General features: G+C 35.2%; 1 protein-coding gene and 1 pseudogene across 2 annotated transcripts; both read left to right on the forward strand.

The window, feature by feature from the left end:
• Positions 1 to 31,001: 31,001 nt before the first annotated feature.
• Positions 31,002 to 38,265, forward strand: LOC143545901 (cuscuta receptor 1-like). The gene is made up of 3 exons (XM_077037690.1): positions 31,002 to 31,213; positions 31,313 to 31,387; positions 36,053 to 38,265. The coding sequence occupies exons 1-3, from the start codon at positions 31,051 to 31,053 to the stop codon at positions 38,263 to 38,265; spliced, it is 2,451 nt and encodes an 816-aa protein (XP_076893805.1). The 5' UTR covers positions 31,002 to 31,050.
• Positions 38,266 to 45,867: 7,602 nt separating this feature from the next.
• On the forward strand, positions 45,868 to 60,593 carry LOC143545902 (cuscuta receptor 1-like; annotated as a pseudogene). The gene is made up of 8 exons (XR_013137523.1): positions 45,868 to 46,433; positions 54,432 to 54,569; positions 54,653 to 54,759; positions 55,746 to 55,901; positions 56,941 to 57,087; positions 57,586 to 57,660; positions 58,151 to 58,297; positions 58,447 to 60,593. The product of XR_013137523.1 is annotated as a cuscuta receptor 1-like (transcript).
• Positions 60,594 to 60,948: the final 355 nt, after the last annotated feature.

Raw genomic sequence — 60,948 nt, forward strand, 5'->3', positions numbered from 1 at the left:
TTGTTGATTTTCATGATGCTACAGATTTTCAAGATTAGATGGACACAAGGTGTTTGCATGGACGATGAGCGGAAGGCGCTCCTCGAAATCAAAGCCTCCATTCACGAAATACCATACTTTTCTACTGTCGACAATCTTCTCTCCACATGGGTTGATCATGGCGAATGTTGTGATTGGGAGAGGCTTAAGTGCAACACGAGCACTGGCTATATCACAGACCTCTATTTGAGCAACATGGCCTCCACGGGATACGATCTCAGCTACGAAGACACGGGCGAGCTTGACAGGACTTGGCCGTTAAACTTTTCTTCGTTCCTTCGTTTTAAAGAGCTGAGAAGTCTTGATTTGTCATGGAATTATATTTATAATATGACAGGGCTTGAAAGGCTGGGGAGTCTGAAGAAACTAGAGATACTAAACCTTAGCACTAATTATATTGTTATCAACAATATTTCAGATTCTCCTTCCTTTGGTGCACTCACTTCACTCAAAATTTTGAATCTCAGTAGCATGAATATATATCCCAGACACACCCCTACTTATGGCATGTTATCTCTTCGGTTTCTACTTTCTTAATTTTGTTATAGTTTGCATTGGCATTCTACTGACCAATACTCGTCTACAGATATTTCAAAACTTTCAGATTTGGAAAACTTAGAGGTATTGGATCTCACGTGGTGTGATTATTATGGTAGCTTACAAATTACAAAAGGTAATCGTTATATACCTTCCATACTGTTCTACAATATTTTTTTCATCTGTATAATTCAATTCGTTATCTATAAAATTCTATTTTCATATAGGAAAATATCAAAATATTAAAGAATTGGATCAACAAACATATAGGGGAAAAATGTTAAATTACAAAGGGAGATAAAAACAAGAACCATAAGAATGATTTGTGACCTAAAAAAACCTCTAAAAAATCCAAGAAAAATAATAATAAAATCATAGCTCAAAATATAAATAGAAAACGAAAAAGTAAAAAAACTAAAATGTTTTCCCCGCTTTTCTTGTTCAAAAAAAAATTACAAAAAAAAAACAATGTCGAAGAAAAAAGAAACAATGACGAAAATAAACAAAAAACACAATAGATCGCAAAATATAACAGAATGCCAAGCAAATATATAACACAATGTTGAGTAATATAACACAATATCAAGAAAAAAAGACACAATCAATGACGAAAATAAACAAAAAACACAATGATAAATAAAAAGACATAATGATCTTTTTTTCTCAACATTATATCTCTCTGTTTTTTTTAACGGGGAAGACGGAAGAAACATTTTAGTTTCTTATTTTTCTTGTTTTTTTTAATATTTTGATTTATGATTTTTTTTATTAATTTTTTATTATTTTTTAGAGGTTTTTTTAAAGATCACAAATTCTTCTCCTCATTTTTTTTCTACCTTTATAAAATAACTTGATATAGCATATTAATTAGTAGCACCTTTGGCAAGATGAAACTTATTGTCACATCAAGTAGATATGCTGTTAGTTCACGAGACCGCTTACTATTTTATGACTTTGCTCAAACATGACACATGAAAATATAAAAAAAGAAAAACAATATAATATCATTAGTCCACCTCTTAGGTAAGACAGATGGAAAAAAAATTGTTCACCAGTTCTGCTCCAAAAAAATAAAAATAAAATTGTTCACTTGCAGAAAATTGGTGGTTACCCTAGTGTAAACACATACCAAAAACAGTACCAAGATTGTCAGTTGTGTACTGCTACGATTCAGTTTTCAGTACTTTACCATTTTGATATCGTGTTAGTTAGTGTTTTACTTTTACCCAAAAAGAAAAAAAAGAAATAAGCTACGTCCCAAAATTGTATCAAATTCATTCATACCAAAGCGGTAAAATGACACAAAATTTAATCAAATAAATTGTATACAAAATTGGAAATGAAATATATATATATATATATATAATCTAACTATACTATTAAAGCAACACAAGTTGTTCATATGACATTTAACTAGGCACTTCACCTATAATGTTAAATAGATGCCATGCTACCTCATGTTTCAAACCAAATGGGCTTACCAACTCCAATAAAATGGTAATTTTGTTTGATTTTTTGATTTAACATATATAAATGTGATTACTCTTCAAGTATAAAACCAAAATTATATTTAATTGTTAACATTTTTGATGCTAGACTGTCGTTATCTAGTCAAAAACTATTAATTCAGTGTTTCTAATCACCTAAGCAAGCTAGGGTAAGTAGGGTGTCAAACCACGAGGAGTATATGGTCAGTATGCAGTGAAACTGATTCCTAATATTATGAAGTAGTTCAAATAAAGTGCTAATCATACTAGCAAACAGTTTATCTTTTTATAATAAGCAAACAAGCAATCACGTATTCAATCGATTAACAAAGACAAATCACACCCGGTAATCCAAGTACGTAACATAAAAGCAAACTCATGCAACTTAACAGATAATCTATCCTGTGTCAACTACAGACTGACTAACCGGTTAAACCTTAGGCATCCACGCTCACTAACACACGGCACTGGTTATCAAACGGTCCCTGCCAGTGTGACTCAACAAAGGGAAAGCGTATGCTTTCTTGCAATTAACAGGTCAAAACAATCCTACAAGCAATTATCATAGCAACTGGCACACTAATCGTTCTGATCGAAATAAACCTAAACTGACGTTGTGCACAATCATACTATACATTAATACTCATAGATTAACATTAAAGATAGTTACAATCAATTCGTTCTTAATACATGAGAAAAACTGAAAGATACAATACTCTACATCCTGGGCATGACTCGAAGGAACTAGCCGCGCATTGGCATCTCTCGGGCTTCGGTTATGATCTGGTAGGACATGTATGATGCTTGGAGATGATTGGAAGTGATGGTGGCTCTCCTTTCTGCTCTGAAAATCGTCTGGAAGGTCAATAATCTCGTCTAGGGTTGTCCAAATGTTTTATAAAACAAAAGCCTAACTTTCACGATTTTGGGGACCATCGCGTAGCGCGATGGTCTCCTTCCCTGGTCCATTGCACTACGCGATGGACCAAAAGTCAACGCCTGGTCATAATTAATGGGCATCGCGTAGCGCGATGCCCTGTCTTCTAAACCCATCGCGCTACGCGATGGGTCCCTTTTATCAGCCAATCCAAATACATGCCTCGGTTCGCGTGCTGGACATCCCAGGTCTTCATTCCATGCTCGTACAGGTCCAAATTAAGCTCGTTAAATACCTATGACCTGAAACACAATAAACATGTATGAAGTATCAAACTTCCTAAACTAAACGAGTAAACCAACTAAGTTAACAAACTAAAATATATACAAATAAACCGAGCATCAATTTTCATAATTCACAATATCACATTGTCTTCTCATAACACTTTAGCACAACCATTTAAAATTGTTCATCATTTCTCTATTTATTTTAAAATACATTATGTTTTTATTTATTTTCTTTTACAACAAAACCTTAGTCTTTGTAAATTTAGTTTTTAATCTGTGAAAACATTTTGTTATACATATCATGTTTATACACACAATATTTAATATAACAATATCGGTATGAATGTTTTGTTTTAAATAAATCAAACATCAAACGTAAAATTATAGTGCATAATATATTAAAAACTTAATAGAAAAAATCATAAATAAAAATTATTATATGAAACAATTGAATTTACGTATTACATATAATAATTTTTTTTAATTATATTTTTCACCCGTGTGGAACACGGGCTCTAACCTAGTATATATATGATATCAATGTCTTGAAACCCGGAATGGAAATCGAACCGGCAATCTTACTGGGTCACCATTCGGACTAAGTCAAAGGTTGGACCGAATTGAAGCCTTAGATGAAGTCATAATTATTTTGATTATATACAATACAAATAGTTTTACCGAATGAAAAATACAAATTTAGAAATCTATTTATATTGTATATTGATCAAGCAAAAAGAAAGAAAATTATACTTTACTCTTTTTTTTAGCCCAACACACTGCCCAAATAATGGTGTCGTACCATTTTACACAATAGTGTTGTGTTGTTTAGGTTCTGAATTTTTTATTATAAAAAATAGGGTGATCTTATTTCATTTTATATGGTTTTGTTAGGGTATGTTTGGTTAGAGGTAATGGAATAAAGCCGGAATGGAATGAGAGAATGAATGGAATGGACAAAGGAATGAAATTGATTATTACCATTCATTTGTCTTGTTTGGTTAACCTATAGGAATGAAATCAATTATTAATTTTTATTGTTTGGTATCCAAAAAAATTATAGAAATGAAATAGAAATAATAAAAACACTCATATCTCAAAATACCTTTTAACCAAAAAAAGAAAAAACTCTACAATGGCGACGGTGGTAGCTCCGGCAACGAAATGGTGGCGGCGGCGGCGGTGGTGTCAGCGGAGTTGGTGGTGGTGCCGATGGTAGTGGTGGTGGTGGTGCTTGTTAGGTGGTGGTGTTGTTGAGAGTAGGGTGAAGGATGAATGGAATGAAAAAAAGAAAATGGGTGGGAAGGGATGGTTTTGATGGAATGGGATTCCATGTGTAATGGATGATTCCATTCCCTTGAGCAACCAAACACCACTTTTTCCATTCCTACTGTCATTCCTGCATACCAATCGATACCTTAGTGTTAGGTGTAGAATATTTTTTAACTACCAAAAAACGGGTATTGTTAAACTATTTTACATAGTGCTATTATAAGTGCCAAAAAATTGTGTTCGCAACTAACACGCAAATACTCTTGACCATAAAACTCTCATGTGTACACTTGTCGGCATCGCCACCTCAATCGAACAACACATAAAAGAAAACATTCATATACTGCAGATTCCAAGAAGGTTCCAATAATAAGGAAGTTGAAAGTTCTGAATCTGGGGGCTAACTATTTCAATAATAGCATTGTAGCATCGTTAAGTACTATGCCGTTACTTGAAGTTCTCGATCTTTCATATAATCAGTTATCTGGATCATTTTCACCTCAAGGTATGCTTTATCTCTATTTCAATTTTTTTCTGTAATTGTATGATATTTATACATAAGCAAATGATATAGTTACATTAACGTGATATTAAACAATAAGTGTTTACACATAAATAATCTTAATTTTGTGTATTGAAAGATAATAATCTCACATTTAAAAATTATTACTAACGGTTCAACCTTTCAACTATTTTTGTCTCAATAGACCTCCGTTAAAAAACACTTAATGTCGTTAAGTGTTTTTCTGAGTTTCAAATCGATATTTTAGTGCTTTTGATAGGAAGAATGATACGAGTCGTCTGATGTAAAACTTATCTCAAAATGGTGATCCAAATAATGCAACAGTGATTCAATTATGATGTTTGAATTTCCAATTAACAAAAATCAAGCAATTTGAATAACCACTTTGAGATAAGTTTTAAATTAGTCGACTCGTATCATTCTTCGGATTAAAAACCCTAAAACATCTGTTTAAAACTCGGAAAAACACTTAATGACATTAAGTGTTTTTTAATGAGGGTCTATTGAGACAAAAATAGTGAAAATGTTGGACCGTTGGCAGTGATTTTTAAATGTGAGATTATTATCGGCCAATACACAAAAATGTAGGATTAATATTATTTATTTCCAATTTACCTTATGAAGGTATTACCTGTTCCTGGGCAGAGTTGGATTGCTTTTCAATCGTCCAAGTGAGGTTGATTAGTCTCACACCCATAGCACAATAGTGATGGTATATCCCCCTGTATCATAAGATAACCTGAATTTTTACGAGTCAAACGGGATAGAGCTAGGTTGACCCATCCACAAGCACTTTCTTGTCCAATTTATAGTGATTATATTAATAATTAACGTGTTAAATAATGGTAGCAACAACAAACTTGAGAATATATGTTCATTTGAATCTTTTAATAAAAAGGGCATCGTGAGACTTTAACCCCATTTGACCAGTTTCGTTTTTCAATAAATTTATTAAGTTATTTAGCCGGTAACCCGTTTATAGGTAAATGGGTCGAAACTTAAAAGCGGTTTCTTAAATAAATATTTTTAATTTCTAAGATATATGGCCGAAAGATATTTATGCTTCTAATATAAATTGTAACATAGTATACATGTCCGGCTCAACAAATCTGGAGGCCTAGATCAAAATAAGATTTCGAAGCCTTTCATCACGATTGTTAAGAAAAAAGAAATTGTTTATCACAAGTTTTGAACTCATAACATATACTTTAGTAACAAACAAATCTACAATCACACAAATACATTACTTTGATTTTACTTTATATGTTATAATATATCTATATAAAAAGTTTTTTTTGAACTTGGAGGCCTTAATTAAATGTGGGCCTAAAACCCTAATTTGTTTTTATTGTCCCACAAGCCACCCCTAATAATATAGATATTTATCCATTTCCATGATTAAACATGAACTCAACTTATAGTGGTATCTAATAGATGGAGAAAAAAGTTATGCTTCAGAGCTAGGGTGAAAGTAGTTTGGTAACTGACGCCATGTGGTTTTCATAGAATGCCATAAAAAGATCCAACATATTAGATGATAGTGATTGACACTATCATCTAATATGTTGGATCTTTTTATGGCATTCTATGAAACCCCCCCCCCCCCCACACACACACACACATATATATATATATATATATATATATACTTACTGTGAGAAATGAATATGAGCTACTAGTTTTATTTTAGGTTTTAAATGTTTAAAAATAAATGAAAAAAATATAAATGCAACAATAAATGCATTCATCTCTTCAATTAATACAACTAATATAACCATAATAAATCACTCTCTAATTATGGATACACATATCCTATATGTGTGTAGGTTATATGTTTTTCGTGTGTAGGTTTTTCTTATTCTTAGAACAAGTGCATGTTATATGTTTTTGTTTAGGTTGTATATTTTTTATTTACATTTAATGCTAACATATGTAAGATAGTTTTTTGTATTATTCATCACAATGTATATACGTGTTGATTGATATTGATATATTGAGTTGGAAGAAATTGGTTTTGGATAGAAAAAAAATTTAATATATGATTAAATTGTATTTTTGTAGGATAAAATTTTCGAGTGTAGGTTATATGTTTTTCTTGTGTAGGTTATACGTTTTCGTGTGCGTGTTTAGTTTATTGATACTGAATTTTGTGTGTCGGTCATATGTTTTTCGTGTGTAGGTTATATGTTTTCTTATTATCAGAACAAGTGTAGGTTAATGTTTTTGTGTAGGTTGTGTACTTTTTTGTTGATATTTAATGCAAACACGTGTAAGATAGTTTTTTTTACTATTCATCACAATGTAACTACTTGTTGATGGATATTAATATATTGTGTTGAAAGAAATTGGTTTTGGATAGAAAGAAATTTTAATATATGAATAAATTGTACTTGTGTATAATAAAAATTCAAGAGAGAAAAAATAAGTTATAAAAATAAATGAATTCTTATTATTTTCAAATTATAATAATTTGATTAGTTATATTAATTAAATAGATAACTATTATATCTACTTATATACTATTAAATCAATAACTATTTTCATAAATAAGATTTATTCTCATAATTTCTTACTAATAAAATAATTCAAAATTAAATTAAATTACATTCAACTTAATTACATTTAACATATTCTAACTTTGTATACTATTAATATACATATTTCTTAATGACTTTGGGTTTTATTTCCAAAGTTTCATGGTAATTGTTTTTTATTTTGGTTTCATTTAATTCGGTTTTAGTTTTTATAAATTTTGTTTTGTCTCAGTTTCGTTTTTGTTTGATTTTTTTTTTGTGTTAGTTTATTTTTAGATATGTTTAACTTTATTCAGTTTTTCATTTCGGTTTTTACAGTTTTTGTTTTTGGTTTGGTTTCAGATTTATCGATTTTAGTTTTTTTAGTTTTATTTCAATTTTTATTTTAGTTTTATTGGTATTTGGCTTTATTTAGGTTTTTTGTTTTGGTTTTGTTTTAGTTTTTTTTTCAATTTAGTTGTGCTTCAATTTGTATTTACTTTGTTTGGTGTTTGGTTTTGATGTCTATTGAAAAATGAAAAAATATGACTGGTTCACAAATTAAGTGAAAGATTCACATAAGTTTCAACTTTTAAGTGAGTTGAAGTCATTGAAGCTTTATATATACATACATACATACATACATACATATATATATATACATATATATATATTGGATATTCATAAACAGTACTAATGAATCCGCATTTGGTTAAAGGATTTCAAAAGCTAAGAACGTTGTGTGTATTACCCTTTAGTTTTTTTCTTAGTTTTCAAGTGTGTTATTTCAAATTTTCATTTATGAAAATGGGTCTTTTTAGAATTGTTTTGATTTATTTGACTCATGTCAAAATGGGGCATTTTAAAAGGATATAAATTTAGTTATGGTCAACAAGTCAACATAAAAAGGTATCGATTCCGTTCGTGTTTCAACGGGTCTTTTTAAAATCGTATTGATTTGGTTTGAGTCATACAGGGTCAATTTTAGAATATATCAATTTGGTTTGTGCTAAAATGGGTCATTCTCAAACGTATCAATTTGATTCTGGTTAAAACAACCCATTTTAAAAAGCTTTCTATTTGGTTATGGTTCTTAAATACGCTTTGCACGTGCTTCAGTTTATAAGGGTGTATGACTTTTTCACATGAAATGTAAAACATTATTCGTAGTCAGTTAGTCACTATGTTTGTTACATTGTTGTATTAATATGTTCATGTCATCAACTGTGTTCCTGGTCTAGGAAGAAAGAAGCCCGAATCATTCTTGGATGCTCATAGGGAATCTTTTCTAGATGCTTATTTTATGATTTGTTTGCCTTCAAGACTAATGCTAGTGAAGTTTGTTTGTTTTCTATTGATATTATTTTTTAGAGTTTATGTTTTAAAGTTTTAAAGTTTCAAACGTTCTTCGTAAACTTTCTACTATGTAAAGTCATTGTTTATAAGTTTATGTATTTAAGTACTTTGTACGCGTATGAATATTAATTGCAATTAAAAATCATGTTGATGTCTCAAAAAATATATTAAAAAATAACTTGTCGTTTGAAATTATATATGTGTTTACTTAACGATTTCTATATTTACACTCGTGTTGTCACACCCCGACCAATGAAGGCGGAAACGTCGAGGCGCAACGTGATTGCTCATTGCACAATGACTCATTAAAATCCATATCATCATAAATAACACAATAATTGTTCATACAAAATGCCAAATAGATAAATAAATAAATAACTTGTTCTTTCATTTTCTAATATCCTAAAGCCAAGATGATAAGTTTCTTCAAGTAATCCAATCAAGCTAACATCAAACCTGTAACATTGCATAAAACAGAGTTTGTCAACACAAAGGTTGGTGAGCAATTTTCATAGTTTTGGACAATAAGTATATAGTATGAAATCCACAACTAGTATATGAAAACAATAAATAATAGCAACAATTCAGATAATAAAACCGTCAATAAGAATACATTGACGACAATAATGAAATCGTCAATAAGAATACATTGACGACACCTTTCTATATGGGGATACCATATATACTCGGAATTAACGTATGATAATACTTTGATGAGGCTACCCGCCTTAGCATTCAAGAGGCTACCCGCCTTAGCATTCAAGAATTTGCACATAATCATGTAAAGCATATAACACCGAATCGAGCATTTATTTAAGTAAACATATACAATAAGTATTGTGGTTTAAGACTCAAGTATAAATGTAGATTCCTGGACGGATCGTACACGGGATGTCGCTATCTGCGCAGGTGCGGAATCCCTGCGTAGGTAGATACGAGCGTAGAATACGTATAAAACAAACACACGAGCAATAACCGAAACACGTTATATTGATAACCCGAACACGTGACACGAGGTCACTATTACAGACTCTGACTTGTAAACACGTAACTCTCACTGAAAACGAAACCTAACCAAACTCGCGAACTCTTCAACTGTTACGATGAACAGTATATATAAACACGACAACTTCGCCTCAGGCGAAGTTGTCCATAACTTCGCTTGTTCAACAAGTTCGCCTGAGCGAACTTGTTAACAACTTCGCTTGTTCAACAAGTTCGCCTAAGCGAACTTGTTGACAACTTCGCTCGTTACATAAACATAAACATAATCAAAAACATAATTACATTACAGACTCGATTACAATCGTTAGACTATGAACTACTGACATACATGTACCAACAGACTCCCCCTTGGCAGTAGCTTCATATCTTGATCTTCAAAGCTTGAGTCTTGTAATCTTGTACCTTTACGCGTGCGCTCCTTCTCTAACACATACCGACACCACCCTTTGATATTTCCTTGCTTGATCCTTCCAAGCAGGAATGTAGAAGATCTTCTTTTCGTTGAGCATCTTCAGATCAGCTTGCGATAGATTAACAAGATGCATCGGGTCGTAAACCCTAAGCACTTCTTGTTCATCCTCATCTTCCATTACCGCCTCCGCTGTTTCACAATCCACGAACCACCATTTTAGGTCTTTGAGCACGTCCTTGGGCATAAGCTTCATCGGTACTTCTTTAAGGCACCGGATCGGTTTATACTTCATAACCATCCAAGGCTTTCCATCAGCTCTCAAACCTCTATCCTTGTCTTCGACAAGTTTCCCCTTTTGTGGTTTCAGCAGCTCAAACTTCTTCTCCTTAATGCTCTCTTTCCATACGATCTTTCCGATGACTCTAGCCATGTTATTGTCACTTCGATTTATCAACCCCAATCTGGCTAAGTCTTTAACCTCACATTCAGGCAGTGTGTTTAATGATCTCAAAGTTCTCCTGAAGTACTGAATCCCGTCATATCTTTTGATCACGAAGAGCCGCAGCTGCTCATCATATATCCAGCAGATAATACCTTTCTTTGCTTCAGCGTATCCCTTAATATTGTAACTCTTTTTGAACATTTTAGGGACCGCCGGTTTCTTCGTCTTTACGAACCATTGAGCACAACCTTCCTTCCAATTCGGCTGCTCTTCCCATTCAGTATCTTCCACAACTGTCTCATCACCTATATCGGGCATCTCAACCTCTGGAATCTCGTGTTCAATATCTTCATCTACTATCTCCCCTTCTTCTATCACATTTTCAACAATAATCTGCTCACCGATCTTCTCAATCTCATCACTCGGCAGCACATCTTCTTCAAGCATAAAATCATCATCATCATCTAGCTCTTTCAACGCGTCGATTACATCATCAACATCATCATCACCAGCTGCGCTTGTAGACTCCCCCTCAGCTGTGGAAGTACCAAGAGCTATAGAAGTTCTTGGCAGCTCACCACCTGCACCTTCCGGTGCATTGGGATCATCGTCATGATCTTCTCTCCGTTTTGTCCTCAACTCATCTCCCCTACAGCTCATCTCCCCTGAGATGCCAAGAACGCTTTCATAGCGTCTATGATCTTCCCATGCTCGACCAGGAGGGAGGCCTGTAGTTGGTTTGCTTCCACTAGGCTTTGAATAGTCTTGGACTGCTCAGCTACGATCCGCTCTAGTGAAGCTATCCTTTCGGAGTCTGAAGTAGGCGTTGGAGTTGGCGGGACATCAGCAGCAGAAGTGACCGCAGGTGGTACACTTGGTAACCCTGCAGTAGTAGTGACTGTAGACTCAACAAATCGTGCTACTACCACCGATGGAGTAAGCGATTGAGGTGGTAGAGACACAATTGTTGGAGTCGACGTCTGGACGGCAGTAACCTGTGCTGTAGAAGGAATAAGAGACATACCAGACAAGGCAGGTGGAGCAAAACGTACCAGCCTTGAAGTTTCTCCAGCTCCCGAACCCATACCTGTCCGTTCTCTTCTTGAACGTCTGAGCACTAGCTGAACTGCTTCTTCTTCATCATCTTCCTCGTCATCGTCGTCAACCGTTCTCATCCTCTTCCCAATCGTTCTCTCCCTAGACACCATCAATCGTCTAGCTTCAGCAAATGTCTCATCAAGATCGGAGTCAGCTACCGAAGTAACTGCTCTAGTAACATCCATGGCCTGAGAACCCGAGACATCCATATCAAACATTCCTTGGCCGCTAAAAGCAGCATCAAGGTCGACGTCTTCAGCAGTAGGCACAGCAGGCGCAGCTGATACAGCATGAGGTGCTGCCGCCTGTTGTGGTCTTGGGTCTCTGAACTCGTCCCCACCAGCAGGAACATACTCCGGGTTGACAAGATACCCGAACAGTGGAGTATGCCTGGGACGCAGCTCAGGCTTGCTTCGTGCGCTAGAAGTGCGACACTGAGCAAAGATACGCTTCGTCACACATTCAACGTATCTAATAGGGCGTCTCTGTGGTAGCAACGGAGCCACATGATTGAGAATCATTTGTAAGAATCGAGGATACATAATAAATCGCTCACGCGCCACAGCCCTCCTCTGACGATCAATCTCGTAAAATATCAGCTGACTAAATGAATATCTTCTGTTGTAAGTCAGGGCAGTCATGGCAGACTGCATCGTCGCGCCCATTCCATCAGTTCCTGCCTTCCTCCCAGACATGCACACGATCAAGACGTGCATTAGGAAGCGCCACTGATCTAACAAAAATCCTTTTCTCCTCTGCGTGTCCCCCAACGGACCTGAATAACCCATCCTGAGATATGCCCCATCACGAAAAGGAGCGACGAACTCCGTTGGATCATCCCTCGTTTCTTCTCCAAACTGCAAAGCCAACCGTATATCTTCTGAAGAGAACTGCACAACATGACCATTTACGGTTGCTCGCATCACTGGGGGCTCAACCCGGCAATCATACTCTACCGACTGCCAAAAGTCTTCAATGTTAGGTAGTGAAATAGGCAGGGTATTCGTGATCGCATGGAAGATCCTTGAGCGCAGGAGAAATGTGATTATTTCCCTGTAGTCCTCCACGCCACTTGCGTCTGGGTCTAACATGATGTACTGGTTATGCGCTGGAAAGAACTGTCTTTGATCATTACCGTCATCACCACCAGCACCGCCAACAGCAGCCATATCTGCACTAAACGAACCAAGTTAGATAACTGTTAAGCAACTCACAAGTTCGCGTTATACCATGAGCGAAGTTGTGATTAAAACTGTATAGGCGAACTTAAAGGTGAGGCGAAGTTGGGAACAACTTCGCTTCATCTGTAAGTTCGTCTAAATAACTGTTAAACAAATTGGTTTAGGCGAAGTTGAAGATAACTTCGCCTTATCACAACATCGCCTCAGGCGAAGATAAGTGTTAGGCGAAATTAAGCTTCAGGCGAAGTTGTGGATAACTTCGCCTTAGGCGAAATTAAGCCCCAGGCGAAGTTGTGGATAACTTCGCCTAAACCCTAACTTCGCCTGAACTTAATCGGCGACTGTTAGGATTCCAACACCGGAAATCCGGTGTTTTCGGCTAAGTTCGACGATCAAGGACATCAATACACATGATATTAAGGATGTGAAGTTGAAAAGGATGTCCATGCACACGTTAACACAAGTTTTTAAGATTTCGGTTTTGAAGGTCCGACGACCCGAGGTCTCGAACCGGGTAAAAACGATCAAGAACGAACAATTTTGTGAGAGATATCGACAACACATACCCTCAATGATAAAAGAAACTAGAAGCAAAGATCGAAAACGAAAAGAAATCAAGTTCGCCGGAAAATCGGAGCTCAAGTTCGCTGAGAATTTTGAAAATAATGATATCACTGTTTAATAATCCTTATATAGGGTCAGTGTTGGTCAGGCGAAGTTAAGGATAACTTCGCCTAGGCGAAGTTAAGCACAAGTTCGCCTGATTCAACAACTTCGCCTATATTTTCAGAATCAACCCTTTAAGTTTGAACATTTTGCAATTAACATTTGAAAGTTTCATAAAGAGTTAAACAAAAATGATCAAGTCTAAGTAACCAGATATAAAATAATACAACTACAAAAATAGAAAAACTTATAAAAATTTAACGAAATAAGGGATCAAATTTCAGTCTAGTCAGGGACACCACGTTTTAGAAAAGATCCTAACAGGAATCATACTAACTACGTGACTGTTACATAGATCCGTGTTTAGCTGTATTATGACATATAGAGACAGGTTGTAAGCAGGTAATATACTTTAAAGTGGTTTTCATCGTTTCTGTGATACGAGTTAGGTTCAATTAATCCTTAAAATTTAAGTGGGCAACAACTCAGAAATATTGATGCCTCCTATCTATCCTCAAAGCGTATTTGGCTTTCCCCAAGTCACCCCGAATTGACTTTGACCCATAGTGTCTGATTAACTTGTATGTATTCTTCTCCTGTTTCCCGTTCTTCTTCTTGCTCTAAGATAGCGAAGTCTTGAATTTATGATCACTAATATGTTACAATAACTTAATTTTTTTTTTTTTTAACATAGACTTCAAAGTAGAATTTTACTGCAAGTCCCGAATCTGGATCACTGCAGTGTCTTGAAACGCTTTCTTCACGGGAATCAGAACACACATGGGCTCGTGTATGACTGGGTAATCGCTTTTCTGCCTATCATTCGAAAAGATATATATGAAGACACGCAAAACTCTTAAGGAGTTTCCACGTAAAATCAAGTAAAATTAGTTTGTATCACATCTACTTTTACGCACCATAAAAAGTTACCATGACATACAATGATTGTCCTAAAGCCTTTTAAGCCTAATAACTTCACCAGTTAAGCACACAAAGTTAGTATATATATCATTTTCCAAGGTTGGATCAATTTTCTGTTAAACATAGCAAAGAACTTCTTACGAAGTAACAGACTTGAAAAGTAATTTCATTTCCCAAAACAAATTTTGACTTCAATCGCCCCGTTCACGTCAAAGTTTTCAGGTAAACGGCAATCCTGAAGATCCAATGGATCAACTGGACCGACCACATACAGGTATGTGTTCTTCTAACTAAGTATGAACGACTAATTTTCAGTGATAGAAAGAAAACACATCATAACCGCCCCGGTCACTTTCAGTCGTCTGGTTAATGGCGATCCTCATTCTCTACAAGTAGAAACGAGGACCAAAACATATCCGAGGATATGTCCATCAAACTGAGGTAACCGACTAATTTTAAGCAATAGTGACGTTTTTTTTTTTTTTTTTTTTTTTTTTAAACCAAATAAAAACATGGTTACTCGGGATTGATCATCCCGTTCAGCTCAATTAGGTTTTGAAATCTGGATTTATCAAACGCTTTTGTAAATAAATCAGCGAAATTTTCTAGCGTATCGACCTTTTCGACCTTGATCAGTTTCTTCTCAGCACAATCCCGTATGAAGTGATGACGAATGTCAATATGTTTAGTTTTACTATGCTTCACGGGATTGTTAATTACTGAGATGGCAGCAGTGTTATCAATTAAAATAGGAGTGAGTAAGAAATTCAGACCATAGTCGCGCAATTGTTGCTGAATCCACAAAACCTGTGAACAGCAGTTGGATGCTGCCATATATTCAGCTTCACATGTTGAGATTGCAACTGACGTCTGTTTCTTGCACTGCCAGGAAACTAATCTTCCACCGAGAAACTGACATCCTCCTGTTGTCGACTTCCGACTCTGATTGCACCCTCCATAATCAGAATCAGTATAAGCAACCAGTTCCACGTCTCCTCCCTTCGGGTACCACAACCCTAGCTTCGGCTTGCCCTTGAGATACCGTAGTATCCTCTTTGCACCTTTCAAATGAGATTCTTTCGGATTTGCCTGAAAACGTGCACAAAGACAAACAGCAAACATTATATCAGGCCTAGAAGCAGTTAAATACATTAATGAACCTATTATCGCCCGATACAGAGTTGGGTCCACATCTGCGTCACCATCTGATTCAGCGCCCAATTTGTGATTGACGCAGATTGGAGTGTCATATGGAGAACTGTCCTCCATCTTGAATCGCTTGAGCACATCATGAACGTACTTCGTCTGATGAATGAACATCCCGTCCTTCTTCTGATCAACCTGCAATCCTAGAAAGAAAGTTAGTTCACCCATAGCACTCATTTCGAACCTTTTCTTCATGACATCCTCAAAATCTTGACACATGGAGACTCTTGATGCAGCAAATATGATGTCATCCACGTAGACTTGAACTAGTAGGAAGTCGCTTCCTTCTCTCTTCACGAACAGTGTGCTGTCAATTAAACCCCTTTCAAAACCATTCTCGAGCAAGTAGTCCGATAACGTTGAATACCAGGCACGAGGTGCCTGATGTAATCCATACAGCGTCTTGCTCAACTTGTATACGTGATCTGGGAAGTCTGGGTCAGGAAAACCCGGAGGTTGCTCAACATACACAACCTCATCAACTTTCCCATTTAAAAACGCACTCTTCACATCTAGCTGAAACACCTTCATTCTCTTACATGCAGCAAACGCCAAAAACAATCTTATCGCTTCCAACCGGGCGACAGGAGCGAACACCTCATTGTAATCAATACCCTCTTGCTGATTAAACCCTTTAACAACCAGCCTTGCCTTGTTTCTAATGATAATCCCCTTATCATCCCTCTTGCACTTAAACACCCATTTTGTGCCTATAGCATGCACATTCCTTGGTTTTTCAACCAAAGTCCAGACTTCCATCTTCTCGAATTGAGCCAACTCTTCTTGCATGGCCTCGACCCACGAGCTGTCCTTAAGAGCCATTTGGTAATTTTTCGGTTCAATCTGGCTAATAAAGCAGGAGTACAAACATTCGTTCATTATACCCGTTTCTTTAATGCTTGTATAAACACAGGTGTGCTCATTCAAGCTACTTCTGGTTTGTACACTGGAGGACACATCACCTATAATATTCTCCAATGGGTGATCTTTGTGAATTCTCGTGGTCGGAACAGCACCGACATGCAAATTATCTTCCAAATTTGAAGAGATCTCATCAATGGTTGTTTCTGGCTGAGAGTGAAATGGATTGATAAACTCATCTTCAGGTAAGGCAGCAGGGGTATCAATAGTGTTTGATGTGGAAGGTTGACTTTTCTCAATAAGCTGTCGATGCAATAGATTCTCTTCCTCATCAAGTATCATCTTCGACGCAATTCTTTCTTCTTCTTCAGAAATTTCCAAATTAGGGATGTTAAATGACTTAAACAGCTTAACATAGTCGAAAAGCTCAGCAGGTCCATTGCTTGGTTTTGGCGATTGGTAACTAGTAATGTCGGTGTTACACACCACCTCCACCTTGCAAGTCGACGTATTGAAGACCCGTCTGTTGGGAGTCCCAACAACATAACCGACTAAGATTCCTTCATCGGCTACTTCACCAAATTTCGAATTAGTCTTCAAAATCGAACAAGGAGACCCGAATGGTTCAAGACCGCTCAAGTTGGGCTTCCTTCCATGCATAAGCTCGTAACATGTTTTTCCAAGTCTCTTAACGGTTAACACCCTATTCAGAACATAGCAGGCTGTAGCAACTGCTTCAGCCCAGAATATCACAGGAAGTTTTGAATCTGCCAGCATAGTTCTGGCTCCTTCAATTAAAGTTCGGTTCTTCCTTTCAGCCACTCCATTCTGTTGCGGAGTATACGGAGCGCTGTATTGATGTTCAATTCCTTTCTGAAGACAGAAGATTTCCATTTCAAAGTTCTTGAACTCTGATCCATTGTCACTTCTGATGTATTTAACTGATTTACTCATGACGTTCTCAACTTTTGTAATTAGATTCTTCACCATTTGAGCCGTCTCATCTTTCGATTTCAGAAAATATACCCACGAATATCGCGAGTAGTCATCAGTGATTACCAAGCAGTAAGAAGTACCTCCTAGACTTTTTACATTCACGGGACCGAAGAGATCCATGTGAAGTAGTTCTAGAGTACCGGCAATAGAGTTGACCTTCTTGGTGAGATGGGATTTCTTGTGTTGCTTTCCCTTCTTGCATGCTATACATTTGTCTTCAAAGTTAAAACTTTTTAAGGGAACGCCCATCACAAGCCCATTCTTGACAATGAAGTTCATCTTCCGAAGATGAATGTGCCCCATTCTCCTGTGCCACAATTCAGATTCTGATTCGCTTGCTTTCGTCATTAAACAAGATTCTCCCGTGGCCATTTCAGTAGACCTCATATCCATCACATATGTATTTGTTTCACGTGGAGCTTTCATTACTATCCACTCGTCTGGTATCTGGAAACCAGGCTTCAACACGATCGCTTCATTCTTCGTAAAATGGACAGTGTAATCTTTATCACAAATCTGCGACACACTCAGCAGATTGTGCTTCAATTCCTCCACAAAATTCACATTCTCAAGTGTCATCCTTCCATTTGACACTGTACCTCTACCAGTAATTCTTCCTCCGCTTTCACCAGCAAAACTAACTCTCGCTCCCTGAACAGGTTTTAAGTCTTGCAACAAGTGTTTGTTGCACGTCATGTGCCGGGAACAGCCGCTATCTACAATCCAAAGACTGTGGGCAGCCCTGTTCAACTGTTCCTGCACAATAAAACAGAGAATTAGAATCTTGGGACCCAAGACCAATTGGTCTTGGATCGATACGTCCCGTACCCTGGCTTTCCAAAGTTAGCATCAGGATAATTCCTGTAAGTCCTGTTAGGAAATCTCCTTGAAGATTGAGTGTGATGCCTTCCAAACCTATGTGAATTGAAAGTGTTATATCTTGTGGTTTGGTTGAAAAACTGAGGTTTGTTTTTATGAAAACTTGAATTAGTTACATTTTGGCATTTTGAAAAGTTTTCATTTTTAGCAGTATCAAACTGATGCTTATTCTCAGTTTTATTTGGCCTCACACCTCTGTATCTCGGCGTCAGAGGGCAATCTGCAACAAGATGTCCTAATTTATTACATCTAAAGCAACACCTACTCTCCATTTTCTTTTCAAATGTTGGTTTGGATGTAGAGGCAGTGCTACCAGCCGTTCGTCTCACATAAGGTGGGACATACGGGTTGAGTGGAGTACTCTTTTTAGAAGATTTATTTTTATCTCCACCAGTGGGTAACACTACCTTCTCTTTCGTCTTACCTGATTCGGACAACTTATCCGAATCCGATGAGACTGGACTCGTAACAGAAATATTTACACTAGAAACAGGCGAAACCGTTTCGCCATTACTAACAGTTGGTTCTTTACATGTAACCTTGATTGGAACTGTCTGAGGAACTTCAAAATCCACAGATTTCTGAATACTAGGGTTGAAAGTGTAGTTGTGGTTATAAGGTGGTGGCACCTCGTGATAACCAATTCCTCCCCTCTTTGCAGAGGTACCTTGATCACTAACGAGGTGATCTAGAATAGCTGAGGAATTTCGGAACTGCTCGAGTTTTCGGTTCAGTTCCACCACTTTCACCTGGTGGTCAGCAATCTGCTTTTCTCGTTCAGCAATAAGTTTAGTCTTTTCTTCTAAAACCTCATAACTTAGGTCAATTACATCAATTTTTTCAGCAAGTTTAGTTTTTAAGCTTTTGACATCTTTTTCACATGCTTTTATTTTAACTTTGTAACTGTTTTCTCTTGCCTTAGTAAAATGATGATCTTCTTTAAGTGTTTTAAATTCAGCATCTAAACGAACATACTGATCAGTTATGGTAGCAAGTTGCTCAGACAAATTCTCACATTTTGTACAAACAGGTTTAGAACTTACCTCGGAGGGTTGACCATCGTTATCTGCCATGAAAGCTTTCTCCTTACCAGTAGCTTTCTCCTCTCCAGTCATCTTCTCACAATCTTCATTTTCTACCTTAGCCATATTCGCCTGCTCACCAGTTTCATTCGCATGCAGGTTCCAGTTGTATTCACCGGCTTCTCTAGACAACATGGCATTGACTTCTTTACTAATCCCAGTAGGCTGTGCAGACCGGCCTTGACCCCGTTCAACTCTCTCGTTTCTGCATTCTTTAGCAAAGGGCCCATACTGTTGACAGTTATAGCACCTCACTTTAGACTTGTCGAATCCGGGCCTACCACCAACAAACTTTCTCCCCGTCTTATTCATGAAACGCTTGACTCGCCTCACTATCATGGCCATTTGCCATTGCAAATCCATCTCCTCCAGATCATCAGCATCGATCTGGTCATAATCCTCATCCAAAACAGCAGGGTCCACAATCTTCCCTTGTATGTAGTTCTCATATGAAGCAATAAAAGATGCATAGACTGCAAACTGCTCTTCAGCAGATTTGACACTCATTGGCATCTTGGAATAGTTATTTCTTGAGGCACTGGGAGAGAAACTACGGTTGGATGTTTGAGGTTTCGAAGCACTTGAACCTCCAGCAGCAAAGCAAACATCACCGTTCATGTTTACTGAAACGTTTCCTTCATGAGAAGAGTTTGAACCTGACTCTCCTTTGGAGTAGTAAGCAGCAGATTCAGGCTTCGAACTTGAGCCTGAGTTAAGTTTGGCACCATACATACCAGGGTCTTGAATCTGATCTGTTGGTGTCTCTTTACGAACCATATTAAGCTCAAAGGTTCTGAGCTTGTTTACTGCTGTCTCCAAATCACAATTAGGAAAGTCTCTGTCTTCCCTCATCAGAACTGTGTACATTTCCCACTTCGGTGGGAGAGCATCGAGAAGCTTTTCAACTATCTCCTCTTCTCTGTAAGCAATCGAATAGTTGTTTAGCTCTGTCATTAGATGATAATATCGAGTGATAATATCATCCAGAGATTCGTTCTTCAAATATTTGAAGACAGAGAACTGAGTCTTCAACAGTTTAATCTTCGAGGCACGAATACCCACGTTCCCTTCGAATCTATTTTCAAGAGCATCCCAAAGCTCTCGAGCCGATGTATACTTTCTGAAAGTATGAAGGATCTCCTGTGGAAGAGCCATAGTGATAGCTGCGTGAGCCTTGCTTTCGGCTTCGTACATCTTCTTCTCCTCTTCCTCCATCTTGCTGTACTTCTTTATCACATCCCGACCTTCGTATTCCATGGTCGGTGGAATATATCCATCCTGGATGCACACCCACATCTTTGCATCCTGGTATTTAATATACTGAATAAACCGATCCTTCCATGCAACAAAGTCGGTTCCTTTTAACAGCCTTGGGGCCTTAGTGGCTGACCCCGCTTCGACCTCCATTTTCACCAATTCAGAGATGTTAATTTGCGACATCTTCTCAAAACCCGAAAAATTCAAAAATTTGTCCAAACAGTACTAAAGGCGAAGTTAAGAATAACTTCGCTTAAGTGTTAACTTCGCTGGAAAAATTCTTAAATTCGTGTGACTCGGCGAATGTTGAGGATAACTTCGCTTACGGTAAGCGAACTTAGCAGGTAAGCGAAGTTGAGGATAACTTCGCTTAGGCGAACTTATGAGGCAGGCGAAGTTGTGAATAACTTCGCTTAACCTTATATCTTCGCCGAAACCCTACTTTCAGTGACGGCAACTTCGCCTGAAGAACAGTAACTTCGCCCGATGAACACTGAAAATATTCAGATCTGTTGTCGACGATTCTGCAGTTTCCGGTCGTTGTAAAGGCTTGAAAATGACTGTATATAGAGATTAGAACTCAATACGAACAAAAACTCGTCCCGTGAATAGGTCAAACGAGACGTTTTCTACACCCGCGTGAAATCCCGAACCTCACAATCGAGCCGATGGATCTGATACCAATTGTAGATTCCTGGACGGATCGTACACGGGATGTCGCTATCTGCGCATGTGCGGAATCCCTGCGTAGGTAGATACGAGCGTAGAATACGTATAAAACAAACACACGAGCAATAACCGAAACACGTTATATTGATAACCCGAACACGTGACACGAGGTCACTATTACAGACTCTGACTTGTAAACACGTAACTCTCACTGAAAACGAAACCTAACCAAACTCGCGAACTCTTCAACTGTTACGATGAACAGTATATATAAACACGACAACTTCGCCTCAGGCGAAGTTGTCCATAACTTCGCTTGTTCAACAAGTTCGCCTGAGCGAACTTGTTAACAACTTCGCTTGTTCAACAAGTTCGCCTAAGCGAACTTGTTGACAACTTCGCTCGTTACATAAACATAAACATAATCAAAAACATAATTACATTACAGACTCGATTACAATCGTTAGACTATGAACTACTGACATACATGTACCAACAATAAATCATTTGAATTTGAATAAGTATGCAACGCCCCCCCCCCCCCCCCAAAAAACGAAAGATGGAAAACGGGGGATGAAAAAGTACTCACATTAACAAGTAACTTGAAAGATAGTGTCGTGAATAATCGGAGAGATCGGTTTAACAAGCAAGACCTATATTAAACGGGTCTTGTGTTAGTAGGTAGTCTTGGAAGGGTTTAAAATAAAATACATGACAAATAAAGTAAATAAATAAAGTTTAGGATTTAAAATGTAAATATTTGAGAAATTAAATAAACGAGTTTTGTAAAATAAGTTTACTCGAAACCAGGTCTCGGTATTCTATTCATTAGTTTTTTTTTCTTTTTTTTACTCAACCTATGTTAAGTAATAATGTGGGTTAAAATGCAATATTGCAAAACCCTTGATTATAAGAATACCAAAACGAGGTTTAAACGAGTGTTCGGTTTTGTCGGTTCGAGACTTGATAATTGACCAAGCTCAAAGTTAACTTCCCAAAATAATAAATGTTATGAGATAACTCAATAAAATCAAAATATACTTAACCAAGTATGTAGTTTTATTATGAAGAACCTTAACGTTCGTTAAGCGAGTATACGACTTTATCGGTCCGAACTTGTTATAAGATCAAGTTGGTTACCGACATGCCAAGTATGTTTAGAAATTAACTAAAATTGATTTAAAATAAAATCTTGAAGAAAAATATGAGTTTTGGTGGCTAAAAACACACTTGTGTGTCTTAAGCGAGTGAACTCGGTTTAGTTCGGTTTTTGGTTCGGTCCTTGACTCGGAATAAGACCGAGGATGGTTACCAAATACCCAATTACCATGGAACTTGTAAAATAACTTATAAATAATAATACTTAAGTTTTACATTCAAAAAGTTAACAATAAAGCTTTTAAACGAAAGTTCGGTTTTTGGTTCGGTTCTCAACTCGGGATGAAACCAAGGCTAGTCACCACATACCCAATACCATGGAACTTGACATATATGAACAATAAACAAAAATATGCAGAAGTTAAGCAAGTATAACAAGTTATGTAGTTAGATTTGTTAAATATATAAACAAGGACTACAAAGTCCTCCATGTAACCTTGCCTTACTAACCCGACATTTCAACCGGCTAAGACCGGAGAAATGAAAGACCGAAGGTAAACAAGGAGTGTATATTATATATATGTTTTAACATCAAGCTTTAAGTATTGAGAAGTTAGTTAAAATGAAAGATTAGCTTATGAAGAACAACCTTAGAATTCAAGAATTTGAGAGAGAAATGAGGAAATGAGCAAGCACAAATGAAAAAAATAGGTGTGTATATATAGGGTAAGTTGAATGGGTCTTTCATAAAGGGTGTTGCATGAAAATGGGTTGGTTATAGACCCAAGAAAACACAAACTACAAATGGGTCATTCAAGTCTCAATTTTGGTAGTTTTATTCCTTGGAGTTCGTTTTGAGCGTTTTCTGGGCATTTTAAGAACCGAAAAGGGTGTTTTTTTAGATCCAATAACTATAAAACAAATATGTAACATAAAATTCATCATTTTGATAATATCGAAAGGTTCGGGATACAAAACGGGTCGGGTTTACATTAAGAATACAAGTATAAAATAACCCGAAATTGACAAATGTCACACGTGTCATACACGGATCCATACCCTAGTTTATTAGTTATATTAATTAAAGAGAGATCATGCATTAATACTTTGCTCATTTATCTTTAAACATTTAAAACATAAAATAAAAATAGTGGTTCATATTAATTTCTTACATTTCTCACAGTATTCTCATTTCTCTCCTGAACCATCCCCTTTATATATATATGTGTGTGTGTGTGAGAGAGAGAGAGAGAGAGTGCTTTGTTAACTTATATGGCATTTATGATAAAGATAAGTTTGATTACCTCTTTGGCTCAAGGAGGAAGTAGATCAATAAGCCATCCTCAATTGGCTCGAAATCTACAAAACCGCACAAATAGATTTTCAAAATGGCACCCGAAACAAAATTAAAATCATACTTTATAATGTTTAGTCATTTTCTTTCCAGTTACATTTGTTGTATACTATTAAAGTAGTTGTTTCAACCTGTTAATTTATAAATGGGCAATCTGAGTTATGATTAGGAAAAGATTCAAACTGCTTGTTCTATTTTCATTCAATATCAACTTTTGAGTGTGACTGCACCCATTTACCACGTGCGATTTATTACTTATTTCTTAATCTAAAACAAATTAAACAACATAACTGTTTGTTTTAATATAATTGTGTTGACTAAGTAGCTTACACTAGACATCATTTCTTTATATCGTTCCATATTTAACACTTTGAACAAACCTTCAAGCATGACAAAAAGCTCAAAACCAGAAAGTTATTCAAAGTTGTTGATGCTTCTTTAGGGTGAAAAGGCGTTTTCTAACAAGCGATTTAAAACGATTATTCTTGATGAATTCAATATTATAATTAATGAACTGTTTCATTATACATACAGTTAGAGACGGACAAACATCATCCAATAGTAACTAAAAAATATTATCCCTGCTATTAGAATAGTATCTATGAACATTAAATTAAAAGATATTATAAAAGTATCTTTTGACACCTCTTGTTAAAATTTGGATTGTTAAGGAGTTACCCAAGCTTGGTTGGGCCTGAGCTTGGCTCGTTTATCTTAAGAGTGTTGAGCTAGACTTCGACCTCGACACTTAAAAGGTCAAGCCAGCTCTTTTATTTTTTTAAAAAATAGTTAAATACTTTTGAAATTTAAAGAAAAATATAACATCTTAAACATACGCATAATGCATAATTAATAAGCTACAAAAATTATAGCTTATATGTATTAAAATTTTGGTTATAATTCATATATATATACTGAAATTTATGATTGAATATGAACAAACCAATGAGCGAGCCATCTAAACTAACCTAATAAGCGAGCCAATAAATAGAGCTTAGCTTACCTTGGCTTGTTACAAACCAAGCTGGCTTGAGTCGTTTACAAACTGACCGACTTGACTCATCAAGAAACGTATGGCAAACTTACCATTTTACATGACCAATGTAGGCATCTTTGTAACTCTTTAAAAGAACCCGACAAAAAATATTATATCTTTCAACAAAAAAAACATGTTTTTGTTCATAGAAAGAAAAACTTATGTAAACGTAAATGCAAACATTGATTACCTAGAACCCAAACAAAAGTTGAGATAATATAATTTCCCTTTTCTGCTTCATTTCTTCTTTTCTTTCACGTCATCGTTCTTCAATGATTACAAAATCGAACCTCAAAATCGGCTGAACCAGGTCTACGAATCCGATACGAACTTCAAACATCTTTGTTTTCCTCAAATCTTCAAACTTTATTTCCAAAACTTCAACGGATCAACAAAAACTTCAAGAAATTAGCATCTCGGTTCAGGTAATCGCGGTATCAAGAGCAAAGTTGAATCAATTGATTCAAACCCACTCTCATACCACTTGTAGGTCTCCCAACTCACTGATCTATCAAACAAACGTATTTGCTCTTGATAATCGATCGAGAAGGGTGCGTGAAATCATACGATCGAATGAATAATACAGAGATACTACAGATAACGAACGGTCCCAAAATCGGTAAAAATGATAAATATATCAAAGGAATACTGACCCCACCCAAGGTGAGCTCCCCATGAAAACACATCAAATAAAGACAACAATTACGCTATTTATAGCCTAAAATATTCTTTCTAGAAGCTTTCTCCCCATTGAAGGTGCACGTGTGCGTTGAAGCTCTCGTCTCGAATCTGGATTGCTCGCTGACGTTAACCGATTGATTGACCAAATATGTATTTAACAGGTTTTGCCACTTTGATATCGTAAGTCACAATATTGGACTTACAAGTCATAAAAAATGCCATTTCTGTCGTTCGTTCGTGGTGGTTGCTGAGTGACAGCGGCTGTGGCACACGCTTCCTGCAATTCAAAATTTTCATACTAATCAAATACGGATATCCATAATCTCGTACAAAAAACTAAAACAAAAGGATCATTTGCGGCAAGAAAATGGAATCTGAAAGACAGTCAGGTACAAACCAGCAAATCGATAGGATTTCTTCAGATCTATGTTCGTACACTGCATATATAGAGAGAGAAGAAGATAGTTCCTCAAATCTGTGTTCAATCAGGAGAAGGAGAGAAAAAAAACCTGAGAGATTTAGGATGAATTTCAAAATTCAAAAGTAGCAGATCATGGAGCCAATGTGATTCAAGGATAACATGACACGGTTTATGATCGGGTATGAAATTAATGGTTGTGGTGGGGTTTTTTGATGCATGATTCTCAATCTGGTTCAAGCCCTGAGGAAGAGAAAGAGACCATATGTTGAGTAAGGTGTTTGTTTGTTTTCTTGGCCTCTTTTGTCTGCGCCGTGCAGACCATGTGTAGACGTTTGGTCAGCAGACTTTTTGTTTTTCAGAAGACATTTCATTAAAAAAGATTTGCGCGCCCTCTTCTTTGTGCAGACATGAACCAGCTACTTCTCACATCTTCTGGCATCTTCTCATCTTTAATTTCATTCATCCCCTTCTCAAAACCTAGAAACATACAACCCCTTCTTCCACCCTAACCTCCCGTCAACACTTGCCTCTCCACCTCCGATTCCATTGGCCACCACACAGCTCCATGCCGCCGCCGCAGCACACCCAAGCCGGCCACTGCTGCTCCTCCGCCTCCCCCGCTCATCGGCGGACCAGGGGAAGGTAGGGGGTCACCTGACGAGGGGTGGATTTAGGGCTTGGATAGGGTGGCCCGGTGCCCACTGTGGGTAATTAATAGGTAGAATAGTTTAGATGGAGAGAAGAGAGTTGTGAAAGTGTAACTGTTTCTTTGGATTTTTTTCCAGTCAGGTAACTAACTTGGTTGGGAGGGCTTGGCAAATGAAGAAGATGAGTATATTATTTTATTATTTTGGTGTTTCCTTATTGAATTGTTACTGCTTTACTCGTTTCTTAGTACTCTGTCTTTACTTTGTTAAAGGGGTAAGTTAAAACTATTTGATATTTTACAAAAGATAAGAGCTGTACATCAAACTCAATTTATCAATTTAATATTTTATATTAGATACTTTATACTAAATTAACAAATGTTGTTTGGCTATTATTTACATTTTGATGTTTGAGGACCTTTTTATTTAAATTTCAGTGTGTTTAAAAATTTCAGTTTATTTTAGCACCTGCAGACGTTAAAAAACAAACAGTCTTCTACTTGCAGACTACAGACATTTGGTCCACCTCTTCTGCTACAGATGCCTGCAGATGTGGTCCGTAGACTACAGACATTTTACCTCTGAAAAAACAATTTGATTTCATGTCTGCAACTGAAAATGTGGTCTGAAGGTCTACAATCTGAAAATATAATACTGTTTGTTTTATAAACTGGAAATCATCTGCATCAGCTGAAAATTAATTACCTATCATACATATCATAGTAGATAGAATTTATCTAACGTCTGTAAACTCCTAAAATAATTGGTGGTGGTGTACGAACTATGGGAGTGTGTAACACCCCGACTGAAGCGGAAACGCCCGAGTGTGACATACAGATTGCTCAAACACACGTGGCACTATTAAATGACCATAATAACATTAATTCATTAAATAGCCAAGTACACAAGTTCAATCAAGTAAACAATACAAGTTTAAATAAAAGATAAACAATAATAAAAAAAACGTCTCGTTTATTAAATAACCTAGGTATTCTAAGCGTCTTCTAGTCCTTCATCCTCTAATCATGGTACCTGTAACATATGTATAAAATATGGTCAGCTATAAATATAGCTGGTGAGATTTCCACAGTTTAAATACTACGTGAAATCCATACAATTCCATGAAAACTTGTGAAAAGCACATAAGGGTTCTTTACACTCGATGCAATGGACCTGAGTGTAAAGAACAAACGAAGGTCCTTTCCAGTTGGGGCTACCAACGTACTTGGATAATGAGGTCCCTTTTCCACTCGATACAAATGGACCTGAGTGCAAAGGGGGGGGGTATGATCATACTTAATGAGGCAACCACTTGAATTCCATATAACAATTAAACAAATAAACACACAAGTCCATGATTGAATTGTAGTTTGTAAGTAATCAAAGTAATAATACTTGAATTTCATAATGGATACATATGTCACCCCAAAATATTAGAACATTTAAAAAGGGGTTGTGAAAACTCACCTTAGTAATTGAAGTAAAAGGAAATAAAAGTAACTCGAAGGCGTCAAAGGAAACCAAAGCGGTCAACCCGTACAAACTATAAATAAGAATAAACACGACATTTAACGACTACTCTAACGGGATTTTACGGTTGATTATTTGTATGAATGAATTAGAAGTTAGTTATTATTTTATTATAATTTATTACTAATTCCACAGCTCTTAGATTATTATATTATTAATTATATTTTAACGGTACTTCGATTATTAATATGAGATTAGTTTTTATCGGTAAGGAAATGAAGTTTAAACATTCGAAATGCTTGAACTATTGTTTATAAGTCGCAAATATATTTATTGTTTTGACGAAACGATTTTTAAGAAAAGTAAAGTTTACGTTACGATTATTACGTGATTTTTTGGTTACGGTTTACGAAAACAAGAAACTTGGTTTTAAGTGTGAAATGGTGATTTACAATTTATATTTAATTTACATAATTTTTATTTAATTTAAAAAGGTTTTTATAAATTTATTTTGATTTTTAATTGATTAAAATGATTTATTTATTATTAATAAACTGGAAAAATGTTTAATAAAAAATATGGGGTTGACCCGGGTTAACTTTGAAATGGATTTTAATAATAATAATAATAACAATACAGGCCCAACACAAAAAAAGAAAATAAGCGCTTGACTCGGGTTTCGAACCCGGGTCTCATGTTTACGATGTTAACGATTTAACCAGTTGGACTAGGAAGCAATTCAATGAAGTTATGGAAATAGTTTACTTTAAACAGATGTTCAACTTCATCTTCTTCATCTTCAAGAACACAAACCCTAATTTATCAATTTGGGTTTCTGTTCCATGTTCGTTATAATTAGATTAGGGGTTTTGTTTATTGGTGTAACGACATTAACAAGCATATATTAATTACTTTATAAGGTTTTGTTTTGACCGAAACCCAGTTGCCGGAAAAACAGAAATAGAACTCCCAATTACAGACAAATCGGTGTATTAGAGGGGGATTGAGAAGTGTGAGCGAGTTATGTCGAGTGTAAGGATCCTATTTATACTAGTAGGAGGAGCGTGTACGCGGTTATCACATTAATGGTGAATCCCGTGAAATCCGGCGTCGATTACGGGGTGTTTTACGGCAAGGAATCACAATTAATTAGTTGGTTATTGATTAATATTGATGGAGAATCATTTTTATATAAACAAATTCGAGTTAAAAACGCATTTAAGGGGTGTTTGGGAGTCGATGGAACCGTTTTACGGTGACCGGAAAACCGGGCCGGAAAAACAGGGGGAAAGGGACGGGGTGGGTTGGGTTAGATTTTTAAAAATAATATAATTTAATTAATATTTACACTTTGGACCCTCAGGTTTCACAAACATAATAAATGAAGTTTAATATCTTTTAAGCTATAATAAGTATTTAGAGTTTACATTTTTTTGCCCTAAACTTTATAATTAATTTATATAGTTTTCGGTTTTGGATAATTTACGCGTCTAACCCGTACGGCTCGATTCGTGTTTATGACTCGGAATTAAATAATAATAATATTGAATATGGAACTCTTAACGTCGGGAATGCTTTTATAAATAATAAATGATCAATAAACAATACATCGAAATGACCCAAACGGGTCGGGTTTACAAATACAAATATGAATCGAATTTGACGAATGTCACAGAGTGGGTGGTGGTGGACGATTAGTGGCAGACGATTGTGGTAGGCGGTGAACGATGGTGGTGGATGGTGAGTGGTGGTGATGGACAGTTGTGGTGGGTGGTGGATGGTGGTGGCCGATGACGGGTGGTGGTGGTGATGGACGGTGGTGGTTGTGGGCAGTGGTGGTGGTGATGGATGGTTGTTGTGGGTGGTGGACGGTGGTGGTGGCAGACGGTGGGTGGTGCTGGTGATGGACGGTGGTGGTGGTAGTGGACGATGGTTGTGACCGACGGTGGGTGGTGGTGGTGGGGGGTGGTGGGCAGTGGTGGTGGACGGTGACGGTGGGTGGTGGTGGGTGGCCGACGGTGGGTGGTGGTGGTGGACGGTGGTTGTGGCCGATGATGGGTGGTGGTGGTGATGGACGGTGGTGGTGGTGGCGGACGGTGGGTGGTGGCGGTGAACGGTGATGGTGGTGGCGCACGGTGGGTGGTGGTGGTGTTGGACATTAGATGTTGATAGGATGTGAAGAAGTTGAACAATAGCTTATTTTTTGATGCCATAAAAACATTTTTTAGATCCTTTTCTTCTAAAAAACAAACAGTTTTCAGAAGCTTATGTCTGCACGCCCGCAAACGTAAGCCCCTTGCAAACCTTTTAAGCAAAAACAAACAGAACCTAGAGAGCGCGTAGATTTGAATTTTAATCTGGTTTGATGGTTTCTAAATTAAACCGTGAGCAAACTGTTAATAACGTTTTTTGTCGTCGAAAACTGAAACCATCTCGTTGAAAATTGAAATCGGCTGGTCAAAATTTAAAAAACAAAAAAATCAAGTATATAGATATTTTAAATATATTTAACTTGCTATTGTGTTTGGAACCAAGTTGAACTGTGTAGGGCTTTGTGTTTGGAATGGGTTGTACAAGATACATTAACAATTGTAAAATTCTTAATTTAAAGAGTTTTTTTGAAATTACTTTTGTGTTCATCCTATATGTATTATAATATATAATATAGTATAGATATGTTAAATATATTTAACTTGCTATTTTCTTAGTAGTTAAATATTTAGTATAGGCATGAGTTTAATAATTATCCCCCAAGTTATTAATTAAACACTCTCATTTGCATGAACAATTCAGGTACTATGAGCAACCTGGTGCACTTAAATCTTGATGGCAGCAAGTTCTTTTCAGTTGATGATTTCATGAGGTCCATGGCTGCTTTTCCATCCCTAAGATTTCTTTCATTGGATGGTTATTTCATTGAGGGAGGAAGCCTCTTTGCCAAAGGTATGCTTGTATCTTGTGCTACTGTGCTTCTCTTTTTTGACTGATCTTTTTTTTTTTATCGAATTTCCTTATATCTTTTATTGTTTTTACTTTTATCAGAACTCCCCCATTTACCTCACTTGGAAGTTCTCATCTTAGGTTCTAATAATTTCAATGGAACATTACCGATAGAAGGTAAGAACCTTGAACCGTTATCTTCCTTTTATTTTTTCATTATATATAGATGCCAGGACCGTCTTGAAGATTTCGAATGGCTCACACGAGTAAAAAAAATGGGGAGTTATTTTTCAAAAATCGACAATAATTGGATAATAATAAACAAAACACAAGTTATGTTTGCTTAAGTTACCATTCAATTATCCAAAATCCTATTGTGGGCTTAGATAATCAAGAAAGAATTACTCAAATATGTTATAAAACGAGTGGACTTATATTTATAGTTAAAATAATGATGAGCTTAAGTTACTTACAAAAGTAAAATAGTATAATAATAATTACTCTAGCTCAAAAATTTTAGTGTAATAATAATTACTCTGATGTTGACATAATTACTCTAACTATTTGTACATTTTTCACAATAAAAGTTATTTGTATTTGATTCTAACCCTATATATATGGGAGATTTCAAATGAGAATCACTTTGAGTTTTAAGAACTCGAAAGAACTCAACGTAAAAATTTTAAAATTTTTTTTACACATACGTAATATATGTAGGTTACATATACTTAGAAAAATTACAGAATTTTTTACGCACCGAGTCAACTTATTATATAGGTGTAACGGACGTTTAAATTAGTGTAATCACTGTACATCTTTACTCTCTCTCATACTTTAATTTTTTAATCGTATTTAATCTCAACCACATAATCTAATCTATTTAATTAAATGTGTGATCAAGAGTGAAGTTCTTGAGTTCTTAAAACTCAACAAGCTTCCCTTTGTTTTTAACCTTTCCCTATTAAATAAAGGCTATTAACAACCTAATTAATTCCTAAACAAAGAAACATGGATTGCAATTTAATTAATAATTCATTTACATAATTAAAATGACATGGTTGTTTATAATCTTGCCTTTATGTAGCATATTAGATCTAAAGGTTGAAATCATTTCTTACACTTTTTAAGAAAAAACTATTTATTATTTTAACATTACTCTCTTTCTCTCTCTCTCTATATATGGTTGAGTTATCGTAAAAACAAGTAAATTCATAGGGATAGTGAAAATAATGGACCCTTACATCATGAGATCCAATGGTTAATATTAGAAATTAGAAGTTATAAAGAACCATGTAGTTTCTTAACTTTAACATTTCAATATAGTGTTTTAAGGATAATTTTGTCCAAATAGTTTAAAAGACAAATATCCGTAAAAAATTATGCCAAGAGTGTGCTATGATTATGCCTACTATAGTTCTGTTTGTTTTTACTTAAAAGTTTTGAAAGGGGCTTATGTCTGCGGACGCGCAGATATAAGCTTCTGAAGACTGTTTATTTTTTTAGAATAAAAAGATCTGAAAAATGCTTTAATGGTCTTAAAAAATAAGCTATTGTTCAACTTCTTTACACTTTTCACATCCTATCACCACCAAATGTCCACCACCACCACCACCCACCATTCGCCACCACCATCGCCGTCCACCACCACCCACCGTCCGCCGCCACCACCACCACCAACCGTTGGCCACCACCACCACCACCGTCCATCACCACCACCACCCACCGTAGGCCACAACCATCGTCCACTACCACCACCCACCACCCACTGCCGCCGCCACCACCGTCCACCACCACCCACCACAACCTTCCATCACCACCACCCACCGTTCGCCACCACCACCACCTACCACCACCGTCCACCACCACCACCGTCCATCACCCACCACAATTGTCCATCACTGCCACCACACCGTCCGCCACCACCGTTCACCCGCCTACCACAATCGTCTGCCACTAACCGTCCTCCACCACCCACTCCCATAGTTCGTACACTACCACCAATTATTTTAGCAGTCCACAGGCGTTAAATAAATTCTATCTACTGTTATATGTATGATAGGTAACTAATTTTCACTTATGCAGACGATATCCAGTTTATAAAACAAACAATATTATATTTTCAGATTGCAGACCTTCAGGCCATATCTTCAGTTGCAGACATGAAATCAGATGAAATTAGATTGCAGACAATTTTTATCTTCAAAAACAAACAACATCTATGTAGGATTTTCTAATAGTTTTCAAAAAAATATATCCCAATAATAAATCTAGAAATCATTGAAATTAAACTTCAAAAACCTCTTCATCCAGTTTATCGGAAGGAATCATGTTGGGGAACTCTTTTAATTTAAGACAAAATGGCAAAAGACGTCGTTTACGTTTGATCGTTTTTTCGATAGACGTCCTTTAATGAAACAAATAGCAGAATACATACTTTACGTTTCGAATCCCTTTCACGTAAAGTCCTTTAGCCCTAACCCAGATAATTTTTTTCTTTAAATCTGATCATGTGCAAAGCACATAAGGGTAAATTTGTCTTTTTACTCCTTAAGGGACTATTTGTGTAGATTACTTAAAGTTTGAGCTATGATGAAAATACTTTAAAATTTAAAGATAAATAAATATTTAATATATATATATATATATATATATATATATATATATATATCCTCCCTCCCTCTTACACTCTCTCTTCCCTAATGCCGGCGGCCATATTTCTGCAAAAGAGGATCAGCTGTTGTTCCGTTGTTCGGGTCGATAAAAGACCCAGATCCGAGAAGTGGGTCGGGTGTCTCTTTGTCTACCAAAATCAACTTGGTTTCTGTCTCCAACTAGGGTCAATGGCTCCATCTTCATCTTCTCCATAACTAGCCATCATCTTCAAATCATTCAAGTTCTAGGTTGATTGGAGCAGAGAGAAAGGAAGATGAGAGATAGGAACCTCAAACCCCTGATAAATTAGTCCAAATATGAGATTTTGGGTTCTCTTTAAAGAGAGAAATACCTGCAATTTAGGGGTTTTTTAGAGTGAGAGGGAGAGAATCATCTGTGATTTGTGGTGGTGGTTGCCGCTAGAGGTAGGGGTGGGGATATACGGGAACAATGGTGGTGTCAGGGAATACGAAAACAATGGCGTCGGCGATACAGTTTCAAAATGAAGGGTTTCTTTGCTGGCGCCGGCGGTGGTTACGGTGATGTTTCTTTGCTGGCGGTAGGGTATGAAGGGTTTTGATGGACCAGAAATGTGAAGGTGTTAGGGATATGGATCAGAGATAGAGAATTTTAGAGATAGAGGGAGATAGAGTAGAAAGGGATAGAGATAGAAAGGGATGGAGGTGAAGGACGGTGGTGGCGATGGAGGTGAAGGACGGTGGCGTCGATGGAGGTGGAGGACCGTGGCGGTGATGGAGGTGAAGAACGGCCGGCCGGTTGTTGGTGAGAGAGAGAGAGTATATATATATATATTAAATATTTATATTTTTATTTTTTTGGTTCAAACGTTATGGAATCCACACAAACAGTCCCTTAAGGGGTAGAAAGACAAATTTACCCTCGTGTGCCTTACACATGACTATATTTAACGAAAAAAATTAACTGGGTTAGTGCCAAAGGACGTGACGTGAAAGGAATTTGAAACATGATGTATGCCTTTTGCTATTTCTTTCATTAAAGGACGTATAATAAAAATCGGGTCAAACGTAAAGAACTTCTTTTGCCATTTTGTCTTAATTTAAAGTAAACCATTAAGATGAGCACCCACCTACATTAATGCCATCGTCATCCATGACCAGTGGTAATTAATTTACACCATTGTAACGTTGAATATAAAGAGAAAATTCTCAAAATGGCTTAATTATAATTAAGATTTCATTTTCATCCAATTAAATAAAAGTTTTCAGAAATGTCCCTATAAACACATCTTTGACAATCTGTTAGTCCTTAACGCGTCTTTCACAACCTGTTAACCTCCAACGCGCGTCTTTCAAGACATGTTAGCCTCTAATGCGTCTTTCATGATATGTTAGCCCTATTAATTGTTTTTTTAATATTACATTATTATAATTAATTTAATATACATTTGTCATTTCTTTTATAACTTGTAATGCATAAAGTTTTATAAAGTTCCAAATATACCGATGAGATTTACTTATTTTTATCTACGTGTTGGCATAAATTTTACTTAAAACGAGACTGGTCAAATTTTATTAAACATTTATTGGACATTTTAATATCAATTTGACACTCGGTTTTGAGTAAAATTTATGACAACATGTAGAAAAATAAACACGTCTCAACGACATATTTAAAACTATATATAAATTTATATATTACAAGTTATAAAAGAAATGACAAAATACGTATTAAATTAATTATAATAATGTAATATTAAAAAAAAACAATTAATATGGCTAACGTGTCGTGAAAGACGTGTTAGAGGCTAACAGGTCGTGAAAGACGCGCGTTAGAGTTCTTAGATTTGAAGTTGAACTTTATTTTAAAAAAAAATGTTTTTACCAAAGAAAACCCTAACGACCTCCTCTCTTGTTTATCTTCATATAGCTTTGGCATCTTTCCACCGACTGGAGGTCTTAGATTTGAGTTACAACCATATTTTCGGTAGCATTCCATCAGCGATAAAATCATTATCATCTCTTAAAGTTCTTTCACTTGCTGGCAATAGGCTCAATGGATCATTACCCGATGATGGTAAATAATTAAGTTATATATCTAAAGCATATAGTTGTTATACACCTTTTGTTACGTACATTACCTATTTACCTTTACCTATACTTAGTTAATCTGTCTAATATGTTGAACCATATTTTTCGTTCGTTTTGGCAGGATTTTGTAATTTAAAGAACCTCAATGAGTTAGATCTTTCTGGAAACATGTTTGAGGGAAATTTGCCTGAATGTTTCAACACTTTGTCATCTCTTAAGTTTCTTGACATTTCTTCAAATCGTTTCACAGGAAGACTTTCATTGTCTCTAATTGCTAATCTGACTTCACTCCAGTATGTTGATTTTAGTGACAACAAATTTGAAGGTCGATTCTCATTCAGTTCATTCTCCAATCACACAAAGCTTGAGGTAGTCAATTTCATTAACAGTAATGACATGTTCGAGATTGACACAGAAGAGCCTATAGGATGGATTCCATTGTTCCAGTTGAAAGTTCTTGTGTTACCTAATTGCAATATAAACAGGCCAAAAGGAAGTGTTCTTCCTGGTTTTCTTGAGAAGCAACACAAGTTACAACTTCTAGATATGTCACAAAACTCCATGCAGGGACAGTTTCCAAATTGGTTGATTAAAAATAACACAATGTTGGAAGTACTTAATCTACAAAACAACTTAATTCATGGTTCTATCATGTTGTCTTCCACGAATCTTAATATAAAGTTGTTAGATATATCTGGAAATCTCTTGACAGGTGTTATTCCCATACACATACAAAAGTTCCTTCCAGGTATAACTCATCTAAATTTGTCTCGGAATTCATTAGATGGCGTTATCCCATCTTCACTCGGTGAAATGGATGAATTGAATACACTGGATTTATCTCATAATAAGTTGAGTGGAGAAGTACCAATTGGATTGTTAGCAAACAGCTCGAGGTGGCTATCTATATTAAAACTATCAAACAACATACTACATGGTGAGGTGCTTTCTGGAAACTTAAGCTTGGACATTTGGAATCTTTACTTAGATAGCAACAGATTCACAGGAAAACTTGGAAATGTGACAACCATGACTTTAGATCTTTTGGACATTAGCAATAACTTTTTTACAGGTTTGATCCCGGATTGGATAAGCAACATGAGTTCCATTTCCGAACTTGCGCTGAGGAATAACAGCTTGGAAGGCTCGTTTCCTTGCGGAACAACTTCATTCTCGTTTCTTGATATCTCCGAAAATTCATTCTCTGGGCCAATCCCATCATGCTTAAATACGCAAAGATTGGAGCATCTTCATTTAGGTTCCAACAGATTTACAGGATCAATACCTAATTCTTTTCGTAATTTGACTGGACTTTTAACTTTAGACATAAGCAACAACAATTTATCAGGCAAAATTCCTAAATTTCTTGGTGAACTGTCCAATTTAAGAATTCTTCTTTTGGGAAAAAATAATCTTAATGGTTCTATTCCGAAGCAGTTGTGTCAATTAACTAATGTTAGTTTACTTGATTTATCCAGCAACTCCCTAACTGGTTCAATACCTGGCTGCCTCTATAATGTTACTGGCCCAAGTTACCAAGCTTTCATGCAAGAAGGCAGTACACTAGGTACAGGGGCTACATCCTATAGCTACAGAGGTTTTTTAAGTAGGGGGTTGTATAACGAAGAAATTCAATTCTTCAAAATACTAGACGAAGTTCTATTCACTACAAAAACCCTCTCCCTCACCTACAAGGGTGGCATTCTTGATATCATGTCAGGATTGGATCTATCATGTAACAAACTTACAGGTGATATCCCTGCAGTGCTAGGATTAATGACCCAAATTCGTGGTCTGAATCTGTCTCACAATTTGCTGACCGGGTCTATTCCATTGAAGTTATCAAATCTCACAAACATAGAGAGCTTAGACCTTTCTTCTAATAATTTGACCGGAAGAGTTCCACCAGAACTAGCTAAGTTGAACTCTTTATCTTTTTTCAATGTTTCTTACAACAATCTATCGGGCGGACTCCCGGACATGAAAGCACAATTCGCAACCTTTACCAAGCAGAGCTATGAAGGAAATCCGCTTCTTTGTGGTCCACCACTGGAAAATAACTGCACCATTGAATCACATGTGACCCGTCCGTCAAATGAAGAAGGAATTGATGAGGAATGGTATGATATTGATATGACATCCTTCTATGGAAGTTGCGGTTCCACGTGGTTTGTGTTCATGTTGGGATTTGCAGTACTTCTTTACGTCAATCCTTACTGGCGTAGAAGGTGGTTATACTTAGTTGAAGAATGTATGCATACATGCTATTTCTTCCTTTATGATTTAGCAAGAAAGTCGATCTATTATGCTCTTCACCAAGTAGAGCTTGTGTAACAGTATGAATGAATAAACGTGAAGCTTTCATTCATGATTCATATGTATTTGTATTTGACTCTTTGTTTATGAATGATAGTGTGTTAGAAGACAATAGCTATACATGTTTTCCAGTCCTACTTGTGCAAGAGAAAATGAAATCGAAATTTACCAACAAAATATATATGTTGCTATTATAATATAAAATACATAGACCACTATGATTCAATCGCTGGTCTATGTTAATATTGGTCGCTCAAATCACTAATAACTACCGATAGCCATCATGAGATTAAATCTCAACAATTTAAAATCAAGAAGATTGCACTACTAGAAAATTGAGCAATTGCGACCAAAATTTGCTACTGAAAATAAGCGGTAGCAAATTTAGCGACCGATTTAGCAAATTTGCTACCAAAAATGCCAATCAAGTGATACGGTAGCTAAGCGGTCAGAGTTTTTGCAACCGTTGGCTAGGCGGTAGGAGTTTTTGCAACCGTTGGCTAGGCGATCGGAATTTTTGCAACCGTTTGCTAGGCGGTCGGAGTTTTGCAACCGTTTACTAGGCGGTCGGAGTTTTTACACTAAAGTGGGCTATTGCTACCAAAGTTTTGCAACAGAAATAGACGGTTGCAAATTTTGCGACTGTTTTGCAACCAAAATAAAAAAGATCACAAAATTACCTACCAAAGTTAACATGGTTGCAAAGTTAGCGTCCAAACAAGATGCGGTGGAAAACGGTCGCAAAAACAGCGAGAACATGACTCGGTCGCAACACTGTGTTCGCAAAACAAATATAAGAAATATTAAAAATAAAATTAAAATATGGGTGATCTCATTTTATTTCACATCCAGTACTTACGTCATAGGGGTGTAGTTTTCAATCCATATCCACATGCTTGATTGTTTTGCCTCTACCAATAGAGATCTCGAGAATGCTATCCGTTTTCATCTCTCCAATTTGATTTCAATTACCATCAGTTTGCTGTTTGTCTTCATCTGGTCACTGGATTTCAACTCGTTTGCCGGTTCCTAATTGTGCCGAAGGCAGACGACATCGGTGATTTCGAGGTTGATTATCGCTTTTTGTTGTTCACCGTTGGCATCTAATTTTGATAAACGTATACTATTTTTTGCATTCTAGTGGTTTGTAGGATTTATTCCTAGATAACTATCATGAATCTTTGCCAAACAGGTATTCAATTGGACAAATATAGTTTTTTGGTTTATGCACATTTGTTGTTCGATAAAGTGTTTCGAGCTTTAATATGGTTTATGCACATCAGGTGTTCGATAAAATGTATCGAGTTTTAATTATGGTTGCTGCACGCCAGCTGTTTGATAAAGTGTTTCGAATTTAAATTATGGTTTCTGCACACCAGGTGTTCGATAAAGTGTTTCGAGTTTTAATTACAGTTTCTGCACACCAGGTGTTCGATAAAGTGTTTCGAGTTTTAATTATGGTTTCTGCACACCAGGTGTTCGATAAAATGTTTCGAGTTTTAATTATAAGGCTTTAGATTTTGTTTGCTTCTACTTACAATTTGAGGTTGGGAGTTAAAATTGGATTAAATTCTTTGGATTATGTTTGAGGTTCAATCTCTTTAATACATTTTGATTATGTATGTTTTAAATATTGAGATGTTATGATAGCCACTTTACAATTTGATAATTTCAAAACGTGGATTGAATAGATTTATAGCTTTTCATGTTTGTTTGTTCTTTACTCTTGTGTTGTGTTGCACGTGCAGAGCGTTGCTAGGATGCTTATTGAGTGAAGAATTGCCATTAACACTATCAACAACATGAAATTCTTGAGGTAAGAATGATAAACTCATTGTTTCTTTAGGATTTTATAATATAGCATGTGAATCGTTTTAAACTAGTCTATCTCGAAATAGAGTAACTGATCACCCAATGACCTTTCACCTAATTATATATTTATGTTTCATTTTCTAGACCAGTAGATATACTCTTTTGAAATGGAGTAACTAATCACCTAATCACCTATTGACCTTTTATAATTATGCAGTTAATTTGGATTGAAGTATTTTATATTCAAAATACTTTGGGTGACTTTAGGCGTGTTTCTTTATTAGCCAGTTTTATTTATTTATTTTATTCTTTTCTTTTTTTATTTTACCCTTTGACCAATTAGATACACATAAACCACATCAAATATTTATAAGTAAACGACTCAAAATTTCTGCTTTTCACTATATTTCGTATGTGCTCTAAGATGACACATATTTGTTCTAGCTACATGATGGTATTGCAGTTTAGCCAATTACATCATTTCAGTAGAACGGTTAAACAATCATGCACATTCCACCTTAGCAACCGGCAGTAGTGGTTAATAACAGACATTCATCATCTTCGAAGGGAAGGATTCATTTCGAGAATCTAAAGGTAAATTCAAACTTTCTTCCAGTTTTATATTATAAAGCGCGTGAAGATTTATGATTCAAATCCTTTCATGAACTATAGACAAGTGGCAAAATGGGTGACATGAGACAATTATAAGTGCCTACATGTCATATACAGTTAATATTTTTTTATTTCTACATGCTTATAAATTTATAAAGTTTTTAATATAAACATGTAGAAGTGAGATATTTTTTCTGTTGTGTCTTAATGTTTATGTCTTTATGAAAAATTAGGGTTTTATTTGGAGATTTAAAAGTTATTGTCATTGATTTTGTATTTTGCTTAAAAAAATCACTCACACAAATATATATCTCTGATATCTTGACATGCAGACATAATGGATCCTAGAAAACAGCTTGACTTGATTCCAAACAGAGTACCCTATGGAATAACTATGGATTTCGCTCGATCTCTAAACAAGGTAAAACAATCAAACAAACAACTGTTACCATATGCTATGTAGGACATGTAGGACTGCCACTGATGTTGTTTTTATTTATTCATTATATTTTTGCAGCTTAATGTACATGAAACAAAATACAGAGCATGACACGCCATATTGAAGATATGTTATTTTCTCTAGATATTTTTTTTGATCTTTATATGGATTAATATATATTCTGCTTCTAGTTTGTTTAAATGTAAAATGGTAGTGATGATGGGAGATGATACATGGACACAGTTGTTTCCTCGTCACTTTAATAAGTCATACATGGACACAGTTGTTTTCTCATCACTTTATTAAGTCATACATGGACGTTGTTGTTCCTCATCACTTTATTAAGTCATGCATAGACACAATTGTTTCCTCATCACTTTAATAAGTCATACATGGACACAGTTGTTTCCTCATCACTTTAATAAGTCGTATCCAACCCCCTTTTAATGTTGAAGATCTCGATACGTTATCCTTTATATACATGGTTTAATATGTTACTGCACTTGACTTGAGATTTATTGGTGCATATGCAATGATTTAATTGGGTTCTTTTAACATGATTTATTTGGTAGGTAGGTAATGGTTGCATCAGTCACCTAGTTTCAACCTTGTATGATGATGATTGGGATGTTCATACAACACATTTTCGTGGCGTGGCATGTCTCTCAATTGGTAAATAAGATTTGATTATGTTTTTTAAGTCTGTAAAAGTGTTTGTGACCATACCCATATATCTATATTTTTATGTAATGATATGATAATAAATATGGTGCTGATTTGTTTTATTCATTTAGGATCATGTTGGTCATATATTTGGTGTTGATTCAGGTCACATGATTGATAAACTGCAACAATATAATGAACAATTAGAGGTATGTCCTTCTGCAAGTCAGGTTACATGAAATTATATGGTGATAAAATTGAGATATTTGATGCCAACATTCTACTTCAGCAAATTGTAAAGTGCTGCAGAGTCAATCTAGTAAAGGCGGTCTGCATGAAAATACTTCTTGTTATCAGTGATCATGGACAAACAGTAAATGGTGATCATGGTGGTGGGTCCTCGAAGAGGCATCTACTCAGCATACTCTTAATCTAAGTGTACTCTTAATCAAAGTTTGACACCCCATCTTGTAAATTATATGATTTTAATTCTGATTATTAGTTTTTATCCCAAATGTTGGCACTAATCCTTTTATACAGTGGAGAATGTTATATCTTTAGGTATAAGGAAGATCAAGATTTAAGGGAACAAAGTGATGAGGTATCACTCATATTATCTTGTCTGATTTTATTTATATAATATATCCAGATTCAACTCATATGCTATAATAATGAAAACATAAAAAGATTAGTCTTTATAAATTTTCAAGGTGGTTTAAGTGATGGATATATAAGAATTTTGTGACGTGTTTGGCAGGTATTGCTTTCCATCTTAACAAGCCCAAACCCGGATATAGAAGAATGCAACTGGATATAGAATAATGCAATTGGCTATATCCAAAAGAGTGCCAGAATAACGTTTTTTTTTTAAATTGTTTATAAATCTCGAATATCGTTTTGTTAATATTGAGCATCTATGTGAGAAATGTTTAGTTTTATTTGTGTATGTTAGTATGCATATATATATATATAGGGGAGATTTCAATTAAGAACCCCTTTGAGTTTTAAGAATTCGAAAGAACTCAGTGTAACGATTTTTTTTTTTTTGAATTGTTTTTACACATGCGTAATATATGTAAGTTACATACACGTAAAAAAATTACAGAATTTTTTACGCACTGAGTCGACTTTTTACACATGTGTAACGGACGTAAAAGTTAGTGTAACCACTTAGATATTTATTTGCTCTCCTACTTTGACTTTTTTGCCAGATTTAGTCTCAACCATATATTCTAATTCATTTAATTAAATGTGTGGCATAGAATTGAGTTCTTAAGTTTTTAAAACTCAACATGGTTCTCAAAATATCTCCCCTATATATATATTATAATTTTTTTGTAAGAAATTTTTGGATGCCTTGTGGCCAGAAAGCCGGTTGCAATCTGTAGCCAGTGGTGGTAACAGTGGTCGCAAAATTTCTAACTGCAGCTGTGGTGGTACCGGTGGTCGCAAATATTCCGACTACCGGTGGTCGCAATACTTACTTCAATTGCTCCCTGCTCAAGGGCTTGGGTCAGAAGTGTATTGCTACCATCCGGCCTCAAGACTGAACTAAGGCAATCCCTTCTTTGCTTAGGGGTTTGGTTCGGGTTCAGTTTTTTGCTTCGCTTCAGCCGGTCAAAGCTTCCTACAACTGGTCTTTCTGGCTTACTTGGTTGACTTCAAAACTTCAACAAGGCTTTCTTTTTCCTGACCGCTACGCGTCTGGCTTTAGTTAGTCCAACCATCTTCATATCGAGGGGTAGACAATAACTGGATATATGAGATAAAAGAAAGAAGTGTTATGTGAAAGAAATGGCAAGTACTAACAAATGATACGCATACACAAGGGAGACACCTTTCACTATACCTGAGCGGAAGAGCTCTTAAGTTTCGTGTTTTCCGACTATCAGTGGTTGAAAAGCTTGCGACTGTAGCAGTGGTCGCAAGTATTGCAACTACAGTAGTGATCGCAAATGCAACAGCGGTCGCAAATTGGTCGCAACAGTGCATTAGCGACCTGTGTTTTTCTGACCGCGTTTTTTGTTGCAAAATGGTCGCAATAGAATTAATGCGACCGTTTTGCGACCAAAAAGGATGGTCGCAAATGCCTATTTTTCTAGTAGTGTTGGCAGTTTTTTAGAAATTAAGTTACAAGCAGTTGAGGTTTTGCTCACACGGATTTCCCACATTCTAAAATTGCTCACTTTTTTCATCTAAAGTGATCGCATATTCCTAATTAGTTTATCCCCAGTGACATAAGGAGTCAATCTCGAAACGCACTCAAGGTTTAATTGCAACATTTCTTGCTAATAATAGTCCAGTTCAAGAATTAAGTGAAGGAGTTCAAAGACAAATGAGTGCAGAAATAGTTAGAATCTTTGAATGGTTGGATCCTACTTTAAAATGAAATAATGGAGACAAATGTTAGTTTTATAATATATGTAGCCAATACAAGCTGGAATGAGTTGGGCGATTTGTTATCTACATGACTACACAGGTCTGTATAATATGATCAGTGTCAACTCATATTTGTTTGTTGAAACGCCTCAGTGAAAGAAAAAATAGTTTTAATTGTGTTTGGACAAACTTTGTAGAGATCAAACCCTAGTAATTGGTAATTAATTCGAGTTTCCTTTTTGTTCATTATGATTATTATGGTTTTATTTAGTTGAACTTGCTTTTTTTGATAGCTACGATGTTGTGGGAGCTAAGGGTTTTTATTATGCTCACAAATCTTCTATGAATGCTGATGCTGCACAGGTAACCCGGTTAATTTGTATAGGGTTGGCTACACGATAGGAAATACATCAAACCAAGTTTGTTTTAGTCAACAGATCTAGCAAATATAATTACCGTTTGGTTTCTGTTAATCATTATGTTTGTTGCGATGGCACAAAAGATTTTCGTCTCATAATTGTCATTTGTGCAAAGTTATATGGGTAGACTTTAATGTAAAAGCACTGTTTACTGTCAGTTGCTTTTGTATAGTTTGACGGACCCGAGTGGCAGCTTCCTGTGTTTCAGCCAGGCAGCAATATTGTTTTCCTAATGTAGCTGAAAAGTTTAGAATAGTTGATGGCCATTGTTATTATTAGGATTCTTTTTCTTGAGGGTTCTCACTAAGTCACACTTCTGCACTTTCATCCACTTGCTACTTTTATATCATGTGGGTTTCGGTTGCATAATCATAAATTCATAATAGATTTGATGTGTGAAAAAGTAAAATTTAGCTCTGTTTTAAAATTCTTGTTAAGTGAAGTATCTGTGTTGGACTTCTCAACAATTTTGACTTAACCTTTTGTTCCTATCTGGTATATGAGCAATGAATTGGCTTCGACACCAATTGTGGTCTCAAAGATGATTATCGCACACGAACACAACTTATTTTAACGAAAATCTTGCGTACACACCTTTATACCATTACTCGGTATTTAAATTAAAACAGGGAGCAACTTCATATAATAGTAACCAACTTTCAAAAGTGTTCCAATTAGGTCACTCAACTTTAAAAAGTGTTTCAATTAAGTCACTCAACTTTAATGTTTGATTAAATTGAAGGTTTTAATATGCATTTTTAGCCTTTTTCTTTTTTTTTCAGATGGGAAATTTTTTTATCTTTTCTTTTAAACTGACACTGAGTGGCAACATGAATTTTATTTTTAATTTTTAATTTTTAAATTTTAATATAATTAACGTTTTTTAAATTTTTTTAAATTTAACTACATATATTGCAAATTCCGACCCCCACATCTTATCCTCTATTTCTTTCTTGACGCACAAAAAAATCGGTGAGACTTTATTTGAAGATATAGTGACCCGATTTGGGGAAAATATACATCAGTAACCTAATTGGAACACTTTTGAAAGTAATTGATTACTATTGTATAAGATTTTCCCTTAAAACAAACTCATAGTTTTGACTCCAAACAAACTTTCTAGGCCTCAGGAATTAATAACCGAAATTTCAAATAAACTAACAACGAATAATACAAATGAATGACTCCATTAAATTGACTCACCCAAACACTGGCCCAGATTTTGACCCATATGAATATAATCCAATTAACATTATGAGCGGATAAAGCGACTTTCAGACTTGGCAACTGTTAATACATACAAAATATGATTTTCTAAAGCAAGTTGAATATTGTCTCAGGAAGATATTTCTTCAATTTAAGAGCCACCTAACAAAAATAATTCAGCATTAAATTGCATTTCCTACAAAGCTACTAACACAGATTCAACCCTTAAATTTCTTTTACCAAAATGAAGAGTCGGTGTATCTCATCATTGCTGGTATTCATGATGTTACTGATTTTCATGGTTAGATGGACACAAGGTGTTTGTATGGACGACGAGAGGAAGGCACTCCTCGAAATCAAAGCCTCCATTCACGAGATACCGTACTTTTCTAATATCGAAGATCTTCTCTCCACATGGGTTGACGATGACACTCATGGCGAATGTTGTGATTGGGAGAGGATCAAGTGTGATACACGAACCGGGTATGTTACACACCTAAATTTGAGCAATATGGGATCCATGGAATACAATTCCTACACACACGATGTGATGATTGATCAAGACAGGTTTTGGCTGTTAAACTTTTCTCGCTTCGATCATTTTAAAGAGTTGAGAAGTCTCGATTTGTCATGGAATTATATTTATAATATGACAGGTATCATGATGTTCACTTTACATGGCATGTTAGTAAACTAAGTATAATTATATTTGTGAAAACCTTAGATATGTTATTTTAAGGATACACACACGTGTGTGTATATATGGAATGGTTTAGACGAGAAGTCAAGTTATTGCTAGAAATGCGAGAAGTTTTTTATAGCCCTTGATTAAAATGAATCAATGGCATACATCTCTTATGGCATATTTGTAATTAATGGGTCAATGATTTAATGTAAATCTAAACAAAAAGGGAAAAACAAAAGAAAAATTTTGATTCACTGGATTGACTCCTCACACTTCTTACAATAACTTGACTTCTTACCTTAACTTAAGTCTACTTAAGCCTATATATATATAGGTAGGATAAATAAAAACTCCTCTTAAAGAGAAAATATAAAAATTCTTAAAGAATTATATTTAACTTTTTTTTTAAAAAAAAATTTGCATTTCCTTTTTCTTCCATTATTCTTATATGTTGATATTCCAAAAAAAACAAAAACCTCGTCGGTGTAGTACACATGTGTAATAGTTTGCATTGAATATATACAGGAGTGTTGTAGTCAGTGGCGGCTTAACCGTTTTGGGAGCCTAAAGCGAATTATAATACATGGGGCCCTTCTCCAAAAAATATATATTTTTTTCCTTTTGCTTCAATCCTAACATGTTGAAAATATGATGAAATTAACTAATAAGATTTTATATGGACGTTTTAGCTATATGGACTCCAAATCGACCACTATAAAACAGATAAAAAAGAGCTTTAGCATAAACGAACTAATGAACTTCGCAGATTCAACTAAGGAGAAAAAAATATGCCAAAAATCAACTAAGCAAAAATCAAGCATAACTTTATTAACAACTGAAAGAAATGAGAACAACTGTGAATCGTGAAAATGAAAATTGTAAGATATAAGAAAAAAAAATCAAACTTTTAAAACCTTGACTCATAAGTTCCCTTTGATTGTGAGTTAAGAGTCGATAGATTCTGTAATTTGTAGGTGATTCCTCGTCTCCTCTCCCAAAATCAATCTCAATGATGTATATATAAAAAATATAACATTCAACATGATAAAGTTTTTTTTCCCTAATCAAATAGGGATCAAGTAATTCTTTACATGTAATACTATATTCATGTATTGTATATATATGCGGCTTCCTTCTAGTTTTTGATGAAATTCCTTTACTAGTTTTTTATGAAAAACTTTTCAATGGAGTATACAGAGAACACATTTAATATCTTAAAATAATATAAATGAAAACAATAGAAAAGTATATTATATGATATTATAAAAGTAACTGATATTTGGAAATTTAGAAATTTGATTGGAAAACTATCAATAGAGTATACTAAGAACACATTTAATATCTTAAAACAAATGGAAAGCATTAGAAAATTACATTACATGGTACTAATAAGGTAATTGATACCAGGAAAATTTATTACAAAAAAATAAAATAGAATAAAATGCACATCCATACAAAAAATAAAATAGAATAAAATGCACATCCAGTGGAGGATCGAACGAACATATGACCAGATGCAAAGAAAGCAGCATGCAAACCACTACACTACCAAAAGTTTATTTGCTAAAAATGAAAGATACTTATTAATATGATTGTTAAAGGAGAATATTTAAAAAATGAGGCCTTTATAAAGTTTGGGGGCCTAAAGCTAGGGCTTTGGTTTGGTATTCTATTGGGCCAGCTCTGGTTGTAGTGGATATAATACAACACTATTGCACATGCACACTATTGTATATATGCAATATAAGACTAATACACACATCGAATACACATTACTACGCATGTGTAATACAACATTAATGCACATGTGCACTATATCGATTTTTATTTATTTATTTTTTGCATATAATACAACACTAGTACACGTATATAATACACAAATATTGAATATATGTAACTATACAGTATTGAACATAAAAATACGTAGTAATACGTATGTGCATTACAACGTTATTTTTTTATTTTTTTTCCAGTAAAGAGCAACAGAATATAAGAATAGTGGAAAAAACAGAAATTTGAAAGTATTTTTTTTATTTTTAACAAAAATACGTCTTTTGGATTTTTAAAGTTTTCTCTTGATCCTCTCCTTATATATATATATATATATATAGATAAAGGATAAAATACATCGTACATTACGTACGCGACACTTCCAACCGTTAGATTTTCAAAACCCAAAATCATAATTACACTCATCTGCTCGTCCCTCTCCCTCAATCCGTCTCCACTGGTACAGTCGCCGACATCAGCACACCTTCTTCACCATCAACACTCTTCGTCACCATCATCGCCGTCGACAACGAACTCATCGGAAAAACGGAAAACTCGTCACAAGTTTGTTTAGTTGAATTGAAATTGAAATTGAAGCCAATTGATCGGTTAATCTTTTAAATCGATTCAATTAATCATCAATTTGAAGCTTCAATCGATCAATTTTGAGTTTTGAATGATGGGTTTTGACATTGAACGTTTAATATTTGTCTTGAACGTATAAAGTTTTTGCCTGAACGTTTAAGATTTGCCTTGTACGTGTAAATTTTTTGTCTGAACGTTTAAGATTTGGCTTGAACGTATAAAGTTTTTTTGCCTGAACGTTTTAGATTTTGGCTTTGAACTCTTAAGGTTTTGAACGTACTAACTGAACGTTTTAGCTGAACGTTTAATTTTGGCTTTGAACGTTTAAGGTTTGAATGTATTAACTGAACGTTTTAGCTGAACGTATGTCGCGTACGTAATGTATGTTAAGCGATTATTGTACGTTAACCTTCCCCTATATATATATATATATATATATATATATATATGATTAGTATCATGAAAGAACTCTTAAATTATATTATTTAAGAACTTGAAGTAACTCTTAATAACTAATGTTTTTTATAAAAAATTTTGCATGTTAATGTTAATTAAGTGTAGTTTTATCACTTTTGACATCTATATTTATGCTTACAATTATGAAAATTAGTTTTTTTACACATACCTATGTTTTTTTACACATATGTAAATTTTTATCACATAAATTTTACACATGTATAACTTGTTATTTATATATGTAATCAAACCTTTTTTTTATAAATATGATAAAACAAGTCTCAAATAATGTTAATATATAAAAAGTTAAAAAAATATTTGGTTTTTAAGAGTTCCTAAAAGTTTTTAACTTTTTTTGAGTTCTCAAATGAAACTAACCCTATATATATATATATATATATATATATATATATATATATATATATATATATATATATATATATATATATATATATATATATATATATATATATATATGGGAGGGGTTTTTTGAGAACCAAGTTGAGTCGTAAGAACTTAAGAACTCAATTCTATGCCACACATTTAATTAAATTGATTGGAATATGTGGTTGAGATTAAATCTAGTAAAAAAATCAAACAGAAGAGAGAATAACTATGTGCAGTGATTACACAACTTTAAACGTCCGTTACACATATGTAATAAGTCGACTCGGTGCGTAAAAAATTCTGTAATTTTTTACGTATATGTAACCTACATATATTACGTATGTGTAAAAAAAATTTGAAAAAAAAATCATTACACTGAGTTCTTTCGAGTTCTTAAAACTCAAAGGGGTTCTCATTTGAAACCTCCCCTATATATATATATGTGTGTATGTATGGGGGTGGGTTAAAATAAAAAGAGATGGTTTTCTAGGAAGACTAGGAATAAATCATAGTCATTGGATCATGTTAATCAATGGTTGAGATTTAAAATTACCAAAAACCGACATAGTTTCCTAGAATTATTCTTTCACCATAGGTTATAATGTCAAATATCAAAAATCTATTGGTTCTTACCATTCCTAAGAAACTACGTATTCTTATTTGAACCCTTTATATATATATGTATGTATGTATGTATATATATATGGTATGGATCCTAAGAGAACCATTAGCAAATTAAGAACTTTGAGAACTATTTTGAACCACTAAAAAAACCTCTAAAAAATATTTAAAAAATTATAAAACAAAAATTTTAAAAAAGTAAAAAAACCAAAATTCTTATATTTCATTCCGGTTTCATTAAAAAATGATTTTTTTTCTTTTTAATTCGTATTATACCTATACACATATGTATACTTTCATTTAATCTCTAGTTACATAATGTACGCATATGTGCATTATCATTTACCTTAAATTATACATATGTGTATAGAAAAAAGCATATGTGTACATATATGTACATATTATACATATATATATAATTTGGCTATACCGATAAATTTTTTTACAATTTTTTTAGAAACCGGAATGATAAATAAGAACTTTTGTTTTTTTTTACTTTTTTTATTTTTGTTTTATGATTTTTTTTTTATTTTTGGGTTTTTTTGTGGTCCAAAATGGTTCTCATAGTTCTCAATTCACAAAAAGTTCTCACGTGATCCTGATCCTATATACACACACACACACACACACACACACACACACACATATATGGTTTGGATCAAATACAAATGAAGTTAACGTGATAATTGTGAGGATCAAATAGGATAATTATATATACAAGTAGAGTAATTATGTACTACATCATAGAGTAATTATGTAATTACTCTATGATGTAGTACATAATTACTCTACTTGTATATATAATTACCTTGTTTGATTCTCACAATTAGCACGCTAATTTTATTTGTACGTTAACTTTCCCCTATATATGTGTGTGTTTGTGTGTGTGTTGATTAATTACATGTTGTGTATGTAAAACATGGTCCAATATCAACTTGAGAGACCCGAATGGTTAATACGAAAAAAGTATTAGGGTGGTACGGAAGATCTCAATAGGCGGTTTAGTTGAGATCTAAAATTTAGGGACCAAGTTGAACAACTCAGTGCCAAAATTATCTTTTGATTTATGATTAAATAAATTAGAAGGCTAGTTTGATTATGTTTCCAAGTTTGAGTAAGAATGGGATATTGAGTGTTATATAAACCCATCAATAGTTTTTGTTTTAGTTGTATTATGTATTTCTTTCTTGTTTGTTATTAATAAAAGAGTCGCAAAAAGTTTATGCGCGCAATATCGTGTTTGGTTTTCTTGATTCACTTGTCTAAGGTTTAACAAGTTGTATGAGAGCCTAACGATACAGGCTCATCTTTTCGATCGGCGCGGCAAGTCTTGGTTGTGGTAGTAGTTCCAATCAAAGGCATAAGAGGCCAAGAAACCGATCGCAAACAAGATATGGTTCAAGTTCGATATGAGGAGAAGACTTGAGGCGATTTGATGATCGATTGATAGTCATCCGTGGGTACATATCCTAAGCGAGGAAAGAATCAGGAAGTTTTGAAAAGTAACAGAAAACGAAGAAAGTGCACGATCATGGGAGAGTTGGGTCGATCTGCCCGTAGCTGTATTAAAGTTTTGAATATATTATGAAACCACAAATTATACAAGCACAATGAAGGAATATAAATATAATACAATGACTAATATCTAGGGATACTATTAAATACAAATTATATACAAGCTAATTGTGTGGAGACAATCACTCTAATATATTGACGAAACATGATTTGCTCTTTCATAATCAATTGATTTAATCACATCCTTGATAGCCATTGAAACTCCCACGATCACTGAAGTACTCCTAGAAGAAAAGGAAAAGGAGATGCATTTGCTTTGTGAGAAGTTACCATCGTCCGTAGAGTTGATAATATTATTTTTTCAATTAAAACAAAAAAACCTTTTGCAATTGTGAACAAAGTCTACTGTGGACATTTATTTGCATGTCATAAAAGTCAAAATAACCTCAATAGTCCATCGCAAGTTGGGTGTGATTTGTAGGCCGTCGGTCTTTTGCAGCTACATTTAAAGCCAAAAGTGTTAATAAGGTTCATTTATTTTGGTTTAGTTCAAATTTTTTGGTTCAAATTTTTTCTTCGGGTTAATCATTGGTTTTGGTCAATCAATTGAAACAATAGCATAGTTTCAAGTCGTAGAAGGAATTAAGAAATTGAATCAAATCAACTACAAACAATGGTCGACATCTATCAAATCATATCTTGGTCAAGATCTTTGGCAGGTAACAGACGGCACTGATACGATACAACCCACAAACGATATTAACTGTGTTATCGGGAGGTGGCAGGTGAAAGCGGGTCGTGCGATTTTTATCATCAAGACAACAGTTGATGATGATGTTCTTGATCACATTCAAAATACCCAAAGCAAGTGTGAGATACGTTGGAGACCTTATTCACGAAGAAGAACGATGCTCGATTGCAATTAGTCGAAGGTGATCTGATACGATTCCCAAGTTGATCTTCCAATTTCATAATATTTTTGGAAGGTCAAAAATCAATGTCGCAAGGTTGGAGAACCTGATCCACAGTCTCGGGTTAACGATGCTCGTATGAAGCGGATACGCATACGCAATTTAAGGCCGGAGTATCGTAGTTTCATTACTGCTATCCAAGGGTGGGCGAGCCAACCGAGTAAAACCGAGTTCGAGAATATTCTTGCCGGACAAAAAGCCTTGGCAAAACAGTTAGTTGGTGTGTCAATTAAAAACGAGAGCGAAGCCTTGCATGTCAAAAGGAAGGTGAAGCATCGGTTAAACAAAAGTAAGAACCGTTATGGCGAGAAAGGCAAGAGTAAGTAATAGGAGAACGAGAAATGTGAACGACTAAAGAGGAAATAGCGGAATAGAAAGAGTCCAGTTGAAAACTCTGAAGAAGATTCATCGGACGAAGAGAACGGGGACAAGGAATCAATGTATCAACTAAAGCAGTTTCCTCTTTGGTACAATAATTGTGGACGAAAATGCATATGGCAAAATACTGTCGAAAACCTACGAAGGAAGGTAATGTGGCTGTTGTGAAAGAAGAAGAACTGTGGGATGTGAGGATAATATGACCAAGGTTCAAGAAGAATATGTGTTTACAACCATCACCGAATTTAAACCGAATTTGTTAAATGAATGGTTTGAAGTAGGCTTTTGTTGGTGGACAAGTTAAGAAGTAGTGTCGGAGTCGAATCAATTGAAGGTGACTTTAGAATTATCTCCTCTCATTTTGAATCTTGATGACGAGGAAATGTGGTTGAAGAAGAAAGTAAGGTTGATCAAGACGTAACCATGATAGTAACCGAACGGGTTGTCATGGTGGAACATAAAAGGTTGAAGTCAAAAAACCAGCAAAGTTGACATTGGTTTTTGCATGAGGTTCATGCAAAGTTCAGTTGAGCTGGTGGTCTGAATGAACAACCGAATGAAGGAGTTAAGTTCGAGAGGAAACAGTGTCAAGTGGGGATGGAAGATTTGCTTTGAGTACCATGACAGTTGGTCATGAAGTTAAGAAAGCAAAAGTTGTTTCTCATCTAAAACCGAGTAATGCAGTTCTAAACAATGGCAATCTCGAAACAAACTCAGTTGTCAAAAGGAAAAAAGAATCCTGCTGGTAGAGTAAAAAAGTCTAACCCAAGAATCAAGCTCAAAGAGGTGTGAGCTTTACAAAGTGTGAAAGATCTTGGAGGAACAATGAAAGTTGATATTGAGAGGGAGTGTAAAACATGGTGCAATACAAACTTGAAGGACCCAAATGATTAATACAAAAGGTATAGGTATAAGGGTGGTACGGAAGATCTCAATCGGCGGTTTGGTGGAGATCTAAAGTAAAGGGACCAGGCTGAATAACTTGGTACCAAAGTTATTTTTTTAATTATTAAATAAATTAGAAGTCTAGTTTGATTATGTTTCCTAGTTTGAGTAAGAGTAGGATGTTGATCAATAGTTATTTGTTTTAGTTGTATTATGTATTCCGTTCTTGTTTGTCATTAATAAAAAGAGTCACATATGGTTAATGGCATATCGTGTTTGGTGTTCTTAATTCATTTGTCAAAGGTTTAACAGTTTACTTCATATATTTCCGGTCATCCCATTGTGCGATTTATGATATATTATCATTGATAGAATGATGCAACTTTGTTTTTTTTTCTCAGGATTTGAAAGGTTGTGGAATTTAAAGAAACTAGAAATACTAAACCTTAGCACAAATTATTTTGATAGCGAAATCTATCCTTCCTTTGGTGCACTCACCTCACTCAAAGTTTTGGATATCAGTACCATGAATGCAAATCCACCACGGACACCTACTCATGGCATGTTCTTTGCCCAGCTCTCCACTTTCTTAATTTTTGTTATCTTATGCATTGGCGTTCCAATGACCGATACTCGTCCACAGATATTTCAGACTTTCAGCTTTGGAAAACTTAGAGGTATTGGATCTCACCTGGTGTGGTTATTATGGTAGCTTACAAATTACACAAGGTAATCTTTATATATCATCTTAATTTACATATAACGATTCTTGAGATGTGCCAAATACTTCCCTACAGTATTTTCTTCATCTATAAAATTCAATTGGTTGTCTCTATTTTTGTGAAGAACAATAACTATATCCGGTAAAAATCTGACCAATACTATTGGTAGGGTCTGAGGATGGATGTAGGCCTACAATACCGATCTATCCCAAGATAAAGTGAGTGAGAGTCTCAACTCAAAAAAAGACCAGTATAAAAAGGCATGGCATAAAAAAATTGTATTAGCCAAACCAGTAAACTGTGTATTCTGGGAAAGGCAAAGCAAACTAGCAGGGGGGGTTAATTGGGTCGGCCAGACCAACCAGTTTGACATTTTGAACAATGTTTTCGTTATACACTTCAAAAGCTTAATTTATACTATTTAATAAAACGATAAGATGATTTGTTAATATAATACGCATGTACATAACTTTATGTTTCTACGACGTAAAATATAAATATTAAATATTAAAATGCTGGTTCGTTTTATACAACCGGTTCAAAGTTTCAAATCATAAACCATTGAAACCGAACCATATATATTTCAAACTAGATAAACTGGCCAACTTGCTTTGGTTTGGATGCTTCAGTCAATTTCTACCATCAATGCTAAAACTCGCTTAATGAGGGTAAAACTGTGACATCCATGGATGTATCCTTTTAAGACATGAGTTATTTATTCCTCCCGGATTTATCCTTTTAGGACATAAGTTGTGTTTTTGTTTCACATAACGCTTCTATAATTACTAAAGATTATAGAAAGAAAACAATGTTCATTTCATTGTTACTAGAAGACTAATATAAGCATTTTACTCATTGACTAACACTAAAAGCTTTCATGCCTAAACACATGTTTATTGAAAGCTTCTTTGAGCAAGTACATACTATTCTTGTTAAGCGTGTTTGAAATTTGACACAGTGAACAACACAAAACACTTTCATGCATTACTGCAGATTGGAAGAATGTTTCAATATTAAGGAAATTGAAAGTTCTAAATCTTGGGGGTAACTATTTCAACGAAAGCATTATAGCATCATTAAGTACTCTGCCGTCACTTGAAGTTCTAGATCTTTCAAACAATCAGTTATCTGGGTCATTTTCACCTCAAGGTATCTTTTATCTCTAATTTAATTGTTTTGTGAATTGTATAGTTTGAAATGATATGGTTTGATTAACTTATATTGAAATGTTTACTTCCAAGCATTAGAAAAAACAATATGTTGCCATATATAACTTCTTATTGGAGGAACTTGATGGGCTCTTTGTTTATGTTTCGATCATGTAATGAGAACAATATAGAATATCTTTTAAAAAGATAAGACAAATTCTAGCAAGTCAGTAGCTATCACCATTTTTTTAAAAAGATGATGGATACATAGCGGTTACCCTTTGTAGGATCATTCACGAACTAGGTCATGAGTTAGCTTTAGCGGGTTCATGGGTAGAAACAAAGACAACGTTCTACCCGATCTGAGTTTTTAAGAGAGATATCTACAAGAAACCTAACCTAAAGGAAAGTCGACCTGGGAAAGCACTTCTTAAGTTGATAGAAGGACTTCTAATTCACTTACTCAACTTCTTGAGTAGCAAGAATCTTTCCTTAGAGGCACTGAAAGGGTCCAAGCCATAGGAAATACAACAACTTAAGTACGGAGAAGATGGAAGGGCGCTCAAGTAAAAGAAATAAAAGCAAACAATATAGTTCAGGGACATTGAAAGTTGAAGAAGTTGAAGGCCAGATGCAAGTATAAAATGGGACAGCCTAAGAATGAGAGGTCTCCTTTCTGTATGAGACGAAATATGGCATCGCCCATGAGTCTGGCTTAGCTTTCAGGTACGAGTCAATAATAGCAGGGGATCGCCACAATTAAGAAGCAAGCTAAAAGATGATGTTTAAATGCCTTTATCTTGTGAAACAAACCATAAAATGTAATGATTCGAGTAGCCCACGCAGAAGTTTTCTTAGCGAAAAGTACATGCATGGATGGATTCATGGGTGGGGGGGGGGATAGTTTTCCCCTTACTTTCAAGTGTTAATGATAGTCTACTTATATAGTACATTTTACTTGTATTGGCATGATCGAGTTTTAGAATTCTCTCGCAAGTTCTTAATTGGGCACTCTCATCTAATTTGCATGAACAATTCAGGTACTATGACCAACCTTGTGCACTTAAATCTTCAAGGCAGCAACTTCTTGTTAGTTGATGACGTCATGAGGTCCATGACTGCTTTTCCATCCCTAAAATTTCTTTCGTTGAATTTTGCTCAATTGGGAGGAAGCCTTTTTGCTAATGGTATGCTTATGTCATGTGCTTGCCTTTTTAAACATCATCATCATCATCATCGTACTCAGTATATCCCACCAATAGCAAAGCTATGGTAGGGTCTGAGGAGGGTAAGATGTATACAGCCTTACCTCTACCCCGTAGGAATAGAGAGGCTGCTTCCGGTGAGACCCCCAGCTCGATGGTAGTTTTGCATCAAGCCTTGGACATAAGGCACATAACACTCAACCATTGGGACACCGGCCGATTGGTGCATGTACCCTTGTCTTTTGGCTATCAACGCTACCACATGATGCCTGATTAACCTTCCGCCACTTTTAACGTTATTTTCACGAGATTAGTAAAATAACGTCAAAATTAGTGCAATTTCACTTTAGCCCACCTGAGGGTTCACACATATACACATTATATGCGCGCACCCAAGCAGGGCATGAGTTATTTAATTTCCTTGTCTTTTTAAACTATTCTAGTTATTTAATTTCCTTGTCTTTTTCATTTTCTAATCAGAACTCCCGAATTTACCTAACCTGGAAGTCCTCCTCTTGAGCTATAATAATTTCAATGGAACACTACCGATGGAAGGTAAGCTCTCTTAATTTCCTTTTATTTGTTTCTTAAAAAAACCTCTTTATGTATAATTTGCAACTTGCTTCAACGTTTAGACTCTACTATCAGCCATTCCTACTTTGGTGGGGTGGTAAAATGGTTATAGTGTAAAATAGGTGGTTTAGAGTTCAATTCCCTTAAGAGTGTAACATTTCGCTGTAATAAAAATAAAAAAATTTCTTTACAGCTTCGTTTCGTTAAACCTCAGACTTCTTACTCCTTCAACTTCCATTTCTTTTCATTGTTTCTGAAACTCGTGTATTGTTTTCTTTTTGAATTTATTGTTGAACTTTATTTTTTAAACGAGTTCTTACCCATGTTTTGATTTCGGGGTGAAACAAATATTACGAATTTGTAATGTAACTGTGAAGCAAAATTATAACTTTTGTTTTAATTCGGTAAAAAAAATTTAGTCTTTGTTTAGTAATATGTATATGTAATCCTCTCTGGTTTGTCTTTCGTATAGCTTTGGCATCTTTCCATAGTTTGGAGGTCTTAGATTTGAGTTCAAGCGATTTTGTTGGAAGCATCCCATCAACGATAAAGTCATTATCTTCTCTAAAAGTTCTTTCATTCGCCAACAATAGGCTCAATGGATCATTACCCGGCAATGGTAACTAATTAAGTTATCTAAAGCAAAATTGTTAACACATTTACATTCCTTTGCCTAATAGTTAGTTAATCTGTCTAATGTCAAATGCCCATGAAAGTGCAATTTTATGTTAATAAGGATGAACCATAGCTTTTGTTCTCGTTTGGCAGGATTCTGTGATTTAAGGAAACTCAATGAGCTAGATCTTCATGGAAACAAGTTTGAGGGAAATCTGCCTGAATGTTTCAACACATTGTCATCTCTCAAGTTTTTCGACATTTCTTCAAATCTTTTCACGGGAATACTTTTGCCATCTCTAATTGCTAATCTGACTTCACTCCAGTATGTTGATTTTAGTGACAACAAATTTGAAGGTCGATTCTCATTCAGTTCATTCTCCAATCACACAAAGCTTGAGGTAGTCAATTTCATTAACAGTAATGACATGTTCGAGATTGACACAGAAGAGCCTATAGGATGGATTCCATTGTTCCAGTTGAAAGTTCTTGTGTTACCTAATTGCAATATAAACAGGCCAAAAGGAAGTGTTCTTCCTGGTTTTCTTGAGAAGCAACACAAGTTACAACTTCTAGATATGTCACAAAACTCCATGCAGGGACAGTTTCCAAATTGGTTGATTAAAAATAACACAATGTTGGAAGTACTTAATCTACAAAACAACTTAATTCATGGTTCTATCATGTTGTCTTCCACGAATCTTAATATAAAGTTGTTAGATATATCTGGAAATCTCTTGACAGGTGTTATTCCCATACACATACAAAAGTTCCTTCCAGGTATAACTCATCTAAATTTGTCTCGGAATTCATTAGATGGCGTTATCCCATCTTCACTCGGTGAAATGGATGAATTGAATACACTGGATTTATCTCATAATAAGTTGAGTGGAGAAGTACCAATTGGATTGTTAGCAAACAGCTCGAGGTGGCTATCTATATTAAAACTATCAAACAACATACTACATGGTGAGGTGCTTTCTGGAAACTTAAGCTTGGACATTTGGAATCTTTACTTAGATAGCAACAGATTCACAGGAAAACTTGGAAATGTGACAACCATGACTTTAGATCTTTTGGACATTAGCAATAACTTTTTTACAGGTTTGATCCCGGATTGGATAAGCAACATGAGTTCCATTTCCGAACTTGCGCTGAGGAATAACAGCTTGGAAGGCTCGTTTCCTTGCGGAACAACTTCATTCTCGTTTCTTGATATCTCCGAAAATTCATTCTCTGGGCCAATCCCATCATGCTTAAATACGCAAAGATTGGAGCATCTTCATTTAGGTTCCAACAGATTTACAGGATCAATACCTAATTCTTTTCGTAATTTGACTGGACTTTTAACTTTAGACATAAGCAACAACAATTTATCAGGCAAAATTCCTAAATTTCTTGGTGAACTGTCCAATTTAAGAATTCTTCTTTTGGGAAAAAATAATCTTAATGGTTCTATTCCGAAGCAGTTGTGTCAATTAACTAATGTTAGTTTACTTGATTTATCCAGCAACTCCCTAACTGGTTCAATACCTGGCTGCCTCTATAATGTTACTGGCCCAAGTTACCAAGCTTTCATGCAAGAAGGCAGTACACTAGGTACAGGGGCTACATCCTATAGTTGCAGTGGTTTTCTAAGCAGAGGGTTGTATAACAAAGAAACTCAATTCTTTGAAACGCAAGATGAAGTTCTATTCACAACAAAAACTCTCTCACTCACCTACAAGGGTGGCATTCTTGATATCATGTCAGGATTGGATCTATCATGTAACAAACTTACTGGTGATATCCCTGAAGAGCTAGGATTAATGATCCAGATTCGTGCTCTCAATCTGTCTCACAACTTGCTGACTGGGCCTATTCCATTGAAGTTATCAAATCTCATAAGCATGGAGAGCTTAGACCTTTCTTCTAATAACTTAACTGGAAGAGTTCCACCAGAACTAGTTAAGTTGAACTCTTTATCTTTTTTCAATGTTTCTTACAACAATCTATCAGGTGGACTGCCAGAAATGAAAGCACAGTTTAGTACATTTACCAAAGAGAGCTATAAAGGGAACCCACTTCTTTGTGGACCACCATTGGAGAATAAATGCATCACTGAAACAGGACTGACTCATTCATCAGATGAAGAAGGCTATGAAGATAAATGGTATTATATGGATATGATATCCTTCTATGGAAGTTGCGTTTCTACGTGGTTTGTGTTCATGTTGGGATTTGCAGCGCTTCTTTACATCAATCCTTACTGGCGTAATAGGTGGTTATACTTAGTTGAAGAAAGTACGCATATAATTTAGTAAGAAAGTCTATTATGCTCTTCAAGTATAACTTGTATTACAGTGTGACAGAATAAGCACGAAAATTGCATTCATATGTATATCTATTTGACTATTTGGTTTGTGATGATAACTAGTTGCTTTAAACCCGGTATAAATTTGGTCGGTATTGATTCAATTTGTTATGCTACAGCCGGTAGGGTGCCCACATACGCAATAGCAATTGAAAAGGAAAACTCAAATAAAATCGTAATATGATCAAAATTATATCTTAAAAAGTCGTGATATAAAACCTTACCTTACCCTTACTAAACATTTATAATTAACTTAAATGTCTATTATCATATATATATATTAAATAGAGGATTTTCCTCTA

This window comes from Bidens hawaiensis, unplaced genomic scaffold, assembly GCF_021521415.1.
Source record: "Bidens hawaiensis isolate Kalapana, Puna unplaced genomic scaffold, B.hawaiensis_p1.1 tig00014098_1, whole genome shotgun sequence".
Lineage (NCBI taxonomy): Eukaryota > Viridiplantae > Streptophyta > Magnoliopsida > Asterales > Asteraceae > Bidens > Bidens hawaiensis.

What these genes read in the sequence shown, in the direction of transcription:
- LOC143545901 (XM_077037690.1), top strand. Translation starts at nt 31,051, where the DNA reads ATGAACAATTCAGGTACTATGAGCAACCTGGTGCACTTAAATCTTGAT. An exon ending in AGGAAGCCTCTTTGCCAAAG is followed by an intron (nt 31,214 to 31,312) that starts GTATGCTTGTAT and finishes TACTTTTATCAG; the next exon opens with AACTCCCCCATTTACCTCAC. An exon ending in TGGAACATTACCGATAGAAG is followed by an intron (nt 31,388 to 36,052) that starts GTAAGAACCTTG and finishes TCGTTTTGGCAG; the next exon opens with GATTTTGTAATTTAAAGAAC.